General features: G+C 47.6%; 1 protein-coding gene and 1 long non-coding RNA gene across 2 annotated transcripts; both read right to left on the reverse strand.

Moving 5' to 3' along the window:
* Positions 1-9,322: 9,322 nt before the first annotated feature.
* LOC135917536 (uncharacterized) lies at positions 9,323-44,464 on the reverse strand. The gene is made up of 3 exons (XR_010569311.1): positions 44,161-44,464; positions 43,279-43,383; positions 9,323-9,457 (listed from the first exon to the last, which is right to left on the reverse strand). It is a non-coding gene; the product is annotated as an uncharacterized lncRNA (long non-coding RNA).
* Positions 38,832-41,135, reverse strand: LOC135917532 (piggyBac transposable element-derived protein 3-like). The gene is made up of 3 exons (XM_070523642.1): positions 41,118-41,135; positions 40,707-40,846; positions 38,832-40,649 (listed from the first exon to the last, which is right to left on the reverse strand). The coding sequence occupies exon 3, from the start codon at positions 40,551-40,553 to the stop codon at positions 39,015-39,017; it is 1,539 nt and encodes a 512-aa protein (XP_070379743.1). The 5' UTR covers positions 40,554-40,649; positions 40,707-40,846; positions 41,118-41,135; the 3' UTR covers positions 38,832-39,014.
* Positions 44,465-72,089: the final 27,625 nt, after the last annotated feature.

A 72,089-nucleotide genomic window follows, 5' to 3' on the forward strand; every position in this document is an offset into this window, starting at 1 on the left:
CAAATCTTTCCTACGACGACTACAGGTCCTTTAGGCTAATTGAATAATTGACATAATTACGCCATTTATAGTTTAATTATTTGCTTTACGGTAAATATTTCAGCTTACGAATTGTAGCCGGTGCTAGCAAGACGAAATGCATTGGCGTTCCGGTTACTGTTGTGCTTCAATGCGTAAAACAATGTCTGCTGGAGAAAGAAAAGTAAGTGGAGCAGTGCATTCTTACCGTAAGTTTGGCGGCGCGTATCCCGAAACCGGTGCCATCCTCAGAATTCGTCCTAAGTCGATAGGCTTTGCATACTCACTAGGTACAATTCGCAGATTGAAATATGTGCGGTAAGGCAAATATTTAAAGAAGTTAATTAGCGTAATTAAGTGAATTACTCGAGTGGGCACATTTATTTCAAATAGAAGGAACGGCCACCTCATCGAGTAATTTAGATATCTGCCACAGGCAACCTTAAAGAATTTGGTGCAGCGAAAATATATATATATATATATATATATATATATATATATATATATATATATATATATATATATATATATATATATATATATATATATATATATATATATATATATATATATATACACATATATATATATTTATTTATTTATTTATTTATTTATTAAGAGTACCCGGCGCCGCAATTTGAAAGTGCACGTAAACGGCGCACTTCGCCTTTTTTTCTCGAGTGTGGTATTACAGCACACGTGGTCGGGCGCCATTTGTGGTGACAGTAATAAGCACTTCAACCCCTCCACTCCGTCCTTGCACGCTTCGCACGCCGTCTCCTTCTTTTCCTATCGCTGACGCCCATGTGCGGATGATTGACATGTTTTTTTCTCGCTCTGTCCCAACGGTGTCCCTATGCGCCGCTACTTCTTTCACTCCACGTCGAGCTTCATCAATCACGCTGGAGGCGGAGAAGAGTACGCGGCGGGGCTCAAGGAGCGACTGCCTGTTTCCTTTTTTTTTTTTTTTCCTGCTGTAAGTGTCAGCAGCGAGCCATTTGGGTCGGCTTGAGAGCCGTCAGCGTCCAGCAGCCCTCGGTTGCTTGCTCGCGAGAAACGTCAAGACGTGTAGGATACGAAAGCGGAACGCAAAGGCTGGGGCAGAGTGCGCAGAGCGTCAGGCGCGATCCGCGGTCGACAAGAGGCGCTCTAGCTCTTCCCGGCGAGACGCGGCGCCCTGCACCTGGTCTTGCGCCGTCGCGCTCGAGCCACAGAGACGTCGTCGCGGAGGACAGGAGGTGAAGAGGTCCGCGGTTTCGTCGTCACCCCCGTTGCCGATAGTGCAGCGACGAGCCGGCTGGAGAGCTAACACCACGCGGGGGTGACGGAGGCGATGGCGACGCCGCGCGCACGCGGGGGTTTCCGTCAACCGGCGCAGCGCGTCACGCAGCCGGGGAGCAGCGATCGTCGCCAGCGGTGCCCATTTATCACTGCCTGCCATTTCTCCGCGCGACGGGTCGGTGCCGAAGCCGTCCCCGGAGTGGCGTCGTTGCTCGCGACTGCTTCGGCGCTAATCCCGGGCCTCCGGAAAATGTGCGATGGCACCAAGCGGCGCCGGGACGAAGGGTCGCACGAGCGGAGCGGCCGTGCTCGCAGTCGTCGCGCCGTTCCTCGGCGAGAAGCTCGCGGCGTGCGAGTCGTCTGAAACAGAGAGGAGCACATGTGCACGAACCAGTTCATTCATATCGGGAGGACGGAACATTCTTGCTGCTTTCCGTACATTCTCATTGGTCGTTCTTAACGTGCATCAAAAGTTCTCAGCCGAATTCGAGCTCTGAAGACGACGAAAGTGAGTTAAAGATACGTAAAATTAGACTCCGATCCTCTGCGGCCGCAACCATGCTCTATAGTGCGCCTGTTCACGGTTATGCAGGCGTAAAAATTTCTGACAATGGATAAAATGTCACAGCTATAGGATAGGGGCAGTAAACGCACTAAATGAAGGCCTTAAATTTTTCGCACTCTTAGAGTGCTTGCTCGTATTACGGGCACCTCTAATGTCCAGCGCGAGTTCGGTGACTCTTTACTCGCGTCATACGTTCCTCCATAATTAATTACTTAGTAGTAATCTATTTCTATTCTATCTGAAGCAGGAGAAGCTTGATGTAGGCGAGTTGGTTTTGCATACTTGAAGAAATGAGCGCTACGAAGACGCGGACTAATGGAGGAACATGTACGACGAACAAGTCGCTTTGTCCGTCGTACATGTTCCTCCTTTAGTCCGCGTCTTCGTAGCGCTCATTTCTTGAACCATTTTATCTATTTGTAACTATATCTATTCGGCTGTCCGTGTGCCTGATTGCCACTTACTGTTCATTCGTGAAGTCTAGAGCTCTGAGAACGATCGCCACAACCAGCCAAAAGCGCTGGCGCAGGCGGCCTTACGCTCAACAACTAGATTTTATTGAAGCCACCAGTATACATATACCAGTGCTGAATAAATAATTATTCATATTCCAACCGAAACTACCTCTGCTTAATATCCCTGCCTTCATAGGCATCCATTCTCTCTCTCTCTCTCTCTCTCTCGTTACTCATGCTTGAGTGAAACACTGTTTTGGCTAGGCAGATGCTGGGAGCTTGGAAGGCGCCGTGCATTTTCCACAACAGTCTACGAATTGAATAAAGTATTCTCAACAGATCCCTGAATAAAATAAAATTTGTCATAAAAATCGGCCACATTTCGCCTACACTCTGTCGATTCTCATAGGAGCGGGCATCCACTCCGCTTGCGCGTCGGGTGCCATGACAGCCGCATCCTTGCGCCCTTCGCCCTCCCGACCGCTGCCCTTTCTCGCCGTCCTCTACAGGACGTCCCAAAGTTACCCCGGGAGTCATCAGTCATTCCAGGAGCGGCAGTTGATGACGCGGAGATGCTTGTTTCGAGCTCAACGCTCTGGCCAGGCGTCAGACGCCCACTGCACCAGTGAAGACAGAACGCGCAGCGCCATCTACCAACGAACCAAGCCACCGACAAGGCCTCCGGATGCTGCCCGTGTGATGCTTCCGTGGCGCCCGAGTTGGGGGCTCATCAAAGAAGGCCGCGAGCTGTGAGCATTATTCATCGGCGCGGCAGCGGCTGCCTGTCCACCAGATTGTCGAGCGGAGGAACTTCTCCGCCAGTCACCAACAGAGGGCGCCGTTTTAGTCGGCGGTTATACAGCGGGCCGCGTGTTCGAACGGAGGCGCAACCACGCGTCCGTCTAAGGAGATCGCCTTTCTTCTTTCTCTCTCTCAATCTCTCTCTATATATATACGTTGTTGTTGTTGTTGTTGTTGTTGTTGTTGTTGTTGTACGCATGCACAAAGGCGAGGTGCAAGCTTCTGCAGACGACAGAGGTCTCATTGTGTAGTGCATACTGCGCGCAAGTGCAAATTTACTCCAGCGAAGGGCACCAAAGTACAAAACTAAATCAAGTTAGGTTGACTCTGCCGGAGTTGTTTGAGCATTTGGTTGAGGTTGAAATATGACCTATTAATGGAGGAAATAGAAACCAAAATTCTCCTGAATTTTGGACCATTCTGGGCATAGCAAGTTCGTGGTATTTCTGCGTATTTCGGTTCGTTTTGCCGCAGGAAAAGGCTACAAAAGTTCGACCGCAGTGCAAGCGTGTCATATTACAGCACGCATGCGTATGCGCATATTTGGCACGCGGATTGCATATGTGCGCTAGGCCCTCTATACTGGCCTCGTTGTGCATGCCGCAGACGCAAGAGATGCCGCATCTCTGAGTTTCATCCCCTCTATCCAAGTGGTGTGCAGTCGCAGCACACACGCCTCATCCACAGTGCGCAAGGGCATTGCGCCGCAACTTCTGCTGAAACAAACCTCCAAAGTGAAGCAGTGCACCACTATCCCAACCGCGCATCAGCTCTGTCTGAGAGTTCGGTTACAACACAGTTCGACATGTGAGGAAATCCGCGATGCACAAATAAATATCAGCACGTGGACGTTCAACATGCCCGTCGGCTCGGGAGTTTCTACCGTCGAGGTCGGCGACAGAGCGAACGCCTTCGAGGTCGCCAGCGAAATGCCTCAGCTGCAGCTGGACACAAGTGCCGCGGCGGCGGAGGCGCCTTCTCCAGACAGAGCAACAGGCTGCCGTCGCACTGCTTATAGCGCGCAATCGACCGTGGCAGGCCTCGTACGCCCGGAGGAGCACGTCCTTTCGGTGCTGGCGGCGCGTATACACTCTCACGCGTGCGGCAAAAGCGCAGGTGCGCTAGGAGCGGCGGACAACGGGTCTGTCTCGCTGGCTGCAGACGGATCCGTCAGTCAAAATGACGCTGTCGTCTCTCGAAGGACGGATCCAGGCCAGGCTCGATGGATGGCCGCCGTGCCCGACACGCTTTTATTCTCTCGGCGTCGCATTCGATTGGCTTTGCGGTGTCAACCACGCGGAGCTCCGCGATGTAGGTTAGGTTTCATCAGCAGCCGTGGCATCGGCCAACAACTGCCACGCGTGTTTGCCGCGTTGTCGTTTTCTCCCAGAACCGCGTGAATGTGGGACGGGCCAAACGGGCGAACATAACGACTCCCGGACGACTGACTGACTCCTCGCGTGTAGAACCCCATTTGCCGCTGAGCGTTCGTGACACTTTAACAAGTTCGCCCGAGACACACGCACCGGCGGGCTGCTGGGGGCGCGCGCTGCGCCGCCGCGTCGAGTGCCGGCAGCCCAGAATGGATGGCGTCCCGCTCATTTCGTTACAGCTGCTGTATAAAGCCGCCAGCTCGCGCATATTCCACGTGACCCACTTCATGGCTGTCGCCATATGCATGCGCGGATGCAGCTTGCGCGGTATGTAACACCGACCTCATCTATAGCTTGGGCTTTGGCGAGAAATTACTTTTGTTGTCCCTGTGGGTTACGCGGACGCGGTTACCACAGCGTACTCGGGATGACGTTTTGAGATGTCTCAACTGTGTATACAGCGAAAGAAGTTTTTATAACGCTTGCGAAACTGCTCATAAAGCTTTCGACATTGGGTGATCCTCTTTCGCTGTTGCATTAGGACGATATTCGCTGATTTTTGGCATTTTTCTGCGAGGTAAATGGGTACAATAGAAAAAGTCCTATAGTGTCATCACTATGCGTTAGTGCAAAATGCTATTAGATAATGCTAAGATAAGCCTGGCAACAAGCCTTACAGCGCTGCTATACGAGTAGTAGCATCAATCAAATAATCAGATATAGTATTGCATGCTCACCCATCATGTATATGTATATGTACATGGAAAGTACATATACCCTTGCTCTCTTTCTCATGTATGCGCCCTCTCATGGTGCCTTTCAGGCATAAACTAGTGCTGCGTTAAGCTGCACTGAATTAACTTATATATGGCGCTCGTCTGGTGATCTGTCCGTTCACGTCTCATACCCCCCTCTCTATCACTCCCTTCTTTCGCTTCCTGTTATCTCTTCATCCAGCCTAGGGTAGCCAACCGGACTCTTGACTGGTTATCATCCCGGCGTTTCTTATATCCTTCTCTCTCTCTCTCTCTCCGATGATCACGAAATTACAGGTTCGATTATCAGTCAAAATGGACGCATCCTCTTGGGGGCGAACTGTAAAAAAAAAAAAGAAAAACAAAAGAAACGTTTCTGCACTGGTACTTTAGTACGCTTTGAGAATCCGGTGTTAAAAAATAGCCTAGAGCTCCTCGCTATACGGCACCTACTCAGAGCTAAGGAAGGGTGTGCCTAGAGTGACTATCCCAGCAGTAGCTTCGGTACGTAAAGCCCCGTCGACGAATGATAGAACAACTTGGGTTCGTCTCGATTGCACAACTTAGAATGTGACGCCGCTATAGAGCACGTGGCTGCATTGCCTGTATGCTGTGTTGTCATCGATGCACATAATAACGGCTTTTACGTCAGTCACTCGCCGTTGCAGCACTGAAATATCTCTTTTTCAGACATCTGCAGACCTCTTCGTGCCACTAAAATAAAGTTTATTCTCTTCTGCAAGTCATTTATATACATCAAAAGAATCCGCGCACTAGGCAGAAGTAAATTGTACGCATCACTTTCCTTGAGACGGGTAAAGTGTTTGGCGATGTATGGCCTTTATTCCGTGCATTCCTCCCGGCGGCGAGAGCCGGAGCACGTATGCGGACTGCAAGATAGGTGCAAATTCTCACAACCCGCACCACCTATATGACAGATGCAGGACGATTGCCTCTCGTGGAACAAAAAATGGGCAGCATGTTCGAAGCAGACATGCGTTGCTATCTGCGTACAATACACGCGTCGTTCCGCAGCGCCACCAAGTTATGGTTGTGTCCTGTATTTTGTCGACGAGCACGAAGTAGTAGTAGTCGTCTGCAGGGGTGCGCTTCCATGAGCTGGAACGCGTAGAAAAGGGGATCCTCCGCCAACCCGCAACAAACACATCACAAAACGTGCCAAGCGACCACTGTGAATTGCCGCCATGTACGCCAATAGGCGCCATCGAAGTAGCAGATTTTTCAATCACACTGAAATTTCTTGGCATTAAAGTGGCAACACAATCGAACGTATATCCGACGTTAAGGCGGCGTGATGGTCGCGCGGCGGCTCTACTACATACAGTCACACGTCACTTCGGGCAATGACCGATCGGTAAGTACCACTTAAATATGTCTCACGCTCCTTGTACCGATGAAACGCCGGGCAATGCCACGACAAAAATGGGTACAGGAAACATGTTTCTCGTGGTCGCCTCTTAAGAAAAATACTAAAGCTTTCATACGCAGAATGTTTATCGCACCTTTTTCTTCAGTGAGAGCTGATGTGGATTTTGTCGGTTTTCTCTGTGTTCATCCATACAGCGCTCAAATAAATATCCTTGTTGTGTGTCATGACAACGATATCACCTCAACGAAAAATTAAAATAAATGCAAAATGTCACAGAATACGACACACAGCGTAGATGGAGATAGACCTATCACAGAGGCTGTCCTCGTTAACGACGTCGTCAGGCCAGCTACCACTGTTTCCACTCACGTGGCACTCTCAGTTTTGTGTTTATTTGCATAACTATGAATAAGAGGGCGGGTCTAAATGATGGTATGGTATGAGGAACTTTATTTGGTCCTGAAGGTCAACCATAGGTTGACGCGGGCCGCTCCCACGTTGGGACTGTCAGGCCGAGCCCTTCAGCCACATCGCGGGCCTTCTGGATGCCGCCTATATATTTCTGTTTGGGATCACGGTGACTTCTACCTGTATGATGTCATCTTACCACATCTTACTTTCTATTAATACCGATAAAGGATAATAACGCTCCTTTCAGACATCATAGTGTCGTTTCCTAATATTCCTCGAATGCTTGAAATTAGGCTGGTTGCGTCATTACTGCAGTGGTTTGGCAATGAAAGGGTCATTGGTGTGGGCAAAATTTGGGCTTTGCGACAGTATATACTTTCTTTTTCTTTTGTGCACAGAAAACAAAAAATCCCCTCAAAGGTTACGACGGGCTGTAAAACTAGTGTAAACGCACGGAGCTTCCTTCAGATGCGCAGATAGAGCGCATTTTGCACTCAAGATGAAAGCAGTCAACCCGAACGAGAACACAAGGGGACGCGGAATCGCGGGCTCGCGCCGTAAGAGACGTTAAGAGCAATTTTTTTGAAGAGTAATGAATAAAATTAATTTAGTTCAGATTATTCCTCTACATCAGGGTGCTTGCAATACTCAGTAATTCGTTTTCTCTATTAGCTCCGCGGCTAGTTGCATGATGATGCCAGCTTCTCCATTCACTCGGTGACTGCATGAGTTGGGATCAAACATGTTTAAACGCCCTTGAGATCTCTGCACACAACCTTTTAACGCTACATAAGAAGGCATAGCGTAAACACGTCGTTCAATAACACGAGTGGAGTGATTAGTTCCATGTACCTCTATCCCGTATGAGATTAATAACTGTGTGAAAAGGCAGTCCAGTGTCTAACTTCCGCGTTACATAGTAATACCTCCGCCGGTCTTTGCGTTCCACAACGGTACGTACATGTCCTCGCGTCTGAAACGCATAAAGCCCTGCTTGTTCCCGAGGTCTTTCTGCAGCTCTTTTCCGAGAAGACCAATCAATCATTCTGATCGATGGGTGTTTTCTTGCTGTGCGGTGCGTGCTAGTCCACGTTCGCTCGCATAAATGCGCCATGAACACACACACACACACACACACACACACACACACACACACACACACACACACACACACACACACACACACACACACACACACACACACGCACGCACGCACGCACGCACACACGCACGCACGCACGCACGCACACACGCGCGCACACACGCACGCGCGCACACACACACACACACACACACACACACACACACACACACACGAGTGCGCGCGCGTGCACGAGCACACACCAGATAAATGAAACGCACGGTCCGCTAGATCGTCCCTTACTGCCGCAAAACAACCTTGCCCGTGCACAAGGCCCTCAGCACACCGTGCGGGCAAACACACAAAGATACGTGGTCAACACGGGCCGGGTGGGTCGCAGGACGGGAAACGAGTGGAATGGCTGTCCAGTGCAACACTCGCCACTGAAGGGAGTCCAGTTCATTAGACGCGCGTGTCTCTATATAGACACACACGCGCGGACGCGCGCGAGCAAGCGGCCGGCTTGCGGCCAAGAAAGAAGGAGCGTGTAGAGCCGAACCGAGCCGCACAGCGGGCCACCGAAGCAGCAGCAGCAAAGGCATTCGCTGAAGCCGAACTGAACGTCCCTCTATTGCCGCAGGCAACAGATCGCTTCCAATTAGCCTCTGCGCGACCCCTGGCAGCGCCCGCTCCGGCCGGGACGAACAGCCCAAGTCCACGAATCGCCAAAGCCTCTTAAAAACCTCTCGGGACATGGCAAACAGCAGCGCCGAACGGTCCCAGCATAGCGAGCGCCTCTATACCTGCGCACGTATCTTGGGCAGAGATCACACAAACGTCTGTCCACGCACAGTCGGTTATCGATAAACAGCAGCGTCGCTAACGAAGCGGTCAACAGCGCGACGAGTGGGAAGCTCCTACCGTTCATTCCGTATCTCCCGCCCTCGTCCCTTCGTTCCACACCCTACCATTCGCGCGCACATGCTGTGTATACATACACATATGCCGGACGCCCCTCTCAGACTGGTTCGCTCTACTACATTGGTGTGCACACAGGCGGAATACCGCGGGAACAAAATACATCATAAAAGGAATCTTATTTTCCTTGCCCGGAGGCACAGGAATGGTACGATCGTTTATTTACTGACCACGGGAATCAGTCGGCCCACGACACCGTGGTTTTGTCGTGCGCTTTTCGACAACCGTAAACGTGTGCATTTAAGGTGGAGGATTTTATGGAGTGCGGAAGCTTGGTGTTTGCTTTCGTCTGGACGACTCAGCAGGTCGCGGTGTCACAGGGGCACAGAGGTGAGCTCGCAACTTTTGCCTAATGAAAGGGAACAAAAAGATGTATAAGATAAAATTGAGGATATATTTTTATACTCAAAACTATTATGGCATTATTATATCGAGGATTATTGAGTGGTGGAGAGGTGCATTAAATTGTAATGCAGCACGGCGACGCATTTGACTAGGTATGGGCACTTGCCTTCGAAACGATGTTCCCAAGAGTCCGAACAGCAAGCATGAGCCGCGGAATACTGCTGGACAAACATTCTAGTATAGGTTGCACATATCAAAAAGTGTATCCTGGGCGACTTGCCCTTCAAAAGGTAGCTTGCTTGCACACTTTTCTTGATGCATCGCTGAAGCAAGATGCTTATCATTGGCCACCAGTCATGCACTTTCAAGGCCAAGCGCACATAGGCGTGCAGCCTGTTGGAAACGTGTTTATGTAGAGGAGTAAACGTTGCGAATTGTCCAGGATTTGATTAAGGATTTATCTCGAATTCAGGTCTGGCCAAATCTAGAGACGGGTGTCCATCCACGGCTCAATGACATAGGTTGCGAGTTGAAATATACTCATTCTTAATGTATTTATCGTTTCGCATGTTCTCAGAGCAACTTGCTTACGAAGTGGGGGAACAAAATGAAATCTCACGAGCAGGCCTTTATGGAGCCGTTTAAGGTAACACTTAACTGCCGTCTAAAATATGAAAAAACATTATTACATTCTTACATTCTAAAGGTGCACTTACGCAAGCCTTCACGAGCATATAGCCATAAATAGGCATACATGCACCATTAATGGAGCTGTAAGATTCACCGACTGATTGAAACCTGCAGGCGGTGCACGCACCCACAGAGAAGCACGCACATGCATAAACACAAATAAAGTATGAATTTTGTGCGACCTCTTAACCACATAAACGATATATCACACACAAAACAACCAGAAGTAAATCACTTAAAAAGCACCCGTATATATGTGTGTGAAACTGTAACATAGTCGGGGCCGTTAGGCCACGGCAGGAACGAAACGTACGTACACGCCTGGGAACGAGACAGGTAAAACCCAGCCTTTATTGTCAACAGCAGGGTGGTTATATAGTAATCCAGGAGAGGGGGAATGGAAAGGGGAGACAGCGAGTTAGAAAGAAAACTTCACGCTTGCGCAGTGTGTAGCCCGCACTATGACACAGCGGCCGATACAACAGAAACAAACGCCTCACGAACGTTATAATACAATCTATACACTCCAGTCATTGCGCTACAATACTTACGCCACAATTCACAAGGGGAAAATACATAGCACATGCATGTTGTTGCAGACTTGGCGATGCTTTCAGATTTGCACTCATTAACTGCGACAGCAGTAGGCTCGAAGCGCGGACAATGCCACCAACTCTTCGACACTTTCACTGGGCGCAAAACGCCGTCCTCGTCTACTGTAGTTGTTCTTGTTGTGGCCTTCGAAATATATACGAACATTCATGGTTTGAGTGGCACGCGAAACGCCGCACAAATTGCCAAACGTTGCGCGAAAGCTATAGGTGGTTAGCACGCCCAGCTCCCCACGCACTGCGAGATAGACTTGAGTTGGAAACATACAGATAGGATTGTAGGCGATGGTTTCTTTTTCTTTGCCGTATGTTAACAGTGAAGCTGATGATTAGGAAGTGGCCTCACGACGGTATGAGAAAAACGACAGACAGATCTACAGAAAATCGTGTTGCCAGTTTTTAACTAGCATCGCAGTAAGGTATACCAGATAGAACTCGGCCAGCATTCTCATAGGCAGCAACCTAGTATTTGTCCGCTGCAAGACGAAGGTTTCACAAAAACCATATGGATCAGCACAGGCCACGGTGTCGGGGCTCACGTGTCCCTTTAACACTTTCAGCATTTAGCTCTCTCTTACAATGAAGCGGTGTCTCGCTGAGAGAGAGAGAAAGCAAGGAAACGAAAGTCAGGAAGGTCAACCAGACGAACGTCCAGTTTGCTATCCTACACTGGGGTAAGGTAATGGGGACTAAAGAGAGGAAAAGTGGGAGCTAGTGAGCACTGAGGGCACGCGGAAGGGTGCACACGAGCACGATAAGCGGTCACTCAGGCCGGTGCACTTCAACTACTGCACTAGTAGTGCACGAATCTCTTTTTGGGCCAGTGATGGGTGTGGCCAATTATTATTATTGTTATTTGTTTTGAACACATATACACATATACACAGGTATTAGGAAAGGGAAAGCGAGGGGCAAGCTGGCAACTGCCACCGGAAGGGGCACAACGCCTGCCTACTCTTCTGAAGGGAGGTGACAGCAACACTGAAATAGAGGATAGGAAGGAGGGGAGAAAACGGAAAGAGGAAAGGAGAGCAACAGGACACTGCAACAGGACAAATCTAAAGACTGAAGTAGAACTCAGCATCCGGAATTAAAGTGACGCCGCGTCGAACAGCCTCCACAATTATCAACCACATCCATGGCTAGTTCGCTATGCGGCTAATTGTGTTTTCCACGATGAGACGCCAAGTAAAGCTGCACGTAATCACCGTTTCACCGTTAGTCGGTTCACAATATACACTATAAGGTGTTTGAACCCGCCACCTCCCATCTTCGAAGGAAGAAGCCTTAGAACACAGTACAGATCACACACAGTAGGGCCGGTCACTGAAGGTCACGCTACTACAGAATGTTCAATGTTCAATGTTCATGCTACAAACGTGAACCTAAGTTAGTTACTTCTGTAAAGGTTAGTAGGGCGCGATGGGCCTGATCACGTTTAGATGCACAGCCACTGGGGTATAAACATTCCTCGAGTGTCGCACACCGCAGGCCAAGGAGATGATAGTCTCTCACTAGCGACATGCGCTGCGCACTGAAAGCGGGACACTCAAGTATAAGGTGCTGAAGTGTCTCGTAGCAGCCACAAGACGTACACAATGGACTTTCCGCACGCCCTTGTCTGTATAAACGTTCGTGCACGTTCACGCAACCAACCCTTAGCTTGAGCAGTTGTGCTCTAGCGCGACGAGGCAAGCCTCGACCACGAACACGGGGTGGGAACGTTCCATTTGCGACGCGCTGATCTGGATGCTGCTTGAGTAGGTGGCGACGAATCAGCAGACGAGCGTCATCAAGCTTGCACAAAATTTCTGGGCAGTCACAGTTGTTATGAACGCAACTTGAAGCGAGCCGATCAGCCTCTTCATTTCCGGTGATTCCTACGTGTGAAGGTATCCATTGAGCAACGAGAGATACCCCACGTGATGTAATTTTGCTCGCAAAGTCATTAATACTGCGCACAAGTGGACAATCAAGCTCACTGCGTTGTAACCTGCTAAGGGCAGCACGAGAGTCCGTAAAGATGACGACCTTCGATGTAATTAACTCCTCTAGTACGTATTTCAATGCAACATTAATCGCTGCTAGTTCCGCAGTTGTTGACGAAGTTGGATGAGGTATCTGAAAGATACGTCGTACTTGAGTTGAAGGGCAGTAAAAAGCTGCAGAGGCGCCTTGACCGTCGTTGTGTACAGATGCATCTGTGAAAATTTGAAGATGATCTGGAAACTTTTCGAACAAGTGTGATTGAGCCAATTGGAATATTGCCGAAACAGTCATATCAGACTTCTTGTGCATGCCAGGGATTGTGAGGAAAATGGGGAATACATTTTTTGTGGCCAATGTCCGAGTATGTCTTTGACGCGGAAAAGTGTCTCGAGTCTAGTTGGTTTAAAGTTGTCCGGACAGAGGAGGCGTTGGGCGTCGTAGCGAGGACAGATACATAGCAGGTGCTAGATGGTTTTTCTCGCACCTATACAGAAGTCGGGCGACTCCAGGGCGTCCGACTTCATCAATGCTATATATATATATATATATATATATATATATATATATATATATATATATATATATATATATATATATATATATATATATATATATATATATATATATATATATGAGGTCTTGCTATGTTTGGTGCACTCATAGCAGCGACAGTTGCTTCAGAGTGAGGAACGGATGATTTGCCTTTTTTGTAATTCTGGGAATAGCTAGGTCCCATTGAGGCTATAATCGTAGGCATCACAGCTAGGGGAGATGCAGGCTTCGTCGCAGGTATGTAAGTTGACGGTATACATTTCTTCATTAGCGCTACTCATTCGTAAAAAGGCCGCTTGAGGTCTTTCTGCCGACAGGGAAGCCGCTAGCGTGCCTGAATATGGTAGTAACACTTGACATACATTATGCTACAATACAACGACGCGAGAACTGCAGAAAGTAGGCATTTATACCCCTGGCTAGGGCACTATATTAAATATTTGTTTGATCTCTGTTGAAAGCCAGCCATCGATTATAAATCTCACTGGAAGTTTGTATTCTTCGTTCAGAAGTTACGAAGCCTATGCATGAAATGTCTGTCGGCGGGCCTTGTTGAATGGTTCATGTACCAAAAGCAGCGCTTCTAAGATGAAGAGAGTAAAGACCACTGTCTTTCGCGACCTTCGGGGCTTTGTAGCTGCTAAAGTTTCACAGGGGCTCCAGTACTATATTCAACAAGAGCCTTAGTCACGCATGTAGTGGATATGAAAAATTCAACAAAGCCTTATCCTGGTGTAAGGCCGCTTGACTGCAGGTGAAACTAACGCAGCCGTCGACATTATTAGTATATCAGTGCTTCGCTCATCGCTGTATGTATGTTCCGCACCTTCGGAGCCTCTCTTTAACAGACTTAATGCATATAAAACGCGGCCTTTCGCTCACACGTATACGAAACACGGGTGCTCAATTGTATAACCGCTACTGTAAAAGAATAAAATAAAAATGCATCAGCCCTTCCACGCTTTGAAGAAGGACGAGCAGCGTAGCTGTGCTGTGTTTTACCTCAATCGACGCATCTATGTACATATAGGTATTGCGTTCAACATGCGTCTGGTCCATACCAGACCTCCGTGGAAACTGCCGATAAGGTTGCCTATAGGTGACTATAACGTAATCACAACACACAACAGCCACTGGTGGTAACAGTGTGTATGGGACGCATGTGGCCGTTAAACCTAGCCTCGACGCCAGCGAAGATATGCGTTCACCGGGGCGCAGTCAAAGGTGTGCACGAAACAAAACACGTTTGTTTGTAATTTGCGATTCAGCATACTTCCTAGTTAATTAGCTGAGTGAAACTTGGAAGGACTAGAGTTCTGTTGAAGCGGGCAAACATGGGGCTGTCGGTTTCCCTCCCATAGAAGCTCATGTATTGACAGCAGACGGGACTTCAACAATGTTTACTTCACTGTGAACTGCGTAATCATGAAAAAGTAGATGACACTCGGCGTAATGTTAGAGTCGTATTAGCGGCTAATTGTCATATAATTTGTTTCGAAATAGCTTCGATAAAACGTGAGTTGCAGCCGTTTTCTGTAACCATACTCCCTCCGCAGACGGCCATGTATTGACAGCAGATAGGAATTCTGTAACGTTTACAACTTCACTGTGAACTAATGAATTATGACAAGTAAATGAAACTCTAAGTAATGATAGAGTCTTCTTAGCCGCCGATTCCAGAATAACTTTTTTTCCAAGATCTCTACATTACGTTGAGAGCTACAGAGCATTCCCGAGAAACTGGAGGCAAAATTTTTTTCGTGTCGGCGCGAGGCGTAGAGGGACGGACGTCGTCACCGCCAGAGGGTCGCTATATACAGCTTCTCTATAAAAGGAAATACTCTTATCTCACTTATGGGTGCTGAAATGGTCACTCTGGCATAGCGTCCTCAGAAGCGAAGCTTCATTTTGCATATGATTTTCGCTACATTTTCAAATGCGGCACACGCTGACCGAAATATTAAACATTAAAATTCGGATGTATGTACTTTGCTCCACCTATTAGTAGCCTGATCGCAATCACATATCACTCAATCAGCTTGAGCAGGTCGTACTGCGCAAATAGAAGGAGTGATGTGAAGTAGAAGATGAGACATGACGCAGGCTTTCTGTTCGAGGTAAGTCTACACTCCATTCTTTTCGCAGTTTTGTCTCATGCGTGCTCCGCTTTTGCAGTTTCCCTGCCCACTGTCGAGCACATTTTTTTTTTTGTCTTGTATAAAGTGCTTTGCATTCAGATAAAGCAAATTGAAATATGATGAACCGTATTGGAGCTAAGGTAATATATATATATATATATATATATATATATATATATATATATATATATATACACTAAGGTTTGTACTACAAATTCCTACTGCCACGTTTGACGGAATTGTGATGTTGCAAGTTTGCCAAGTAAACTCCTGTTTTTGTGCTCTTTCTTTAGAACCATTTCAGGTGCAAATTCTATGAGCAGCACAAGACCAACACTGCCTGGCGCCGAAAATTACCGGGCTTAATAACTTGACCTCAGGGCTACAACTCAGGGCTGAGTTGAATAAAATTCAAACTCAGGGCTACAACTCAGGGCTGAGTTGTAGCCCTGAGGTGAAGTTATTAAGCCCGGTAATTTTCGGCGCCAGGCAGTGTTGGTCTTGTGCTGCTCATAGAATTTGCACCTGAAATGGTTCTACAGAAAGAGCACGATAACAGGAGTTTACTTGGCAAACTTGCAACATCACAATTCCGTCAAACGTGGCAGTAGGAATTTGTAGTACAAACCTTAGTGTATTAATTCATAAAGTACATACAATATTTTTTTTTTTGGGGGGGGGGGCACATTTTGTTTATTCAGTTTTGAAGCATGTAACAATACAGTCAATGCTGTCACGGTTCTATAAAGAATGAGTCACTTGCTATTTCACTTCAAGCTTTAACGGGAAAATTAATTCCAGAGCACCCTAAGAACCACATGGTTTAGCTCCCGTTATTTATCCAAATAAGCTAATTTTTAAAAATTATCTTTTCTACTAGCGGAGACACATGTGATCAACGATGGGTGGACGGAACTAAACATTACCACGTTTTCATGAATAGTTGATATTTTCAGGGACATGTAGTGGACATTCGTCGCATAACAGCAGGGTGCTTCTGCAAATGTATATGCGATTTCCCGCACCTGATTCTTTTTCTTTTCTTTAGTGTGTCAGAACGAGTGGCTTCCTGTTGCTACATCGGCGCCCTCTGTGTGACAGTTGCGCAAGAAGTGCAGTATATATCGCTGGTCACCACGAACAGGTGTTGCCCAGCTCTCGTCCACTATTAACGGTAAGTTAGCCCACAGAAGCTAAAACACAAAACAACCATGAATGTAATCTCTTCTTACGGAAGACGAGATGTTACTGGCAATATACCACAGTTTCTACTTTATTTCTTCTTCTTCTAAAAAAAAATGTTAATCACCCTATAAGGATGACAGCTACTTTCCGTCCCCCTTCCCCTTTCCCCAGTGTAGGGTAGCCAACCGGGCTCAGTCCAGGTTAACCTCCCTACCTTTCATTTATCATTTGCTCTCTCTCTCTCTCTCTCATAATGGAAATAATAATTATAAAAATGTAAAACAGCAGGCAAAGTCACAGCTTCGGAAAATCTACCGGAGTCAGTCGAAGAGAGTAAATCAGGTCCGCGCATAGTCCTAGACACACTGAAACATACAGGGACCAAATGAGATAACGCACCACATAATATACCGAGTGCCGATACATATGCGTGCGCAGAGTTCCGAACACGCTTCAGTGCTCAGCTATCGAAACGCGATGCTCGGAGCGCGTGGCTGATTGACGCTTCTTGCGCCACCGGTGGGCGGTGGATACCGCACGCGCTGTTTGTATCGCACGAAAGCGAGAGTGTTTGTTTGTAACATTCACTCAGCCCCTCAACAAACACCCAGCTCTCACTGGTAAGGCAACCGCCCTCCATGCGGTCCGAGTATCGTGTTTCAATCGCTATATAAGCAGGGTACACCAGGTTCTCCGTCGTACGCAGCTTTCATCGATCCACATCATTTCAACCTGTCGGAGAACTCCAAGTAGGGAGAAGCGAATAAATGCGACTTGATGCACTAAATCGAAGGCATAAGAGACATAAAAACAAAAGAACAAAAGAAAAAATACCGAGTAAAATTATTTAAAGGAAAAAAAAAAGGACAAGACGCTTCTCTCTTCAGTGGGCGCCATCCTCATAAGTGCCGCCAACTTTGCCATTCTTCGAGATAAAATGACGCTCCCGCACGATGGCATGTGGCATAAAAATGGGCAAGTGAATGACCCATGGTGTTGTACCGCTTCAGCACTGTCTGTATGCGGCGTGAAATGAAACTCTGGGAAAAATGGTGAAACGAAAGAATGAAACCCCCCGAAAATAACGAGGACACGATGTAGTGCGGGTATTACGATGTCTGAAAAAGGACTAGAGGGGCAAAAAATATAGATATGAACGTGAAAAAAAAATATCAGGAAAAGTGTAGTTCAAGTTGGGGTACTTTTGCAGTTCACTCGAGTCTGCCCCTTCCCTACTCCGCCTTCTTTTTTATTCTTTCTTTATTTTTTATGCCGCCTTTAATACCTTTCCTCTAAAGAGGGCGCATCATTCCCCGCTTATCGCTATTCCCTAGCCAAGGTTGTTCGCGGCAACCCGTGTTCCCAGTGCTGGGTGTCGTCACTGCTATCTGACCGCCGCAATGTCGTGCACATTGCGCCTCGAACACTCGCGGCTTCCTTCGCTTGCGCGGGACACCGGGGCGGCAGTGGAAGCCCGAAAAGGGAGTCTCGGACCTCGTCCTCATTACCAAGCCATAACAGTCGCCTTTCCTCTCCCGTAACGGCCGTGAGAGCGCCCAAAAAGGGGACATCGTAATAGCCAACGACATCGCGTTGCCGGCAGTTTCCTCCCCAACCTGTTCCGGCCGCTCGAGCTCTTTGGGAAGCGCCAGTAGTAATACAAGATGCGCGCGGTTGCAATTTTGGCTTCCTTTTGCACCTTTCCTGCGCTTCGTATAGACTTCGTGCTCGTTATTTATTTATCTTTTTCTTTCTCGACCTCCCCTCTTATTTCTGCTCATTTCCCCTACTCCGATATCGTTCTTCCTCTTCGGCCCATACTTACCCCCCTTCAGCTTCTTCCTTTTTTTTTCTTTCCCGGTTCACCTTTTCCCACTGGTTCGCTTATCTACGATGCTTTACTGTTTCGCAGCCCACGGCTCGGCCGTGGTTTTGTGTGGCATAGAGGCCTCCGCTAAGAGGCGCTGAGCCTCCGAGTCAGAGGCACCTACGAAAAGGAAACACGAAGAAAAGGATTACATGAGGTTATGGTCCGAGCAAGATCAAAGGGAGGGGGGGGGGGGGGGGCGTTCGAGGAAGGCAGGGGAGAACGTGTGGAAACGAAAGGAAGACCACGCTGTCGTTGGTGTAATCGGCGCAAAACGCTGCCTTGGGGTTTCACCGCACGGCACAACTCTGTTCGCGCTCGTTTCTCCGTTGCCCCCGGGCTTTTTCGAGAGCTAGCACACTTGTCTCTATAGCTCCGCAGGCCGTTTTATTACCTTTTTGTTTTTTTAACCTCCCCCTTTTGTATCTCCTCAGCGCCGTGCCACCACGCAGACGATTGGACTGGCGGTCTTTTGCAGCCAAACATAAGCGGAAAGAAACATGTCCAGGCCATAGTCATATGCCTCACGTGCCTGGGGGTGGATCGACCGTCAGGGAAAAAAGGCAGCCAGCCCATTCCAGGGGCCCTATAACGTAAAACTATTCCAATATGTTTCTATTCCAATTTCCTGACGTCAAATTTGCGTAACCACCGACGCAAGCACCGGGCGGTCACCCACAGGGTTGTCTGAACAGACCAATCAAACGCTCTCCTCGTTCATAGGAGGTCACTTTTGTTTGCTTGAAAAGCGAATCACATTGCCTACACTGAGCGGCTTGTCGTATCTAATTGGCTGACAAGAGGCGAGGAGAACGCTCAAGTGGAGAGGGATTCACTGGGGCAGAGCCAGCGCACTGAAAACCGATAACCGGATGAAGAGGGTGGTGCCGGCGTCTGCGATTGGTCGGCTTTCCCTTACTTAACTTGTGGTGGCTGGTCGAAAATCGCGGCGGCATGCAACGGAAGCTTAAGAACGATGCTAAAACTGACCCTCAGCAAATAAGAGTTGGCAGAATGAAGTAGTAAACGTACCGAAAGTGCTTTAGAACGTTGCACGGTCACGCAAGAAGTTTTATCATACGCAAATACCCTCATGCTCTCCGGCAGGCGCGAGTAGCCAGCGTCTGAGCGATCGGCGGCAGTCATCTTCTATTCCTTTCGGAACGGGGCAGCCTGCGGCTATTCCGAAAAACATTCAGTTTTGTTCGGCATTTTAATGCATCTTTATCGCGTACACGTCACTTTGACGCGGTGAGTACATGCGGTTGTGTGACGTCGCGTGACAGGCAGGTGAAGTGGGTGCAGCCCGAAAACTTTTTACCAATAGCCGAGTACTAATGGCGAAAAGGGGTCGAATCAGAAATGACTGTTTTTCTTTTTTCTGTCAAATCATGCATAATCAGTGTGTACACATCATATCAGATGGGGAGGTTTAGCGGTTTTCGTAACGTCGTGTGACAGACAGGTGAAGTGGGCGGTGGTCGAAAAAAGTTTTTGACCAATCGCGGAAGGCTGATAGCAGAGTTGGAATAGAAAAGTTTGGAATAGTTTTACGTTATAGCGCCCCAGATCGCCTTCGATCGACCGCTGTGGAACATGTGTTCTGTAGTCTTCGTGTCTTTGTGTTTGTTGTTGTCGTTTATTAATCGTAGGTAAATTGGAAGGTATGCGCCACATTAGACCGTCTTTTTGTTGCATCACGAAAAACGTACACCCCGTGTGTACGAGGGCACTCTTCCGCAAGAGAGTAACTATTTCCAAAGTTGGCTATTCAGAGGCGCTATAACGTAAAGCTATTCCAAACTTTTCTATTCCAGTTCTGCAATCAGCCCTCCACGATCGGTAAAAAAAAAATTCGCACCACCCCACTTCCGTCACGCGACGTTACAAAAACCGCGAAAACGCCCCATTTGATATGATATGTGCACACTGATTATACATGATTAGAACAAATGGAAGAAAAATACATATCTATGAGTCGACGCCTTTGCGCCGTTAGCCCTCTGCTATTGGTCAAGCGTTTTCGAGCTGCGCTCATTTCGCCTGTCTGTCACGAGACGTCATAAAAACTCAAGAACGCACGGGGTCCAACTGACGTGCAGGCGTTAAAGATGCATTAATATGCCGAACAAAACAGTTTTCTTTCCTTAATAGCCGGGAAGTGCCCGGTTCCGAAAGGAATAGATGATGGCTGCCCACCGATCAATCTGGCAGTTGCAAGTCAGAGCTGTCGGGGAGCATGGATTTATTTGTGTAAAATAAACATTTTGCATGGAAGTGTAACGTTATCGAGCCCTTTCGGCACATATACGGCATCGCTATACCAACTCTTCTTTGCTAAGGATCAGTTTCAGCGCCATTTCTAACCTTCCGTTGCACGCCACCGCGATTTTCAACCAGACACCGCCAGCTAAGTAAGGGGAAGTGGACCAATCGAAGACGCTGCCACCGCCCTTCTCATGTGGTTATCGGATTTCACTGTGCTGGCTCGGCCCCACCTAAACCCTCTCCAATTCAGTGTGCTCCTCGTCTCGTGTCAGCCAATTACATAACAAAAAGTGCAGAATGTAGGCTATGCTATTCGCTTTGAAAGCAAATGGTGTGTCCTCCTATAAACAAGGAGCGCTTTGGAATGGGCTTTCAAACAACGCTGCGGGTTAGCGCCCCATGTTTGCATCGGTGGTACGTAAATGTGACGTCAGGAGATTGGAAAAAAGACATTGTTATAGGGATGCTATAACGTAAAACTATTCCAAACCTTTTTATACCAATTCTGCAATCAGCCCTCCGCGATTGGTCAAAAACTTTTTGGGCCACCCCCACTTTACCTATCTGTCACGCGACGTCACGAAAACCGCAATAGCTTCCCATCTGATATGACGTTTACACTGTGATTATGCATGATTTGACCCAACAAAAGAAAAATAGTTATTTCTGATTCGACGCCTTTTCGTCATTAGCACTCGGCTATTGGTCAAAAGCTTTCGGGCTGCACCCACTTCACCTGCGTGTCATACGACGTCACAAAACCGCAAGAACTCACCCCGTCAAAGTGAAGTGAATGTGTTAAAGATGCATTATCATGCTGAACACAACTGAGTTTTCTTTTGAATAGCCGCAGGCTGCCGCGATGCGAAAAGAATAAAAGATGGCTGCCGCCGATCGCTCAGGCACTGGCTACTCGCACCTGCCAGAGAGCATCGATTTATTTGCGTATAATAAAACTTCTTGCGTTGCCGTGTAGCGTTTTCGAGCGCTTCCGGCACGTTTACGACCTCGCTGTGCCAACTCTTCTTTGCTGAGAATCCGTTTTAGTGTCATTCTTAAGCTTACGTTGCGTGCCGCCAGGATTTTCCACCAGCCACCCCAAGCTAAGTAAGGGAAAGTGGACCAATTACAGACGCCGGCACCACCCTCGTCATCCGGTTATCGATTTTCAGTGTAGTGGCTCGGCCCCGAATCCCTGTCCACTTGAGCGTGCTGCTCGCCTCTTGTCAGCCAATTAGATAAGACACTCAGTGTAGGCAATGTTATTCGTTTTTAAAGCAAACAAAAGTGGCCTCCGATGAATGAGGAGAGCGTTTGATTGGTCTGTTCAGACAACCCTGCGGATGACCGCCCGATGCTTGCGTCGGTGGTTACGCAAATTTGACGTCAGGAGATTGGAATAAAGACATATGGGAATAGCCTTATGTTATGGGGCCGAGCTTTACGTTTTAGGGCCCCAGATACAAACAAGGCGCACTGCAGTTAGCGCACGTATCGAAGTGCACAAACGGTATACGATAATTCTCTGCTCTCATTTATGAATTTGCCCACTCCAATTATGGAGTGGGCAAATTAAGAACATCGGATAAAATTCGAGTACACTAAAGGCGATACTTGAAAATTTTAGGGACAGTAGCTTTTTGTCTGAATCGAATAACATAAGGTACAAAACAAAATTATTAGCTATTATATATGGTAGTATGTTACCAAAATAGTTTTGACATTGTTTTGTAAATCTTGAAGGAAATCAGGTACGGGTGATAGATACTTTGCGAAATGGAATACAGTACAATGCCGATCATGCGCTGCGGAATCGGCTACTCCATCTCGTAATCCCGTCATAATACACTCCAGAATTACTATGACAGCCAGAGCAACGTTTTGCCCGTTCACATTGTATGATAAAATCACGACTGTTCTACTGTCAGGTGTTATAGGCAGGGCTATCCTGCCCTGATAATACAAACAGTTTGAAAGAACTCAAACCGTCGTTTGAAGTAAGCGGCTTCAGAATTACTGCCTAAAAACATAACCGGCCAACCAATATTTACTTGAATTAACAAGAAATTGTACTTATTCGTCTAAACATTGTCGTGAGTCGCTTAGACTCAGCGTCATTTTCGCGTGATGCAAGTCGCCCATACCTTCCTTCGCGCTAAGTGCGCGCCCGTGTCGGGCGTAGGGTGCGCTGCAGGGGTCAGTGCCGCATTTTCGTATTATCTGGTGCACGTTGTGAAAACTACAGGAAAGGAAAGCCTTGATAACGACTGCACAATCTTCGTAAATTAGGTGAATAATCTTGTTTTTTCCTTGGACTTCCTCTTCTTGAAAGAGAAGGCAGACACACTGCCCCTGGTATCAGATGCCAGAATGAACCTGTTCCTTCTTTTTTGGCCTGCGTACATGCGTTCACGGACCCCAAAAACAACAACAACAAGAATAAACATAATAATAATAATAAATGAAGAATAATAACTATGAAGGAACTGTAAGAGCCCAAATTCTCCTAGCAATTTAGCTTTCTTCATTTATTTGTCTTCTGTATGTAACTCTGCAAAACATGTCAGCTAGTCAATGAGGTAAGAAAAAAGGTCAGCGGCAGTGGTGTAGTGCATAAATGATTTTCCACTTGATGATGCCGGGACGCTGGCTCTATGTAGGGCACACCTGCTGGCCAATTTTTTTTTTTTTCATGTCCCGTCGCGCCGTGCCTGAACCAAACTGTGACAGCGAACGAACGCGATCGGCCCATAGCCCTCAGAAGATGTTTCCAGTCAAAATCGACAGGCTCATAGCCGATGCGAGTCGGGTACTGCGCTAAGCAACTCATGTTTCGATGACGCGACTCGAGAACATACTTTAGAGAAGCCCTGCACCCCCTCCGTCGGCACACTCCAAACACTTGGTAAACGCACGCCTACAGTGGCTGTGGTGTTCCGCTGCCGAGCACGATGTGCCGGGAGTCGGGTATGATGGCATTACTGCCGGATATGTGCACCGCAGTTTCAGCGGTATCGCGACTCAAGGAGAGTCTCAGAAGCGGTGGATGCGGCAAGCAGGGCTGCGCTTAGGTACGATCTAGCCACACGGTGTCCTGGGCTGATCCACACGCTTTAAAATGCTTACGGGTGGTCTGTGATGCCTAGAAGCTTTGCGTTATAGCTCAGTGCGCGTTGGGATGAAATCCCTGCAAACGCGATATATAGGAAGGAAAAGCTCCGTTAAATGGCGATGATAGATGAGCGCTGTCTCTGACCTCGGCACGAGCACGCTGTTGCCACTCGTGTGCTTTCTGTACTGGGTCACCGTATTCGATTGCCTGCCCGCACGCACACACTAGTGTTTTACCTTATAGCACTTATATTTTAACTTTTCGCCAGCCTGACATTCCCAGCAGTGCAAAAGTATTCGCAATCTAGCGACAACTACACCCTTTCAATTTTCGCATGCCCACTCCGAGCACGATTTCTTTTTGGGGCCACGTGTCTTCGATTTAGGCAACGTGGCGCTGCGTCTTGTTCTTGCTCGCCCACCCAGCCGCGTGGAGAATGGTTCCGCCTTTGCGGCGTAATTAATTTTCTCGTCTTCGTACCTACCGCGGAGCTGCCCAGAATTTGGGACGGAAGAGCTTAAAATACACGGTCGCAACCGCCGCACTCGGCGTGCCGGCCGGCCAGAACAGGCGCAGCCGGAGCAGCGCTTGCAGCTCGTTTCATCTTCGTCGTGAAGCACTTTTCTTTCTCTTTCCCCTTTACTTTTGTCAAATGCCAGGCCGTTCTTTCTCGTGTGCACTTTCTTTGCCGCCAGTCGTTGCGCGGGGTCCATCATCATCAATTATGTCGGGATCCAGCTCTACGTTACTCTCGGCGCAGCGTCTCCTCGGCAGTGCTTGCCCGGTGGTCCCGACGCGTATATGCAGTCGACACGTACCGTGGGCGAGCATCGTAATCTCCGCGCTTGATGGACTGACACGCGTGCTGTGAATATAAACACATTTATCTGCCTCGCATGGATAGAGTGCGTGTATATACACGCTCCGTTTTGCTGCTCGCGGTACTCCTTGTTTTCCCCGGCGCTACTACACTTCTCACGTGCACCGTCCATTTCGGCCGCGCACCGGATGGGAACCGGTTCCGTTACGCCGCCCGTTGGGTGCGCCCCGCGTTGCAGTGCAATGTTGGTATGTGCAGACCGGCGGATGGTTTCGAGACCGCAGATTTCGGACGTCTTATTTGTCGAATCCATCAGAGAGAGTGTTCTATGAAACCAGTCGGGAAAACCTGCCCTGCGGTGCATTATTCTCTGCACATACGCATACTATAGAGAGACACGCACTTCCAGGTGTTAATCAGGATGCGTTCTCGTCGACGCTATCTTTTTACCCGCTTGCGAAACCAGGAAGCTCGGCTGACAATCGAGAAACCGACCTCTCGCGGTTTGGTGGAGCGTGATACACATTGCGACCAGACTGGTTAATTCTGAGGCCATTATGCATTTCGCGGCACGGAATCAGAGTGATTTGCGTGGTTAACCACGGGCGTTGCCTTCCGCTCGCACGTCCGCAATACAATGCAAGGGCGGACCTGCGTGCAATGCATAGCATATGCATAAATGCGCCACAAGTGGGCGCCTTGCCAGTTGCCGTTGCAATTCCTCTGTCTTTCTTACTCGCATTGATCGTAGAGCGCACGCTTCACTGGTTGAGTATAACGCGCGAGGCAGCACAACTTCGCAACGCTTCTGCGACTGTCTTGATAGGACAGTATTATCGATGTTCAGTGCAATAGCGAAGAACACGAAAGAAAGGAAGAACGAGTTGACGGGACATGGCGAAATGGTGTAAACAGGGATTACAGAAAAGCTTAGCTCTATTCTACTACAATATCTCTATTCTCCTTCTGCTGTTCCTTCTCTTCTCTAACGCGCTATAAGAAACTATAGAGTCGCTGAATTTGTAACGTCGCATTCAGTGACCAACTTTTTAGGTAGGGATTACATGTGGAAAGCTTGCGACCTACGCATGGAACAGGAAAGCTGCACTTGCAGTTCCCAATTTACATGTCGTGCATTAACGCTCTGCGTGCATATGCTTTTTACCACTGTATATGCAGGGCCTTCAGGCTATTGAATACGTCTGCAAATAAGATGCCTATGCAGTCCGTACGTTATTATACAGGAGTTCAACTTTACCCGTTCAATTAAACTGATGCCTTAATCTAGCATAAGAGTGCAGTACTGTTCGAAGTCGTCCGAACGATCCTAAAGCAAGCCCGTCAACATGTGCCTCCTAGGTTTTATGAGGAGCAACGAGCTTTATCAATTCATTTATAGCCTAGGCCCTGAGCCCATGTGTAAATTTATTTTCTCGTTCTTTATTTGTTTTAGGACGTTTCTTCCCTCACTCACCTCTTCATTGGCGCGATGCGCCTTCAGTGAACCGATATGCATCTCTACCTGCCAATCCACTAAGAAAGCCAAATTTACATACATTTCTTGTCCCAGTATTCTCGTGGCGATTTTATCAAGTAAAAAAGGCAAATATGTACATAAAAAGTGGCAGTTTCGCCAGAAAGCCGAAGCACCGATTGCGATATCACATTAATATACAGCTATAAGACGTAAGGATAGTAATTTTATAGGTCGTGTAAACTTGTAAGCATTCGCTTACTAACTAAATTATCAAGCATCATGACACGCACGTACAGGTAAACATAAACATAGCTCACTCGATGACCGCGGAAACTCGCTGTCAAAACGCTAGCTTGAGGAAGAGCGCAACAGCAGCGAGAGAAGCGATCTTCGGGCTGCCTCTCGCTTCAATGCGAACTAAGCGCCGAGAACAGAGCCCACACGAAGCTATCAGCCCTCGGTGCTCCGAGACTATGTACCCATCGCAGATCGCTTTCAAGATAGGACCCACGCAGCCGCGCTCAGACGCGCCATACGCGGCGGCCGCCGCAGTAGAACTCCCCCCCCCCCCCCGCCCCCAGTTGCCTTGCGCGCGATGGCAGACGGCGCGCTTCCTCCATTCCGCCATTCCGCCTCCATTCCGCCTTCCGCCTTCCTGCCACCACTGAAAGACACATGGAACTATCGACTGTAAATTTCAGTGAGCCAGAAGGAAAACATGGACCAGTATACGAGAAGTAAGACGAGCATGAATTAGTATCATTTAGTACTGAAGGAATCGATTTATTTCAACTGACCCTAAACAATTATCTAATAAACGCGTAACATGTCATTAACTGTAAATAAAAGAGAATATGTCATTTTTTAAACCGATGAACATACCGCATGATGTCTAATGTGAGGAAAGTTTCAAAGACATCGCGTTGCTACCCGCCCGGTCGCGACAGTTTTTAGAAGTCTGTGCCTGCATTTACAACGCATTTTGTACTCTAGAACGCTTCGCAGCTGTTGTGACAGCCGTATGGGAGCGAACATAATAATGAAGGTCCCTGGACAATAATCAACAAATGCACCATCAGAACATCAGTGAACTGCAAGTGCCGCTCGAAGCAGTCACTTCAATTATTGCTCGCTACAGCGCATGAGAGGCGTAGGTCGGTTCTTAGGTTCAAGAAAATTGAGTAAAACTGGCTTTATATATGCAAAGTGCAGGAAAGGAACGAAGAAAAGAAATACAAAGTGTGCGTGTCTTTTCTTTTTTCTCTTGAGAGCCGCATTGTCACACAGTTTCCGGTGAGGCATTCGAGAGACACTATAACTTACTTGCTGAAGGCAGACGTCTAAACTATATCACTCTGCAAAATGGGAGCAATCGGTGCTCAGCGTTCCCGCTTTCGTGTATTGACCAAGCACAATGCTGCTTAGTGTCAGTGATCTTACGAGGACCAGCGTGTTCAGCATTAAATGGCCAATAGCATATAGTTGCAATAGATTTCCACGAGCTTGGTTAGGAGACAGAGCGAGGAAAGCGAACACAGGGAGGCCCACCAGACGCACCTGTAGTTTTCGACCCTGAATTGAAGACAAAAAGGAGGGCTTATTGATCAAGCTCGCCACGGAACCTTTAGAAGTTCAGTGTTAGAAATCCCTGCGGCCTTAATTTCTCACGAATCTCAAAGTATCTCGTCCCCTCTCTGCCGACGATAAGGCTCTCGAGCTCCGGCGATGGACGCTGTTTTTCTCCTCAGTAAAGTTGCAAAGCTCCACGCGCCCGAGTCGCACATGCGCAGTGTCCAAGGTCCCCAGATTCCTGGTCTGCAAATGGCACAGAAGGCCGCCCCCTGTGCTGCGCCGCTTGGCGCAGGCTGCCGGCGGGCACGCAAGCGTCAAGTGCCACACGCGCGTGGTCGGAGCGCAGGACGCGACGTCTGGCCTCCGGCGCTGACGCTACTGCTGCCTCTGCAAGCACGAAGGCGGTTTCGGTTTCACTGCCGCGAGGCTGCCACCATCAAGAAAGGCGCACCCTCTCGCAGTCCACGGCGGCAGGCTGGCGAGGGCTCGCCGCGATAACTATCTCTGGAGCCCCGTGCCACACAGAGCTGCAGCTCTGTGTCCTCGCCGTCGCCGCAACTGGTGCTGATGATCCCGCCGCAGCCCATTTATTTGCAAGCGCCGCGCTGACGTGCGCGGCTTTTCTGGCAGACAGGACCGACGGTCGGTTCCCGGGAATCTGCAGATGCTGGCCGCGCGGAGGCACCAAAACGTGCGCCACGGTCTCCCGCCCCGTCGGCTGCTGTGGCTACTGCTGCTGCTGCTTCTGCCGCAAGCGTGACGGTAGCGGAACGGGCCAGTCGCTTCCTGCCCCCTCTCGCGAATGCTTTCGGCCTTCGTTGGTCTGTCTAGGCGTTTTCGGCGAAGCCATTCGCTCGCAGTGGCCCTGGTGTGTTGCCCTGGCGCGGCGCTCATGTGCTGACAGGCGGGTGTTGACATCGGAGCGCTGTTATCAGGACTACGGATGGGCTTTTTGAGGGTGTAGTGCACCGTGTATCCGATACGCGTGCAGAGGGGTTGCTCACGCTTCGCCCATAGCTGCAGGGCCCCGAAAAGTGCCATCTCAAGACAGCGTACTGGCGTGTGTTCTTTTCTTTTGTATATGTCTATGAAGCGTGAGCCACAGGCAAAAACAGGTGCTTTCTTCAAAATGCCGGTCCGAAGGCAGTATACAAAAATGAAGTTAGGACGTGCATTGTGAAGTGAAGTGTTGGTTTGGGCTATTTCATTTATTTATTTATTTCGTGATACTGTCAATCCCATCAGGGATTTTTACAGGAGTGGGTTAGAAGGGTCTGAAGACATTGTGGTACAGACAATTTGCATAAGTACACAGAAGGATACCTAGAAAGTGTAAAGAATAATGGACCGATATTAACAGCAATGATTATTGCGGTTCGGTAATAAGTATTCAACAACATTTGATGTTCTGCAAAAGAAAAGAAGGATAAGCTTATGAGATATACAATTGATAACATCATATACAATTTCACATCACAGATTTCCACCTGGTAATTAAAACAATGATAAACACAATAACGATAACGTCACTTAGTCGTTCCTGGCAGTACTGTTTGGCCAGCAAGGTCAATAAATTTGCCAACAGTGGGCTGTGCAACTACCGTCTGGGCTAAAGCATTCTAGTCGAGAACAGACCGCGGGAAAAACGAAAAACTAAATGTACTGTTAGCGCAAGAATGTTCTTGGAGTGTAAGGTGATAATTATGACGGGTTTCTCTGGATGTGTTAATGTAGGTGTTAGAATCCACTTGAACCTTATTATACAAGATGAAATACAAAAATTTGAGTTGGTACAGCATCGCACGACTGCTTATTATATAGTTAGGGACTCAAGGTAACAAATTATCAGCGATATAACTAACCACATAATAGCGTAAGTTAACAGAATTACAGCGTAAGGCATCTGATGGCATATTGTCAACCTTTGATGCACAAAACTACGTGTTTTTGTCAAATGTTAAGGAAAGAACGATAGAGCTGTGCACACGTTAAAAATAAACAATATGAAAAACCTAACTAAGCACGGGTTCTTGCTTGCAAATGTTCTTTTGTGGGAAGACCCATCTCTAGTTTTCTCTCAGATAGATCGCAATACGTTTGTTTCGATTCCACAAAATTCCCTACGCTCGCCGTTACCGCTGGTGTTCCGCAGGGTTGAGTTTTAGGCCCGCTTCTCTTCCTTCTGTATATAAATGACCTACCTAAGGACGTGCTACCAACTAAAATCCGTCTTTACGCCGATGACTGCGTCATCTATCACACAATTACCCATCATGAATATCACGCCATTCTGAATAAAGCATTTTCCAACTTTTGTACCTGGTGTAACGAGTGGCAGATGAACATCAATTTTGTCAAAACTGTCTATATATGTCCTTCTGGACACGTACTACGCAATTGCGTCTTCCTTATTGTTTCGTTGGTGTACCTTGGCATTCTATTCACACACGATTTATCCTGGTCCAAACATATTGAAGCAACCTGTTCTAAAGCTCTAGCACGTCTAGGTTACTTAAAGCGTTCTCTGCGCTCAGGCCCTAAGGAAACAAAATTGCTCGCTTATAAAGCCCCAGTACGGCCCATTTTGGATTACGGTTGTGCCATTTGGGATCCATACCTGAAATCCGACATCAAAAAACTCGAATCCGTTCAAAAAAAAGCTATCCGATCAATATGCCGGTGTTACAACAAGGACTTCTTACCCTCTTCTAACCTTCCCTCCTTGAACCTCACTTCGCTGATAGAGCGGCATAATGTAGAAAGTCTTAAACTGTTTTACACCACTGTTAACTCTGAACGTTGCTCATCCTTGGAATACAATAAGTTTGCTAAAGCGTCTAAAACACTGAATTTTCACCCTCTAAATATAACGCCCTTGTACGCCCGCACTGACAAATTCAAATATAGTTTTTTCCCCCGATCCATTGAATTGTGGAACCAACTTCCCCCTAACATACGAAAATTGACATTTGATAATTTTGTTAAGGCAATCATTGGTTTATGCCCGTGATTTCTAAAATCATGCATTATTCACTATGTTTATATGCATATATGTATGCACTGAGAGCATTTTTTTTCTTAACATATTCCTTATACTAGTGCTTCACTTTGTACCTTTGATTTGTGTACCCCCTTTTGCTGTGTGTGTGGCATCCTTGATTTTGTACCCCCCTCCTGCGATAACTCCCTTAGGGTTGCAGTATGTATACAAATAAATAAAAAAAAATAAAGTTCATCGCCTTTCGAGGGTCACTTTAGGAAAAGTTAAGGGAAAAGGCCAGGAAGAATTCAGGAAAAAAAATTATGTTTGCAAGCGCATTATTCCTATCTAATAAAGAGCTGAAGCGACGTACTTGCATGTCTACCAGAAAACTCGGACTAGCTTTACCAGGTATCTTTTTATTTACATTAAATACCCCTGGCTCAGAAAACATGTCTGCCAACTCTAAAAGGTCATATTGACCGACACGGTGCAAAAGCATTCCTGACTACTGTCGGTATGTCGATGGGTTCTTGGATGTATTATGCATGCACTTAAGGCCGACACCACGGGGGGGGGGGGGGGGGGAGGGGGGGAGCAGTGAACGTGAAACGGGACGTTTAGCCCGTTTAGCTGCAAAAACAAGGCGTTCCCATCGGTTCATGTTTGCTCCTGTTTCAAGTATATACCGGGTGTTTCTACAAAGACCTTAAGTAATATTTAAATATAGCCGTTCTGAAATGAAAGGACGGTTATTTCGGAGACATGCTGTCGGGGCTGGCAACCACTGCGTGACGGGTGATACGTGGTAATTATCGATAATTAACAAAAATGCATTAACATTTTCTTTAATTTCATCTTCTCGGTGATGGCGCAAGCAGAACGTCGCCTCGAGCCGCGCGGCTTCGTTCTCGCGGCAGCCGACCAGTTTGGCTTTCGCGCGCTATGTGATAGACGAAATTCCTCGTGCCATGGTTCCGCGGGCAATCGCTTTTTCCATGTCCAAAAGTTAATATGGCTGGTAGGGAGAGCTCGCTTCAGTTTCCCATTTGTGATGAGGCCGCTGAAATTATATGTGCGAAATTTCATTAATGCATTCTAGTTAATTAGTGACCAATTACCAAGTGTCACCCGTCACCCCCTGGTCACCACCCCTGACGACGTGTCTCCGAAAGAACCGTCCATTTATTTCAAACCGGCTATGTTTAAATATTCCTTAAAATTTTCGTACAAACACACGATGCGCTGTTGGCGAAATCTAATCGTGGACTGCAGAAATACCAGCGAGACTGCAGACACGAGCAAATGTTCCTCTACGTTGACGATTTCCTCGTGCTTCTTAACTGTGATCGCAGATAGTTTGATGAGCAGTTGTTTAAGGTCTTGAACGTGTTTGAAAACTGCCTTTTTCCACGAACGGTGACTGGTGAGGTTCGTTTGGTGTTTGGGTCTAAAGCAGGCACGTACCCAGGATTTTTTTTCGGGGGGGGCCCACCACCTCCATCATCATCATCATCATCACCCTGTTTTATGTCCACTGCAGGACGAAGGCCTCTCCCTGCGATCTCCATTTACCCCTGTCCTGTGCCAACCGATTTCAACTAGCACCCGCGAATTTCCTAATTTCATCGCTCCACTTAGTGTTTTGTCGACCTCGATTGCGTTTTCCTTCTCTTGGTACCCATTCTGTAACCCTAATGGTCCAACGGTTATCTAACCGGCGCTATACATGACCTGCCCAGCTACATTTTGTCCTCTTGATGTCAATTAGAATATCCTCTATACCCGTTCGCTCTCTGATCCAAACCGCTCTCTTTCTCTCTTAACGTTATGCCTAGCAATCTTCGTTCGATCGCTCTTTGCGCGGTCCTTAACTCATTCTCGTCTCTGCCCCATATGTCAGCACTGGCAAAATGCACTGTTGCACACCTTACTTTTCAATAATAATGGTAAGCTTCCAGTCAGGAGCTGGCAATGTCTACCGTATGCGATCCAACCTATTTTTATTCTTCTGTGAATTTCCTTCTCATGATCAGGGTTCCCTGTGATTAATTGACCTAGGTAAACGTACTCCTTCACAGTCTCTAGTGGCCGACTGGCGATCCTGATCTCTTGTTCCTTTGCCCGGTTATTTATTATTATCGTCATCTTCTGCAAATTAATATTCAACCCCACTCTTACACTCTCTCTGTTAAGGTCTCCAATCATTTGTTGTAACTCGTCTGCGTTGTTGTTGAATAGAACAATGTCATCGGCAAACCGAATGTTCCCGAGATATTTGCCGTCGATCTTTACTCCTAAGCCTTCCCAGTTTAATAGCTTGACTTCTTCTAAGCACGCAGTGAATAGCTTTGGAGAAATTGCGTCTCCCTGTCTGACCCATTTCCCTATAGGTATCTCCCTGCTTTTCTTGTGTAGAATTAAAGTAGCTGTAGAACCTCTGTATATATACTTACGCGAAGGACGAGCCAGTAAGACGAGAAACTATTTACAGATTATATTTACAACAACGGTTGCAGCGCTGACCGGTTAGATTCACAGCGCGAGCCCAGTTCGTTCTTCCTCCTCTTTTCTGGAGTGATGGCGCCCACGCACCTTGTTCAAACAAACAAATACCACACACATGTAGCAATATTTTTCAAGCTTTTTACGTAAGCGTTCTGTACTCCTTGATTACGTAGTGCCTCTAGACTGCTGGTATCTCTACTGAATCAAATGCATTTTCGTAATCTATATAAGCCACATAGAGAGGCTTATTGTACTGTGCAGATTTCGCGATAACGTGATTGATGACATGGATGTGATCCATTGTAAGGTATCTCTTCCTGAAGCCAGCCTGTTCCCTTGGTTGACAAAATCCAGTGTTGCCCTTATTCTATTGGAGATCATTTGGTAAATATCTTATATAATAGTGGGAGCAAGCTAATGGTCCTATAATTTTTCAATTCTTTAACGTCTCCTTTTTTGTGGATTAGTATAATGTCTGCATTCTTGCAGTTTTCTGGGACCCTTGCAGTCGATATACACTTCGTATAAAGAGCCGCCAGTTTTCTAAGCATCATGTCTCCTCCATCTTTGATTAAATGGACTGTTATTGCACCTTCTCCTCCCGCTCTTCATCGTTTCATGTCTTGCAGCGCCCTTCTGACCTCATCGCTAGTTATAGGAGAGCTTCTGTATCCTGTTCATTACTGTTTCTAAGTGAGGTATCGTGACTCCTCTGGGTACTGTATACAGGTCAGCTTAGAATTTTTCCGCTGCTTTCACTGTATCTTCGAGATTGCTCATGATATTATCCCTCTTATCTTTTAGTGCATACACCATGGTGTGTCCTATGCCAGGTTTTATTTTTTTTTTCACTGATTTCAGGCTGCGTTCATTTTTTTACGGCTTCTTCAGTCTTTCACATGTTATAGTTTCGAATATCAGTTATTTTCGCCTTGTGGATCAGTTTTGACAGTTCCGCGATTTGCGTAACGCTGTGCGGCCGCCAGTCCCATACAACCGCGTAGAGCGCAGGACTCTGCTATTCTAGACGTACTGCGCTCACCGAGAAAGGTTAGAAAAAAAACCACATAAGCACAGCAGAGAAGTGGCTACGTGAGGCGGTTCGACCGATAACTGTAGAAGCGTCATTCAAAGCAAGTAATTAGTCTCCACTTCCGGCGGCGTTTTCTCTACTTCCTCTTTAAATAAAAAGATGTTGATCCATAAATATTCTCATAAACAACGGTTAACATTTTTATTATTCGTTTTTGCTTGCAGTTTGGTTGCTGCGTTGGCTCTCTCCCTTAGTAGATCGCTTAATTTCTCAACTCCTTGGGATTTTTGTTTCCGGTTTCCAATTTTGCACGAAAAGTGCTATACAATTAAGGAAAAACAGACGAGGTAACTGGCGACAGTCATCTTGCTTATGGGTTTAAGGGTTATTGCAGGGTTTCATGATGGACGCTCTTTCACATCATTTTATTCCCCACCTTATCTAACCCATATCGTGTGTATATGGTTCCGGGCATCTGCCAGCATCGCGGCGAGCCGTAACTCAAGGAAATAATGAAGCAAAGGGAAAAGGTAAACGCAATTGGTGCTTTCTCCGGCCGCAACTCGTTCCATGAGAGTACAGATCAGCTGAGTAACAGCCGCATCCCTCTCCTGGTTCCAGGATCAGCCTATACAAAGAAGGTTGAACTAACAAAAGCAACAGCTATGCGCGTGACGGTTGAAAAGATGGTGACAACTGAGAGCATCTCGAGTTAATCGCGCGGGTGCGGAATCTATGAGAAAACTGTCCTTCACATTACAAGAAATGCCGATAACTACCGCCATCTAAAAGGAGTGAAAAAGGCAGCATAAGGCTGACCGATGAACAGCTGCCAAGTCTCAACATTAATGTGGCGGCGCTTTAGGAATGTGTGAGGAGTGTTGGCGTGGGTCGGTGGGGAGGTGGGGGGGGTATGCCACTTGATTTCGGGGGGGGGGGGGCCCGGGCCCCCCCGGGGCCCCCCCCTGGGTACGTGCCTGGTCTAAAGCTAAGTCTTGCAAATGATAATTTTTTGATATAATTACATGAACCACGATGCCACGATGCTGTTTATTCGATGCCATAAGCTGTTTACATTGATGTATGTAACACCCCCCCCCCCCCCCCAAACTGTAATGCCTAAATGGCGCTGTGGGTATGAGAGTAAATAAATAAAACATTAAAAATGGCTGTGGCTTAGGTAAGGTTAAGCCCAGGATGCGAAGCATACTAGCCTTTATTTTAGTTGTTGAACCACTGTTTAGCCTGGTGAACTGCTGTTGCTTGGCTATATTTGGTTCGGCTAGACGAAGAAACAACTCATGCATTACTTCTTCGCCTTCAAGAGTGGAACGCGACAGCGTTCCCGTCGACCCGCCAAGGGGCGCCCCGCATTGGACGCGGTGAGCGTCGAGCAATGCAGCGTTCGGCGCGGCAACGAAATGTGCGCCTGAGCAAGCGACGCACGCCTGAGCCTTAGAAACAGCTCGTTTCTAAGGCAACACCGCATTCACTAGAGGCGCTTTTGTACCGCTTTGAAGCATCGTACTCGTGGCTCAGTGGTAGCGTCTCCGTCTCACACTCCGTAGACCCTGGTTCGATTCCCACCCAGCCCATCTTGCAAGAGTTGAGCCAGAGCCACTTCTCCTCTGTCGTGACGTCACGGTGTCACGTGGTATTGAAGGCGACACCGCCGCGCCTGAGGAGCTGGGTTGAGCTCTCGTAATATGCTTCGCATAAAAAGCAAACCCCATCCTGCTGTACGTGATTCGTCGCACCCTAAACTTGTAAAATGAGCTACCGCGGGATCATACCTAGAAAATTGTCTCACAAAGTTACGCCCCCATGTAATCAGCGCTGCAGTTTCAATGGTCTGATCCAACACCTTGTTAGTTGTGGCTATCCGCAGCCCGCGCTAACGGCTGCCTCTGTGTGCGTTCTCAGGAATTTGAAGCACTCATATATACCTGTAGTGACGGCCTCAATGTCATAGTAGAGCCGGCAAACCATGCGAATACAGAAGATGGCTCACAAGAGCAAGTACGGAAGCCGCTGAAGTGGCGTGCCAAAACACGTCGTAAGCATCGTACGCTCAATTTGTCCGTTAACTAAGGCGCTACAATTTTTTAATGTCACACGCGGTAGCCAGATCACTCAAGCAGTGCTATCGGTTTTGCTGAATTGATTGTTCCTATATGCGTCTTTTTTTTTTCATTGCGTATTGCTTCTATTTTGCAATCTTTTAACCAGTCTATACATGACGGAGAGCCGGATAAAAATAAATTAGTTAGAAGGTCGCACTGTTCCTGTTGCTTTCTGTGTCCCCGTATTTCGCTCACGCTATTAATTTGTTGCCATGCCTGCTGCTAAAATCGTACAACCGCAAAAGTGTATGTCCTAGGCTTATCGCTGGGAAAAGGCCTTTATTACTCATGACGGACATTGATATCTGTATCGCTGACCATTATGAGTGTGCGTACATTTGTGGCCGTATAGTGTCTGACCGACGCTATGAGACAAATAAGCGGTCCCCGCAGTGGAGACGGAGAAGCGATTGCTTCCTCTGTGTGGGGGCACCAACTCGTAGCCGCCACTGCTTAGCGGCTCAACTGCCTTTGTAACAAACAAGTCGCCCTTCCTTTTCAGCTGAATTGTGCCTCTTAATCATTCGCACATTTGCAATTTCAACCGAATACAAAATACCAAGAAGCATCAAACTTAGCATTAAGCAAGTATAGGGCGATAAAATGCCCCCTGCTGTTAGCAGTCGGACCTGCGCGCAACTTATCAAAGACGTTTGCAAAAGCGGATACATTCGAGATCATTTGAGGATTTTCCAGGAAATGTTTGCCGTTCTAGCCAGCCCCGCGCGCGTGTTCTTCATTGTTATTATTTTTTTAATCGCTAGAGCACTGGCGTCAGAATAATTACGGCAGGGGCCGCTACTGTAGAGGGCGTGTGCATCGAGTGACCTTCACTGGAGAGTTGAACACTGACAACGGGTAAGAGCTATGATAAATAAATAAATAAATACTTGTTGTGGCCAATGAAATACCTGCACAGACGCCGTCGCTAGGAGCGCAGTTGTTAGCGTCCTCTGTTCGAATCCGGTTTTGTTTGCTTTAACAATTTTTGTTTTAGACGCTTATTTCGCTACCTATATAGCCTTACTTGAATATATATATATATATATATATATATATATATATATATATATATATATATATATATATATATATATATATATATATATATATATATATATATATATATATATATATATATATATATATATGTCACTCTCTAAAACGCCAATGTGCCACTTCGTCATTGCCTTTTGCTCTACGTGGCAGGCAGCGTCACATTTACGTAATGACGGGATTATTTTATTAGTCGTCGTAGATCTACAGATTACATGGGCATGCCCGGACAGCGACGACAGAAGCACTACAGCGTCCGCCCCCCCCCCCCCCTCCCTCCCAGCTCACGCACACGCATCCAGACGCACGCACGCATTCTCTTTTATTTGTGTTCTCGCATGCACTTTCCCACACTTACACGCAGCGTGGACGGTGAATGTGCCCGACAACGCATAAATGAATAAGTATCAGACATGTTAAGTCGCTCCTCGGAGAAGCATTTAGTCTCAGCCGCTCGCATAGGCCATTTAATTATTCCGAACTACGACCGCCGTCTATGCAGCGAGCACTTCGCGACGGCCATAAAGTGGGCACATTATTTGTGGCCTCCCGTTAGCTCTGCCTCAGTTACCGCTACGCTCGGCGCAGTGTCGTGACTTACAAAACCACCTCGCCCGACACACATATATATATGAAGTGTACACGCTTGCCGTGGCAATTCACGCACGAAATGAAAGGCCTCGCACAAAAGCCCTCGTACCCCCTCCTTCCGTACCCTTTCTCGTGCTCTTGGTCTGTCAGCCGTGCATAAATTGCCCGCTCTCTTTCTACAACCAAACAACACTGACAACAATGAAATGTCCGCCCCACCCCCCTCCCTTCACCTCGTGCCTTTCTGTTGCTTTTCCTCATTTTTCGACCCACTGGTGCTGCCTCCGCTGACAGAACGTGGGGATTAATGTTTGCAGACCGCGTGCAAGGCAGCCAAGGCAAGATTTATGGGGCACCATTCTTCTTTCTGCGCCGTAGACGCACTTCCTGTGCCGTGCAGGCAAATGTCTGCAGGCTATCACGATCTTGAGTGATTTGGATTTGTGCTCCCCCGAGCGCAACGTTCACAAGTTCCGCGTGGCGATCGCCTTGGCTAGCATATTCCGGTTCCTTTTGTTCGCGCTTCATTTCTCGTCGCGCCTGTGTACAAATGTGTTGTTCATAAAGTTCAGCCTGTCTGCACCTGCGCTTAAATTGTCGCGCTGCGAATTGTGTGCCTATTACTGCTAGTCAAGCTCTCAGATAAGAGCTATATGCTTGAGGACAGACCGTCGTATATACGACGGCACATATCAGTACGCTAAGTAGAAAATATCCCCTTCAGGCGCGAATAAAATCTTTGTAATAAGGAAAATATATGAGCATCATTTTGTGCTCTTCACGCTTCAAATAACGAGTCTTGAAGAAACTACAACAAAAATTTTATTCTTTCATTGTATATTGCGCTGTCCCCGTTCGGGGACAGGGCGCCTCAATACAGAAAAAATAAAGCACAGCAATAACAGAACGTACGGTAGTGTTCTTAGCAAGATATTTGGAACAGAATGCCAATAATGGATTATGATTTGATTGGTAAATTAAAGCAAAGCCTACTTGGCGTGAAAAAGGTAAAAACAATTGTTCTGTGCCGACACGCACAAAAACACGTGACATTTTTGACAGCGAATCCGGCACTTCGCTTTGCATCCCTCACGGCGACAGCGTTGCGAGTTCGGTGTGCTGACATACTCCGGCCAGTGATTGTAGCCATCATACCTGATGGTTACGGTCGGTAGCAAATGCGGTCTTGCCTTCTTCGCAACAGGCTCGGGGTATTCAGTGCTTGGCCGACCACGCTTTTTTGGAGGAGCTCTGCTGCATGCGATTAGGCTGTTAGCAATGTCTGTTTGGAAGGCCATCATGTCCAAAGTACTTTTCTGTGCAAGGTTCTCGGCACTTGCGTCTCTCAGGTATTCTATCCAGCTGTTGCACAACGCAAAAGACAGAAAGTGAGACATGGCCCTCACTGGCCACTTTCTGGTTCTTGCCGTAAGGGGGTACAGCGACATTAGGAAGTCGAGTTTATCGACCCCTCCCATGTACAAGTTGTACTTTAAAATCACTTCTGGGCAGTCAATTTCTATATGCTGCTTTGTTGCCTCGCTCCATCGTTTCACTTTTCCAACATTACCAATTCCAATTTGTGTGGATGCCATGTTTACGACTCCGTTATCTTGCCATCTCACAATAGCAATGTCTCCTTTCGTGGAAACCTTCTCATCCATGCTTCCCCGACCTTCTTTCTTCAGTTCTTTCTCGCTTTTTAAGCAGCACTTCAGCAGGCGGTTGGCTCGTATCGTACCGCTGGCAAGAATGCCCATTTCCTTCAGCTGCAGGATGAGTGGCACTGAGGTGAAATAGTTGTCCATGAAGCACTTCAGGTTCTTTCCCTTAGGCATTGCCTCGACAAGACGCATGACGACTGACCCGCCAAGTCCGAGATGTGCATGTTGCGCACTGACTCCTGTTCCCTTACCCTGGTACAGCTCAAGGTCACGAGCTAAGCCATCGGCGCTGCAGCGGAGGAACACCTTCACCCCTTCTGGATTTGGCTTTCCCTTCACAAACTGTTTTGCAGGGACACGGCCTGTGAAAGGAATCATTTGCTCATCTATACTATTGTGCTCCAAGGGTTCCAGCTGCAAGCATCGTGACCTGATGGCTTCTATGACAGGGCGCACTTTCCAGAACTTGTCCTGGCTGGCTGGGTCACGAGGAGCGTTTGAGTCCGTAATGTGCAGTGCGGCTCTAATTCTAAAAAATCGCTTTGCCGTCATAGATTCCGCTATTGCTGGAATTCTTGTCGAGGCTTGCCAATACATGCGAATTCTCGGGAATTTTAGAATTCCCATCAGCATGAGAATTCCACAAAAAACTTTGATTTCTTCTGCAGAAGTTCCTAGCACATTTCCATCTGTCTGGAGCACGTACATGTTAGTGAATGTTGCTAGATCACTAAAAAGCGTGGGTGAAAAATACCGAGTGAAGTATGCCATGGGCTCTTCAGGTACTGATCCACCTTGAGGCTTGTAGGTGCAATCGGTGTTCTTAGGCTGAAAAGCTTGGGCCACCCAATTCAACGCATTCATCTTCTTCGATGATGCATCTGGCACTTGCTTGTCCTGCGTGCAAGGTGCTCCAGGCGATGCTCCTGCACGCTGCACAGTACTATCTGTAGCAGAAGTCTGAAAAGAAGCACAAAATTATTTCTAAACCTGGGATCACAAAACATGCACCATTACCGTATGCCGTGTCTCTTGCTCGCTGTGCTCGTCATCAGAGAGATCTGCGTCAGAAATATCGCCGTTTTCAATTCTTCGAAATATTTTTTCAGCTGTGTCATCATCCAGCTTCTTTCTTTCCAAACCATGCTTGGAAATACCTGGAAAAATGAGACGTTTTCTTCATGTCAATGAGGAAGCGACGCCGCGCACTGAGAAAAGGAGCGTGTTCGCAAAGGCGGGTTTGAGGCGCCATGTCCCCGGGGGAGGACGCCAATATTCGGAAGCACATGCAAGGCTGAATATGTTGACGATAAGAATGACAACGGTTATATCGCATTCCTGGGACCTTATTATAATAAATAAATGTCAATGCGTCCCTCAGCGTACGCTCTTAAGAGTAAAAAATAAAAGAAAGCAAGAAGCACTTACAGTTCGCTCCGTAGAAGACAGTCGCATCCATTTTTCCTGCGCTTCTCCGGCAGCGTTTTGTTCACTTGGCGTGGGATGGCGCCACTTGTCCATTAAAGTGACTCTGGGGGCGTGTTCCGGCGCATTGACAACGACGTTTTTCTTTGCACTTTTACGCGACTGGGCACGCGAAGGTGACGTCCCCGCGCGGGGACACGGCGCCCGAAGGGGATATGTCGCTTCCATGCCATTAGGCCGAATGTAAGCCTGTTGTGACCTGTAGATCAAGGCCTAATTTAGCTAAGATGAACCACTGAGATTATTACAACCTTGTGTCAACCCTATCTGAGTAAAATGATGAGTCTTGCTGCTTTAGCGTGGATTATTGTTCTTCCTTCCCTCACCCGCACGTCTTATTGATTCCCCATGTTTGCATCTAATTCTATTAATTTTATGGAACCTTTCCCGCCATATTCGAGTGGGAACTGAAGTTCGTACCTAAAACGTGTGACACTTTCACTGTGAAAGAAGCACGTCGTTTACTTTACTTTCTTAAATTATGGGGTTTCACGTGCCAAAACTACGATCTGATTATGAGGCACGCTGTCGTGGGACACTTCGCAATAGTTTGGACCAGCTAGGGTTCTTAAATCTGCACCTAAATCTAAGTACATGGGTGTTTTCGCACTTCGCCCCCATCGGAATGCGGCCGCCGTGGCCAGGATTCGCTCCCGCGACCTCGTGCTTAGCAGCACATCACCACAGCCGCTAAGCAACCGCGGCGGGTATCCAGTCGTAAGAAAAACAACGGGTTATGAGACAGCTTCAGCAAAGAACAGATGAAAGTACGGCTGTGAGCAATTGAGAAGCCAAGGCTGTGCTTTAGTGCGCCTTAGCTCGCTCTAAAATATCCCCCCGTCCCCCCGTTTTACTTCAACCATACACGTTCACTCTCTAATTTTAATAATATTCTTGCCCACTTTATTCATTTCATGAATCTGTCAAGACAAGGCTTTCGTTACGGAAAAAGCCCCATCAACCTGTCGCCTCGCCACTGCAAGTCCTGACATGTGCAATTTTATTTAGCACAATAAGCGACGTAGGCGCCAAACGAGAGCTATTCATCTATAAAATTGCGTAAGGTGGATGCTAAAAATAAAAATAAAAAGTAAATAAATCCACAAGGGCTCAAGGCACTCAAACATACGCCCCTGGTTTCGGAAGCGAGCATTCAAAACTACTCTGCCATGGCAGTTTCCGTTGTTGCCTTACTTGGACAGCAAACAATAAGCGTGAACACAATGTTGCGGAGACAATATTTAGGTTTTCGTACGTCACATACGTGAATTGCCAACAATGCCTCATAAATCCTCACGGACATGCTCGGGCGCAATCCACATTTCAGTGAAAAATGTGTCTATGAATAAAAATAAATGCTTCGCGATTGTACTGTCACGAGCAAATGTCAAAGCAACAAAGAAAAGGCAGAGGTGATTCAAGTTTGCGCTATTGCAAAGCGGTGCAAGCTTGGCAGAGAGAGAGCCGATGCAGCGAGTCACCAAAAAATATAATAAAACTGCTGGACCCCACCTTCTACTGCCGTGCAGACCTATCGCAGGTGCATTTTCCGGATATCTAGGACGCATGGCAATACACAGAACGTTATGCGACATGCAGCAATACTGTGGGGGCACGTATAAAACGATGGTGAGGACGGAGACATGGCGCACTGTCGTCTTGCGTGCTCCGGTCGCGCTGCACATCGCATAATGCAATACCAGCTATACCAATACAACCGAGTGGTTGTACTCGAAGCAGTACTCAAGATTAGCTTTCGCTTCTCCTCCCCTGTGCACTACTCAGTAACTGTTGGTACAGAAGTTGTGCGGAATGTCATGTTCAGGAGGAGACAATAGGCCGTCGTTCCGAACGCCTTCTTCTGCCTCATTTTGCTCGGTTTTCCTCTCCGCTTACCCTCACCGCCTTGTGCACTTCATCTTTACAAGAATCATATTCTTTTAATTTAAGGTATTTTCAGTCTTAGAAGGACCGATAGTAGAATAGGGAGATAGAAGCAAAGAATGCAATGGAAGAAAGAAAGAAAGAAAGTAACAAAGAAAGAAAGAAGGAAAGAAAGAAAAAAAGAAAGCGTAGAAGTTTTTATTCTCTTTCAGTAAGCTACCTTTGTGTCTCCAGCGTGATGTGCGCACCGTTCTGCTCTTGACAAGCTCCCAATGTCAATGTCGCACCCGTCTGGTGCCCAGTGATGTGTTGTAGCTCTCTCTAGCTGCAACATGTATTGAATGAGAAATTTGTTACCTTGCTGAAAAAGAAATGCATTTAGTTTGACACTTTCACACGTAAGCCTACCTCGCCACAGTTCATATTGCTTTGCATTTATTCCGTGCACAATGAAGGCCAACTGTCTTAAATGCACTCTGCTAAGTAGGAGAAAAAACAAGCAGGAGAAAAAAAATTCCTCCTAAGCATGAGAGGAAAGGATGCATAGAAAGGCCGAGAGGTTGACCAGAGGGAGTTCCGGTTGGCTACCGTTCTTGCTTTTATATCTGAAGACGTAGAAGGAGTTGGCGCTTCACCGATGATACTTGCGTCATGCAATGAGCTATCTTTTTGAAGAGTCAGAAAGGAACAGCAACTTTCTCTGCTTAGTAGTATGCGGCGAACAAGAAGTTTTCGCTGTCAAGCACCGCTGTAAATTAAAAACTAAGGAATTGCTCTTTTCGTGATGCTACATGAGGTCAATTAGCTACTGAATGACTTTTTTACTATCGTTAGTACGCCATTTCCTGATGACAATGATAGAACGTTCCAGGTGATTTCCCGCAATTCTTGTGTAAAAAAGAAAAAGAAAACACAATGCAAGAATGTCAGCGAGAAAAAAACAGCTCGCGAGAACCACCGAATCATCTTGCTCTCGACTATTTGCTCTTCCATATTGGTTCAGAGAGCCGCTAAAAATAACCTCTCCATCACGATGGCCGCGACCAGACAATAGGTTGCGAATTCGGCCTTACGGCAAATATGGCGGAACCGCATTGCTCACGTTTCCTTACTCCCAGCGCCTTTGAATTGTCATTGTTGCAACCACCACGTCACAGCCGGCCTCGCCTTTGCAACAGTCGAGCCGTCGTCTGGTAAGCAACTCTCGTCCACCTGCGCAACAATTGCGCGCACACATCTCAAACAGGAAGCGAGCAAGAAGAAGGAAAGAGGCCAGATCCATCGTCGTCGAGAGACCGGTACGCCATGCGACATCCACTGACAGCTGTGTGGCCTGTCCGTCAATCCGGAGCCATCGGCGGCCGCCGCCGCCGCGTTCGCCGGGTCCTGGAAGTGACAAGGGGCAGCCCAACGCACGCGTGCCCTTTGGCCGCGGCCCGTCGGGACAGCCACTGAGTGCTGCCGTGTTCTTGCTGTTCTTCTCGCGCAGCGTGTGAGCAGACTCACTGCAGTTGCGTGCAGTCCGACAACGAGCCGCAAGCGCTGCGAAGGACGCTGCGACCACGCTCACTGCTGCATCAATGCGCTACTCTGGCAGCGGATTCCCTTCGTTTGCTCACGTCTTCATTTATTTCTCGAAAAGCTCCATAAATTGCTCCACCATAAACATTGCTGGGTGGCGCCATAGTGCCTGTGAACTGCATTCGGCAAGTCTCAAACCGAGAGTTCGAATAAAGGAACGCGCGCCAGTGTAACTTGTGGAAAATGATACGCCAGGCGATGCTTGCGGAAAGCCGCAATGTCCTCCGCGTGGCTGCGACAGCCTTTCGAAAAAAAAAAGGGGGAGGGGGGGAGGGGGAATAGGTTCATGGACAGTATTTTCTAACGATAAGTCTTATGACCCATTCTTATCAACGATACTGGCAATAACGACGACTCGACGGCGTCCGAGCCAATGACGAAGGGCGAAAAGAATAGGATATGATACGGGCGGTGCAGAATACGGCCGCTGAGGCTGCACTCCGCAACGGTTCACGCTCAGCTTAGTTTCTTTCTACCCTTTCTGATTGGCTCGCACGAAGCCGCGTTGGATTGATCACTCGTACAGAGGGATGACAAGATCAGGATTGGAGGAAAGGGATCGTTACAAGATACGGTCACATATACGTAGTTGGACATTAACCGACGCATGACCTGCGCTCCGTGTATGCAGCGAGTTGGCCATTCGTGTAAGGCCCCGCACACTCCTTTAAGGTGGGTCAAGCTGTAGGAGCGCTGCACAGCTGTAGTGAGGCTGAACCGTCACAGCAGCCGCTACGGCTGCGGTGCGAGATCACTCAGAGCAGACGCGCCGACCGATTCGTCCATCCGCAGGTGCTCGGCGCGACGGCGCTTTGTTTGCTGAAGCGCGCGGAGGGGCGTCAGCCAGCGCCGTTGGGCTTGTCAGCCGCGGATGACTTGAATCCGACCGCCGAACGCCTGTCTGTCTGCCATTTCGATGTGAACGGCACGCGCAGTGCGCGCAGACAACTGACTGGCAGGCCTCCCTCTTTTCTTTCTTTCTTCCGCGAGCAGCAAGCGCGCGCCGCGAGGTCACTGCCGCTGCTGGCATTACTGCTGACAGCAGCGCAACGTAGAGCGGGCGAAGTGACAAAGCATGACGCGTTCACAGCTTTCACTGATAAGCCGGGTTGGGGCCTCATAACGTAGGGTACTTACCCTGCGGAAGAGTCACAGTCGGAATCCTGACGCGTTCATGTGTTCGCAATAGCCGTAAAGTGTGCTGTGTGTGTCACTCGCTCGGAGAGCACTTGATTGGGCGCAGGATGCTTACGTAGGGCAAGATTATAAATATCTCCTGGACTTAAAGGCGTGGATACAGTCCTGCGCAATGCGGGACGCCCTTATGTGTAACGCCAGCGTGAGTGAAGCCAACATGCCTGGCGCATGTTCAGTGCGCTTTGGCGTGGCCAGCACGGGAATAGAACATGGGTCCTATAACGTAAAACTATTCCAATATGTTTTTATTCCAATCTCCTGACCTCAAATTTGCGTAACCGTCGACGCAAGCATCGGGCGGTAGCCCGTGAGGTTGTTTATTGAGTCCAATCAAATGCATTCCTCGTTTATTGGAGGTCACTTTTGTTTGCTTTAAAAACAAATAACATTGCCTATACTGAGCGGCTTGTCTTATCTAATTGGCTGATAAGAGGCGAGGAGCACGGCTCAAGTGAAGAGGGATTCGATGGGGCCGACCCTGTGCACTGAAAATCGATTACCGGATGAAGAGGGTGGTGTGGCGTCTGTGATTGGTCCGCTTTCCCTTACTTAGCTTAGGGTGGCTCGTCGAAAATAATCGTGGCGGCATGCAACGGAAGGTTAAGAATGGCGCTAAAGAGGATCATCAGCAAAGTTGACTGAGCAAGGTCGTAAACGTGCTGAAAGTGCTCGAAAACGTTACACAGCCACGCAAAAAGTATTATTATACGCAAATAAACCCATGCTCTCCGGCAGGTGCGAGTAGTCAGTGCCTGAGCGATCGGCGGTAGCCATCTTTTATTCCTTTCGGAACGGGACAGGCTGCGGCTATTCAGAGAAAAATTCAGTTTTGTTCGCCATATTAATGCATCTTTAACGCGTACGCGTCACTTTGACGCTGTGAGTTTTCGCGGTTTTGTGACGTCGCGTGACAGGCAGGTGAAGTGGGTGCAGCCCGAAAACTTTTGACGAATAGCCGAGGTATAATAGCGAAAAGGCGTCGAATCAGATATAACTATCTTTCTTTTGTTCTTCGCAGTCATGCACAAACCGCGTGTTCACATCATATCAGATGGGGAGTTACAGCGGTTTTTGTGACGTCGCGTGACAGAGAGGCGAAGTGGGGGTGGTTTAAAAAAATGGGAGGACGCTTAAGCTTCGCCTTCAAGAGTGGAACGCGATAGCGTTATCCCACCCCGTTCGCACCACCCACTCATTCGCTTGGCATGCTCTTGAGTCACACAAAGACGAAACTTGCGCCTGAGCAAGCGGAACGAACCAAAGAACTCGGTGTCTCGGAGGGAGAAACGATCTACGCGAGCCAAACGTCGTGATCGGCACGGACAGTAGGGCCGCGACGCACGTTGAAGGCGGACGCGATCATGGGGCTGACGCCTCGATGGGATCGTCCTCTATCTCGCTTGGGAGCACCACGCATACGCATGACTCCTCGCCAGCAGCACGGCACACATCGCAGTGGACGCTTTCCCACCAGACGCGCCACGGCGCAGCGATCACGTTAGAGGCGTCCCGCATCGGACGCTGCACCTAGGAATCGCGCTGTGAGCGGAAAGAAAAGCGGCGTTGCCTAAACACGAGGGTTCGAGTGACGCACGCTGGAAGTTGGAAGGGGAGAGAGCGAGAAAACTTATTAAACGCAAGGGTATTGGGGCATCCTCGCACCGGTCCCCGCACGGCCTCAATGCGCTCAAACGAGGCGAAGGGGAGAAGCGGGCGAGTGGCGCGCCACCTGTCGAGGCAGCACCGTCCAATGCGAGGAAGGGGTCTTCTGTGTTTGCCGCAAGATGGCTCCGCGTGTGCGCCAAGCGCAGAACAAATGCAGCGGAAACGTACTTCGCTACTCGTTTAACTGCGACTTCTGTAATTTACATGCTCATAATTACCGATATACACCGCAGTATAACTTTCTACGACACGTTTATAAGGCAACACCGCATTCACTAGAAGCGCTTTTGTCCCACTTTGAACCATGGAACTCATGGCTGAGTGGTAGCGTCTCCGTGTCACACTCCGGAGACCCTGGTTCGATTCCCTCCAAGCCCATCTTGCAAGTTGTTTTTATTTATGAATTGCCTTCCGGTATTTTTCGCTCACGGCCAACGGTATTTCCCGGTATTTTCCTCCCCCCCTTTCTCTATCTTATCTTTCCATTCCCTCTTTCCCGTCTCCCAGAGTAGGGATCATGAACAGCAGGTTGCCATTATCCCTCAAGAGAAAAGTCTATAATAGCTGTGTCTTACCAGTACTCACCTACGGGGCAGAAACCTGGAGGCTTACGAAAAGGGTTCTACTCAAACTGAGGACGACGCAACGAGCTATGGAAAGAAGAATGATAGGTGTAACGTTAAGGGATAAGAAAAGAGCAGATTGGGTGAGGGAACAAACGCGAGTTAATGACATCTTAGTTGAAATCAAGAAAAAGAAATGGGCATGGGCAGGACATGTAATGAGGAGGGAAGATAACCGATGGTCATTAAGGGTTACGGACTGGATTCCAAGGGAAGGGAAGCGTAGCAGGGGGCGGCAGAAAGTTAGGTGGGCGGATGAGATTAAGAAGTTTGCAGGGACGGCATGGCCACAATTAGTACATGACCGGGGTTGTTGGAGAAATATGGGAGAGGCCTTTGCCCTGCAGTGGGCGTAACCAGGCTGCTGCTGATGATGATGAGAGTAGGGTAGCCAAACAGATTCATTTCTGGTTAACATCCCGGCCTTCTCTCTTTATTTCCTCCTTCGGATTGCAGACCAAATGTCATCAGCGAAAACAGAGAACACAAGCGTACCAGGGTGTTGTTTGTTGAGTTCCTCCGGTACATCCCACCTATAATGTCCAACACCTGCAAAACCAACTTGCGTACAGTTCAGAGCATTCAAGCCCAAGCTCTGAGGATATGCCTTGGATTACCACGCAGTACGTCAACAGCTGAAACTATTGCCATTGCTCAAGATTGTTCAATCAAGACGCACATCGCTGTCAAGACAATGCGTGCACATGTCAGGCACATTGACTGGACCTCTTGCCACCACCTCGTTGCACTCACCGTGTAAAGACCCAGCACGTCATTTAGCACAATTGTCACTGCATATCGTGCCTCGCTTACATCGAGGTACACACCTGCGGCCATTTCGGTGTCCCCTCCATGGTGTTTGCGCCGTCCTGAAGGACACCTCAGAATTCCATGACTTCAGAAAAAGTCAGATCTACCACCGCTTGCTCTAAAACAATTGAGCTTACTCCTGTTGTACGAGTAATACAGTAGCCTCGTACACATCAATAGTGACGAATCGACGACATCGACCAGTTCCGGGGATGTTATGTTTACACCGACAAAAGACTGCCATCCAAGACGTCATATATCACGACGTTCACGGCTGCAGAACTCCCGGCTCTGCGCAGTGCGCTTCAGTTTATTGACACAGAGTCCTGGTACGTGGGCCGTGTTTTCCGACTCGAGACCGCCTTTACACAGCATGCAGTCATTTCTCAGACGTGGAGCTCACGAACAGCTAACGTACGAAATCGTCAAACTTCATCGCGACGTCAAACATAAAGGCCACGAAATTATTTTCCAGTGGCTACCTGGCCATTGCGGGATCAATGTAAATGACCAAGCAAACAAAGCTGCTCGAGAGTCACATCAAGAACAACACAGAGTTCCCATTCCTCTTCCCAGGAAAACGCTGCAAGGCAGCTTCATCACCTGGCACGCAAGCTCTCTTTAACAGATTGGAACACCCCAAATATCAGGCGCATCAGGCTGTACGAACTGAACCCTGCGCTCCAACTCCGACCTCCACCTGGGCTTCACCGTGAGGCATCGCTTCTCTACCGGCTTTGGTTGGAAGTGGCTTTCACGAAGGCGTGCACTACTTTGATTGGAATGACCGAAAGTGCTGCATGCGACGTCTGCTGCATGGAAGAGAACATGAAACATTTATTGTGCCATTGTTATCGATTTCAGTCGGAGACAAACATTATCTATCGCATTGCGATGACTGGACGATCGGACGTTGTCTGTGCCGATGCTACTTGAAGACGGTACCCATCGTTCATCGGCCGACAAAGCTATGAAGGCACTTTTGTCTTTCTTGAGGGCGACTGACCTATGTGAACGTCTTCGATTCGCTCTGGCCCTCCGCGTGCGCGCGCGAGCTCACCGCGTCTTTCCTCCCCCTCTATCTTATCTTTCTATTCCTTCTTTCCCGACCCCCAGAGTAGGGTAGCCCTGCCATCTCTCTTTATTTCCGCCTCCTTCGGATTGCAGAGTAAATGTCATCAGCAAAAATAAGCGTACCAAATACGGGAGCTCTGGGGTATACGACTGGTCAGGCACGAACCCAGGATCTTTTTTTCAAGGGGAGGGAGGGGGGGCAACCCAAGGTAACTTTTCTATACAAATGAGGGAGGGAGGTGCCTTTACTAGTACAAATGTGAGTAATGGTCACCATTCGCCATAAAGACGCGTAAACCAACAAATGAGAATGGTAATATGATGTATCTCAGAGGTACGCCTGTGAGATACACCTCTCGTTTACTTGTCAAACAAGGAAATACATGAAATCGACTCGCGCAGGACTGAGAAGCGCAGGAAGAACACTGCCAAGAATAAGTAAACAAGCAAAAGTGTAAAATAAATATTTCTAGTAGCGTTTTTTGAATTAGCTCTGGAAGAATTACAGAAATATATATATTTGCGGAACAATCACCGGGGTTCTTTTGGATCCCTCGTTTACTGCTCTACCAAGTGCCAAAACCGACTCGTGCTGTTATTTGGGAAGTTGCGCAACGACGCGTGGTCACCAGTCCTCTACAACCACGTAGAGAGCGCAGGGCGCTGCGGTTCTAGACGTTGTGCGCCCACCGCGGACGGTTAGAAAAACACGCTCAAGTAAAACTCTTGCTTGGGCTAGCTGGTTCATGCTTGAAGTAGTAAAGGCAAGGCGCAGAAGACCAGGACTTAGGAAGAAGAACACAAACGACAAGACCGGCGCCACTGTCGCCACAGTGGCGCCGGTCTTGTCGTTTGTCTTCTTCTTCCTAACTCCTGGTCTTCTGCGCCTCGCCTTTACTACTTCTAGAAAAACACCCACATAAGCATAGCAGAGAAGTGGCTACGTCAGGCGGTTAGACTGATAACGTAGAAAAGTCATTCAAAACAAACGGAATCCTTCTCCACTTCGGGCGGCGTTTTCTCTACTTTATTTTTAAATAAAAAAAATGTTGACCCATAAATATTTTCAGAAACAACGGTTAAATTTGTTAATGTTCATGTTTCCTTCCTGTTTGGCTGTTGCCTCGGCTCTCTCCCTTAGTAGATTGCTTAATTTCTCAACTTCTTGCGACTCTTGTTTCCAGTTGCCAATTTTGCATGTGTCAATTTGCGTGGAGGTACAAAACCAGCACACTGACTTGAAGTCACCGTAATGTAGGGTTCTTTATTAATTCTGTTCATCTGGATTTCTTTGTCGTCCACCCAGATAGCGGTAAGAAGCTTTGTTACATAACGCCCTAATCAGAATGCGTCCACAGGGGCCTGTAAATGAGCCTGCAACCTCGTGCACAGGGGACTGATTACCAATTTCTTCCCTTAAACCCCTTCCCCTGTGTAGGGTAGCAAAGCGGACGTGCGTCTGGTTGACCTTCCTGCCTTTCCTTCTTTCGTTTTCATCCTCTTGCTCGTGATCACTAGCATTGCGCAACCATCATTAACACCTGCGGAAATGTAAGTACCATGATGTGAGGTCACACAGGCCCTACAAGGACTGTATGTATGGGTGAATGTTCAGTGTTTGCTATAAACAGCGGGAAAAAGAGAAAGAAAAGACAGCGTGTTCGGGCGGTTAGCTATAGGTTGCATCTGGTTTGCTACCGTACACTGGCGAGGGGGAAGCAGGAAGGCAAGGAAAATGGAAAGTGAGAAGAGATAAAAAGTGGTGAACGTGCATCCATAACATAGTTCACGGCTCAATCAATGGCGGTATCAGAGCCCAGTTCTCTTTAAAAAGCACAGTGTGAAGAGAGCGGGCACCTGAGTGCTTATCCTAGCGTTTTCTATTACGGACGGTTTCTTCAGTCACTGCCAGTTCTGGCATCAGTGAGAGGATTCTCTTCTCCAGCATTACCACATCGCATGTCTACGCCATAACTCTGGCAAGGTGCATGACTCGCAGAGTTTTCTTTTCCTGTTTTAATGCGATAGGAATTATATTGACCCTCCAGGCGCATTTCTGTCGTCGGCGTCGCCGTGAAGTCCCTGTAAAGTCCAAGGGCGGTGAAATCGTCGACGCACGCCGTGTGCTGTATGTGCGAGTGAAAACGCGCGAGGGTGAGGAGGTGATCTCGGCTCAATCTCGCACACGCAACGGCGAAATGCGGGGAGTAAACGCGCCACCTTCCGTCGCGCGTAAGGCTTCGGGGGAGGGCAAGAAAGGGGGGCGGGTCTATTCCGGGCGGCCCAGGCCGCCGGGCCGCTGTATCTTGAAAGCCATGTTCGATGGGTATGGAGTCCACGCTGCGCTGCGTCTTCGCGACTTAGTTCGCGTTCATGCGAGCAGCGGCACGAAGGTCAATTCGCTCGATGCTGCTGCCGCGTTTCCTCACTGCAGCGTTTGACAGCGAGTTTCCGCGGTCATCAAGTGAGATGTGTTCATATTTAGTTGTGTGCGCGTGATACCATGCTTGTTAATTTAGCTAGTGTGGCTATGTTTACAAATTTATACGGCCGATAGATTACTATTCTTCCTTCGTATAGCTGTCCACTAATTTGCTATCTCAATCGATGCTTCCCCTTTCGGGCGAAACTGCGACTTTTTTAGTAAATCTGTAGATTGTATATTTTGGCGACGGATATTTTTGCGCACAGCTGAGCTAGGGAAGTAGCTTTACAAGTCCAAATGTAACTTGGGACTTTTTTCTCATGATACCTCAGTCTGCGCTGCTATTGTTCTGAGTGCAGAATAGCCGATAAGGAAACCTGCAACCTGGGTGGATTAAATGAAACCAAAGGAAAATTATAAGAAAAGAGAGGTAAGGATCGATGAAGCGCCGGGTGATGAACGGCTCTCGCAAAATAACGATCAACGCGTTTCTTGCCGAGCGACGGCACTGAAAAGAGTAATGGGGGCCCTAAATCCTCAGCTGGCCATTAAACGGTCATGCTTCTTCCACTCTTAATGTAGAAAACGAAAAAAAAAAACCTGGGCTGCAAGTGAATTCCCTACGAGCGAACATGCTCGCTTAGCTTGCTTATAGCCTCTACATTCTAACGGTGCAAGAGTTTCGATGTGAGGAAGCAATGCTGTGCTGGCCGTACTTCCCTGGGCACTTTGATACGCTCTTCTTGTCCTTCTAGCACCGGTGTGCGATATATTACCTCCTTTTGAATCTTATCGAAGAGTTAGGTTTGTCAGCGCCATTTTTCAAGCGTAAGATTCTATAGGCAGTGAAGGCGATATTTCAATGAAGCTCTTGCAAAACCTCACCCTGGTCACGGTAAACACCATCGGTCACCAGTGACCAGGTAATGAAATTCAGCGCGCAGACATTGTGTTGACCTGCGTAGTTCGGCGCTCGCAAACAATTTGGGTTGCAACTGAAACAGCTTAGTAACGTTTACAAAAACCACAAAAGGAAACGAAGTAATTTAATAGTGCATTAAGAAACCCTTCATCCTTAATGCTTCTGGATACGCGTTATAGAGGACCGTAGACTATATTTTGCCGGTAAAGCACAGAAACCTATGACTAGTGCCACTGGCGCATTAGATAGGAATTTTCTTCAACTCCGAAGCCTTGATTCTGAAAAAAAAAAACAGTATTGTGTTTATTTTTCTCATGCGGAAATTATCTGCCGTGCCAATTATCAGTGTCCCTGGCGCGTCTAGTTGTCAATTAATTCGGCCTCGTTCTGAAATCCGTTTGCTTCTTGTTTGGCTCAGATGGTCGAGCGAGAACCCTGGGAAGGCTTCAGTCCAGGGTTCGATCTCTTGACCAGCAAGAATCTTTCTGAACTGTGACGCTTTGTGAAAAACCCGTGTCAGGTTTTACTCGTCGCTTCGTGCTACATTTTGGTGGAAGACAAACATTCGCTTTCATAAGTGCATGTCCCTTGAGAACTGACATTAACTTAAATTCTGCAGTTGTGAAATGTGCTTGATGAAGTAAATGAATAATGAGATAATTTTAAGCAGTAAACAATTTCTGGATTAAAAAGTGCTTATCTCACCTTTACTGGTGTCCACCGCCTAAGCATTTTCGTAGAGATGACACTAATTCTTCTCCTGTACAATATTGGTTATATAATAGGATGGATAGGGGGCGCTAGTAGTTGCTATTTCATTCTCGTAAAGAAAGCACAGGAAAGACGAGAGATGAAGAAGGTGATGCCCAATACAAGCGCTTATCTCACAATTTATTTTTACTGCACACACGGAAAAAAGGAGGCGCATCATATATCACCAGGAGTGTCGCTCCGATATGTATGAGTAAGCCAGCCATCCTCGTTACTACGTGACAGTGAATTCAACTTTATTGATCGTTGTTAGAAACATTCCTGTGATGTTTGCTTGCTTTTCTTTCTCTAGCTTTTTTTTACATAGGCGATGTATCTGTGTCTATGTATTTGTTCTATGCTTGCAGTAAAAATCAGTAGTGAGTTGAGCGCTTGTTTTGTGTGTCGCCGTCTTCGTTTCTTGTCTTTCCTGCACTCTAAGGTTTCTACTAATAGTGGCCCTTGAAGCAGGTGGCATTGCGGTTGAAGAAAAGCGGCCACCGCTTTTCGGAACCGCGGAATCCTGAAAATACTGACAACGCGAAACGGCACGAGCTACACATGAAACATACGCGGACAAGCGCAAGTCCGTATAGCTTTCATCTGTAGTCCGTGCCGTTTCAAGCTGTCAATAGTTTAGTATGGAATACCGGTGCCCAACGTACCGGCTTTTTGTAACAATGAATCATGCGTCGGAAGTCACCAGGATGTATACTGTGCATAATCTTTATTAAACGCACGTGTTTTCCGACACATGCACCCTTTCTACGTATATAGGGTACCCCACGCAACTTCAGCCAAACTTTATATATATGCAAATGCCACGTATCTGGACAGAACCAAGGTCATGTTGTTTGCCGCCGTTTGGAGGCACTCAGATTATTATTATTTTTTATTTTTTTTGCATTCCAACTATTTACATAATTAGTGAATGTGAAAATTGTAGAGCAATATGAAAAACTCCCGATACAGCTATCCGTTGCTCAATAGGTGCTACATAAAAGTGTTTTTCCAAGCGCGAAAGAAGCCCGTGAATGCGCACAAAGTGACTCGAACACCCAGTCACGCCGCAATTTTGCCGTGCGATGGGACTAAACACGTTGGGACTTCAGTGGGCTTACCTTGTGGAGCGCTGCTTGCCTGAATGACGACGTAATACATATCGGTAGGACCCAAACTCTCGCACACGCAACCAGGTTGCATGTGTTTAGTTTCAAGGGTGCTGTTAGGTGATGTCGACAGCACCAGAAGGCAAGCACTCCGCTGTTCGGATTTCAGTTGTGGGTTATCACACAGCGCGTCTTTTTTTTCTAGCTGCACCAAATTTTTAGAAATTGCCTGTGGCAGATAGCACAATTTTAACCCTTGATCTAAACCACATCCTATATATATACACACATTGCAGCTGAAGGCGATGAAGGGACTACTTCGGTTTTTGAAAGAGACGGGATTGGACAAGCGGCTGTGACAGTGATATCACGTACCACGCAAGCGTCATGTACTCTGACTATGTGTGGGCTGTGCTATGTGCTCTCTCTCTCTCTCCCTTCCCCATCTTTCATCCCCCCCATCCCGCTCCCATGTGTAGGGTAGCAAACCGGTTAACCTAAACTGGTTAACCTCCTGCCTTCTCCACTTTTTCCTTCCTTCCTCCTTCCCTATATATCTGTATATACACAAGCGCACGAAGGATACATTTCGGACGCGGAAAACGATGCGTTCTAAGTGAATCTTATTCAACACGCCCGCATTGGCACTTATTGTTTCAGTACGAAGAACAGAAGGATGAAAAGGCAAAGAGAAGACAGCTACAATTGCGATAGAAAGCAAAGATGCCCAACACTAATAAGGACTGACATTGTGGCATGTTGATTTCGGGAACAATAGTAATGTTCAAGTGACGCTTGTGTTTCAGGTGACGTTTCATGAAGAACAATATAAGCCTGCAAAAGATGCTTCCATCGGCATGTAGAATGTAATGGTGAAATAGAAAAATCGACATCCATGCTAGTTGTAGCACGTAGCTCCAAAGAAACCCATACAGGTTTCTCAGAAGAAAAGCCTCGCAGCTGAAGAAACATTTGTCCTGGGCCGGGGTTTGAACTCGGAACCAATGCTTTTCCGAACGGTACAAGCCCAATGTAATAGTACATTCGGCTTGTCGAAATCAAGCGCTCTGAAGACATTCAGCGGGTTCTTTCAGAGCGCTCGGAGCTTCCCTTGGAGGCGCTCTCACTTTCGACGTGAGAGCGTGACCTATCATTTCCGGTCACGTGGCTCTTGCAGCTTCCGTCAACCGCGGCGGCATGCGTCGATGCCTGCGCGCCTTGTTTACAACAGAAGACGTGCTGAAGGATTCCCTCCTCTGTCCTCGGATTGCTCTGGCGAGCGGCTACACGTTCGTCTTGGTCACGCTTTCTCTGGCTCCTGTGCAGAGCGGGCTCCGCATCATTGCAATCCTAGTCAGAGTGGGGTAGTGACCAGCCGATTGTGCCATAAGAATTGAGTTGCGGCTCTGCACCATCGACCTGACTAATGGATTGTTTTGTAACAATCGAGGAGGGGTGCCACCGGCTCAGCCACGTAGGTGCGAAACATCTGGTGAGCATCCAGCACGATATATCATAATTATGAAAACAACGCAAGAGCTGCTTCCAGGCTCTCCGATTACAACCCCTGTTAATCATGTCTATCTCGGATGGGAATCAAAGCTGAAGGAACAATCAAGGAACACACACTGCGCGTTTTGCATGTTCCTTATTCGTGTCTTGCGCTTCGCCCTCATCCATTGCTTGCGCTTCTTTCCGGACCACCAACAACCCCATCTTGCAACTCCTCACATCACCCAAGGCCCAGAGCCGCCATTAGATCTAGGCTCTAGGCTTGCATTTGAGACGACGCTTTCTTAAGCTGCACACAGTATAGAAGAAAGTGATGTGCATCAATGGAGGTGATGCAAGTGAACAGTCCAATGACGAAGTGCTGCTCACCTCACGCTGCAACGCTCAGAAGAGTGCTGACCGGTACACAGCAGGAATATGCGGTGCACACTGTGTACGGTTTTCTGAATGCGAGGCGAAATATGCGCCCTGCATTAGGGCGGCATGATTATAATCTCACATCCTGCTGACATAACTAACATCATGCAGGAATTTTTTTTCATGTGCGCAGGGCTCGCCAATGCCATTTGTTAGATGCGAAAGTGAAAACATATTAAAAAAGGTAAACACGTCGAGACGGCGAAGTCCGCAAGCGGGAAAAAAAATGACGATAACGAAACACCTGCAACGACGACGTCTCGTCGAACATCTACCTACACGTGAGGAGCGTGATCCGAATAGATATCATACGGGGCAAAACGTGAATAACTGAGAGAGAAGCGCAACGCGCAGACAGCGGCTGTAGACCTGCGTGGATTTCCGTGCTTTTAACAAGGGCGGTGAGGCCGGTTGCGATAGGCCGCGCGCCTGCGCGCGGTGCCCCTTATCAGCGCTGCCGCCGAGCCGTGATAGCGGCTCGAATGACGGGTAATTTGCTTAATGGACTGGGGCCTCCGTCTTATTTCAATCACGCGCGCATCCCCTCTCCAGGCGCTGCTCTCGGCGCGCCGCTGCAGATAAGTGGCCTCGGGCTCCCACGGCGGCCCTGCAGCCGACGCTGCACTGCATCCGCATTTCGCCGGGCGCGCAAAGGAATGTTCGGTAAATATAAGAATTGCGCGAAAATACCTCCCACTGGTGGACCGGGCGTGAGGTGCCTAAACCTGTCAGGCAACGTCTTACATTCTATTATGTCCCTTCATCAGTACATCTTGAGGTACCAGAAGCGGTCTTTAATCATGGCTCGCCCCATAAAGTTAAATGGCACCGTAAAATTCTGCTGCAATAAATTGAAAGCAATGGGCCATTTCTTTGTGATAGCTCCTGTAAACAGAAGGAGGTGGATCTTTTCTTCATTGTATAGCCACAGGGAAAGAGAGTTAGGCAAATTTGCGCGCTATATTTTGTAGCGAGGATTTCCAGTAACCTACTTATATTCCGATATACAGAAATGTGGTGGTGCATTCCGCATTTTGTAAATTGTTGTAGTCATTGTATTGCGCAAGGCTGCATGCCTTTGTTTGATGTTCCTTTTTTTTATGTTTACTTCATTCGCAGCTCGCAGCGATTCTCACTATATCTTCAATTAAAAAAAAAAAAGAACTTAGATGGCAACTAGATAACACAGATCCTCTAATGCGCATGTGATGATTGAATAGGGGAGGCGCACTATCCAGCCTGCGCACACAATGCAATAGCGGGGAGCACAGGAGACGTAAGGACTTTCCAGTTGCCTTACGCAGATCACATATGTATTTCAAGCATGCAGAGAGTCCACCTAAGGATTGGGCATTAGGCTCGTAGACCACCCAAGACGACGAAGCAGAAGGATCTTTACGGTGATCGGTGATCTTTACGGATCTGATTTACGGATCTGATTTACGGTGATCTTTACGGATCTTTACGGATCTTTACTTGCAAGTCCTTACTGATGGTGACAGGAACGAATTTAGAGACGACAGAAGGTATTGGGCGATAGTAATGCGCAATAAAACAACACGCCTTGATATGTCCTTAGATCTTGCGCGACTACTGGCTCACGATAAATGCGCGGTGAGCATATATTCGTGCGAAGAATGTCTCACGCACCATCCGCCAACGCGTGTGCTCTCGGAGCCGAGGCTGACGGCTCTTTAAAACTTGGTAGATAGGGCAACGTTAGCTCCGGAACCAGAGCGAGAGCGTATCGGTCTTTCCGGCTCAGCACTGCATGGCTGCAGGGAGGAAGCGCCAGGCGTGAAAGGCAGCTGGAGTCGCGGCCGATGCGCGAGCGTGCGCGCCCGCTCGGAATTAACAAACGGCGAACATCTGCGTCCGCGCCGCGGCTGAACGCCCGGCTTCGGGCCGTTTATGTGCTATTAACCCCCGCTTCCGAAGAGCGCGCGCGGACTTTATTTATGTGGCTCGGACGCGAAAGGAGGTGGGGCGAGGCTCGCTCCTCCGTTTGAGTTATCGGGCCCCCAACCGCAACGCTGCTTTCGCACGCCGAGGGCTAGTCGAAGGGACGAAGGAAGTGGATACTCGCTGGCGGCTCCCATTGGCGCCCAGTAAATCCTGGCAAACGATCGGCTATTTCTCGCAATGCAGACACCGACCGCGCGGCGATGCAGTCGCCGGGAGTGTACAACAGCGCCTCTCTCCTCCCGCGCCCCCTTGAGCCAAAGCTGGGCTGCGTCGGTGGTCTCCATTTTTCTCCGGCGGCGCATGAACCGCGCCAGTATTGTTTACGCTTCATAAACGCCGGCCTGTCGGGCTTGTTTTTTAATCCGCTTCTATGGCTGCCGCTCTCCCAAGAGCATCCAGTATTTCACACGGTTAGGGCCTTATAATATAACCGACTCGGCCAAAAAAGTCAGGCATTGCAACATCACGGTGCGTGGACAGGAGCGCCACTGCGCACGAAGCGATCTAACGCTTTACTTTTTCTTGAGAGCTGCGAACGCTGCCTCATGCTGGAATTTTTTTGTCTCGCGTCAGCACTATGTGCGAGCACCTACCTGAGCCCAAATAGCTTTGGTATTCATCAAGCAACTAATTTAATGAGCGACAAACTAACGACACGCCGTGCCTTCGTTGCCCGACGGCAGGAAAGCATGGCAGTCGGCAACAATGTTTCGTGGCAGCGCGAAAAAAACAAGAAAAATTTTCAGCGACTTATGAGCATCACCATCAATCATCGGTGCTTAGGTATCCATAATCACATATGCTCGCAGCTCGGGAAAGACAGCGAATGGCTTCCCGCACAATTACACCATTATTTTTCAATGGGCAATTATTACGTCGACCCTCATACACCTCGTTGAGACGCGTACCGGTTTGCCGAGCTTGCAGGCAATCGACTCGGAAGTGAATGAAAGAAAGGACGTGAGAGAGAGAGTCGCAGTTTCCATTCGGCGATAGGCCGTTCCCACGCCGAGCGCGCTCAGCAGATTAATTTCCTTCAGTGCACGGCGCATTAATTTTGATAGGGCCAAGAGACCTCCTCCTAATTAAGAGCGCCGCTTCGAATCCGGCCTCCAGCGCTCGAAATAATTGTATGCATTCGGTCGAAAGGCGCGCGCATACGCTCGCAGCCGTCATCGCACGCGCATGTGCGGCGGGGGCCGCGCGAAAGATAATCACGGCCGTCGTCGCCGCGGCGGCGGCGAGGAACTTTTCGTCTCTTCATTAAACGCGCGGCCTTTCTTTTTTTTGATAAATGGAACGTCAGACGCAGGGGCCGCGAGCGCGCGAAAATGAAACGCGTCGCGCCATTTGTTTGCTCTTCGATGGGACGAGCATGGTCCTGCTCAGACGGCACCTCATCCATTATACAGGCCGCGAGCAGAATGAAACGACCACTCGAATCGCCCCTAATCATTTCCGTCTGCTGATGCCGCCGCTGCTGCTGCTGCTCGAAGGGCCTGGCGGCGACGACGGACACAGCGCGCGTGTCGCCTCCGCCGCTGGCCGAATTAAGGAGCTGTGCAGCAAGCAGCGTGCCTCGCGTGTGGTGAGGCGCGCGAACCGTGCACTGTGGGTTGAGCCGAGCCAACCTGAGACACCACGACATGACCACGACAATGCCGAGCACCTGTTATTTGGCATGGCGCTGATATATGATGGCGTCGTCGTCGACGACAACGACGACCGTATTCATCTGGGACTCGAGCATGATGAACCGCAATACCAAACGACGCATGCGAGCAAGAGAGAGAGAGAGAGAGAGAGAGAGAGAGAGAGAGGGAGAGAGGATCACAAACAAGCCGCGTATACGATAGAGCGGTATACGGGGTGGCCTTCTTAACGTTTATCGTGAAGCACCGTAAACTGCAGGAATCTTAGTAGCGCGATTAGGGCCTTCTGCGCGGATGTTCTATGGCAGAACTCGCCTAGAGATATCCGTCCTGATAGTGGACGATTGTCCAAATGGCACATTACTTTCCTCTCGGCGCTGTAGCCCATTCGCCATATACATTTTTTTCGCGTGCGAGCGAAAAGCAAACGTATATGGTAAATGGTCTAAATATTTCTAGGATGGTCAACAAAATATATATATATATATATATATATATATATATATATATATATATATATATATATATATATATATATATATATATATATATATATATATATTCTCTATGCTGAGCACTGCATAGGGAAAATTACCCGTTGCTTAGTGGCTATGGTGTTGGGCTGCTAAGCACGAGGTCGCGGGATCGTCGGATACCGACCACGAAGGCCGCATTTCAATGGTTGCCAAATGCGAAAACACCCGCACACTTAGATGTAGGTGCACGTTAAAGAACCCCAGGGTGGTCCAAATTTCCGGAGTCCCCCACTACGGCGTGCCTCGTAATCAGATCGTGGTTTTGGCACGCAAAAACCCCATAATTAAACGAATTACAGCATAGGCAATACAACCAGAACACACAGAGACTCGAGGGCAGCAGTGAGAGCCTTTGCCAAGGGCACCGTTTCCAGACAGGCCCTGGCGATCCTGCGCGGCAAGGAAGTTGACCCATACACGATCATTTGGTTTCCCGCACACATGGGAGAAATTGACGGAGCCCCGACGAATCTGAACGAGTCAGCTCACGACGCTGTGCGAGGGCTTACAGACCGCGTCGCGCTAAGGCAGCCAGGCTTGGATGGTACGTGCTGCAGGGACCATCTTTTCCTATACAACGAACTCACTAAGCAATTTTGCTTGGCGCGCAGATCATACCCGCCTCCGCACATAAAGCTAAACAGACCCCAAGCTCTCACCCTGAGGCTCTTGCAGGCGAGGACCTATCACAATCCCCTATTAATAAGCAGAATATTTCCCGAAGCCTTGGCTTCATACACTTACCCGCGATGCGTAGCAGACAGAACATATGCTCTGGCGGTGCTCCGCGTTAGGCAGCTACAAAGACAACACCAAAGAGCGTCAATTGCGATGCGGCTTTCCGCAGCCCCGAACCAAAGCAGACATGTCCAGTACATCGGGCGCGCGATACGGCCGAGAGGCTAGGCCTTTCGGTCCCGACGTGGGAGCGGCCCGCTTCGGGCTAGGAAACTAGCGCGACCTGAAGGACTTGAACAATGTTTTTCATACCATATCATACATACCATTCACTTGTTAATTGAATTGAAGAATTAGCGAGGGTCTCGAATCGGCAGCGTTGAGGCCTTCAGGTAGGTTGTGTGGGTTTATTGAACAGTTGCATTTACCCAAAAAAGACCCTTGTACTTAGATTTAGGTGCACGTTAAAGATCCCCAGGTGGTCGAAATTTCCGGAGTCCTCCACTACGGCGTGCCTCATAATCAGAAAGTGGTTTTGGCACGTAAAACCCCATAATTTAATTTTTTACCCAAGAAAGTTCACGTGTTACGTGACGCCTGCACTAGATAGGATGTTCTACATCCATTGTCATGGCCGTGAGCGGTGGCGTTGGCTGACACTCCCATGGTTAGTTCCAGTAGACAGAGAAAAAATCCCCAGAAAGTGGATGGGAAAACTTCATCGCCGTAGCTCAATTGGTAAGAGCATTGCGCACGTAATGCGAAGACGTGGGTTCGTATGCCGCCTGCGGCTAATTGATTTTACATCCACTTTCATTCCCATTTAGTTATCATTTGTTTAATTCAATCAAAAGTACAAATAATTTGCCCTATGCTGTCCTTCGCACCATTGTTTGTTGGCTACTTATAATTTGACTAATAAAAATCAGGCCCCTCGGTTTCCTTGTTTCTCGTTCATATACAGGGTGTTTCAGCGAACACTTTCAAGAAATTTTAAAAATCACCTTTGACAGATAGCACATTTCTAGTCCTTGAGCTGGTCTACTCGAAGAGGCGGACATTACTTGCATGAGAAACCAATAATATACTAACCTGAAGGATCAGTAATTAAGTTTTAGCTGATTACCTTACGGCACATATTACGATTTACAAGTAACGCCACAGAATATAATTGAAGTCGTGACAATCTCTGGAGAAATGGCTTCTGATAAGCGCAGTAAGATACTTTTCTGAGGCAGAAGTACATCAAACCTACGTAGCTCCCGATTTTGAACACTGTCGAAAAGGCGCTACGTGAAACTATCGAGATTCATCGGAGCGCAGTGTGCAGCGTACTGTCTGAGAATGACATCTTTTGTCGAAAATGCGACCATCTAGGAGCCTCTGCGGAGTTTCGGCAGTGGTCGGGCCTGGGTTAAGCTCAACGTCGCAACTTAAAAGTAGCAGCAACAGATAAAAGGAAATATGACGCCACAATCGAAAGCGATGACGCGAATAATCTTTTACTTGCCAGTGAATTTTCAGGCAAGCAAATAACACTTGTGGTGGAACCAGCAAAACAAAATGCGTGCGAAAGCAATGCAAGTTCGGATTACTAACCTGCAAAAGCAGCAAGAAAAACGTGAGCGGCACCGCTTCTGCCATGCCGGTTCTACGCCCTCTAGGTGACTGCCAGATCCCGGTATTTGTAGACTGACGATAAGGCGATCACTGCACCAGTGTTCCTTGATCGGTACGGTACGTCGGTCGAAGTCAGCGGCTACGCTCGTCGAATCTTCCTCGTGAGCAGCAGACGAAGTTCCATTCGCTGATCCATCAACGAACATCCCAGACCAAAAGGGTGAACTCGTAGTTGATGCACGTGAAACGACGTCACCGAAAGACTGTTTCAAAGCTGAGATGCCATGTGCCTGCAAAAGCAGCAAGAAAAACGTGAGCGTCACCGCTTCTGCTAGAGGGCCGACTCCAACGTCGGCCAACAATAGGTGTACCTATATGTAGAAGCTCCACTTATGTAGCTGGGCTCGACCTAACTATAGCTAACCATATATATATATATATATATATACAGGAAAACGACGGCGAACTTTTTGGGAGTAAGACGTGTTTACTTCACGTTTTCGGCTGGTAGACCAACCTTTGTCAGAGTACAGTAACACAGTACAGTACAGGGTTGTACAGATGTGTCCGCAATGTTACGTTGGGTCGAGCATGCTGAACTTTCATGAAATCTATATAGATATATAAGCCATAGCTATGCAAAACATTGTATTCATTGCCAGTTCCGCGTAGCTCCGCTTTCCTTCCACTTTAATTTCATGGTTCTCACTGTTCTCTACATTGACGAGCTTGTGTGCGAGTGCATATGTGTATGTGTGTGTGTGTGTGTGCGTTCCTATTTATTTCGAGCCTTGTCATATATTGGCATGCCAAGCATTAGGACGCCAAGCCTTTTGCTCGGCTAACTTCTGCAGTTATCATTAAATGATGCGTGCGTATTTACGGACATACAGGTTGATGCATAGCGTTTGCTAGTGATGCATTCTTGGTATACGGAAGCTTTGTGTAGGACGGGTTGGCTACGCGTTGCAAATAATATGGCGGCGAGTGCTCAAGGAGATATTGTCCAATGCGCTTTTGCCCACTTTTATATTATATATGAGGGACGTTCCGAAAGTAAACTTTATTGCCAAAAAAGAAATATACACTATGGCATCATAGCTATACACCTTGCACTATTTTTTCATAATTTTTCACACAGTCACCACTGACATTGAGACATTTGTCGTAACGTGCAATCAGCTTTTAGAAACTACTCTAGTAAAACAAGACGCCCTGCGATGCAAGTCTGAGACATGACCTCTTCACAATACACGATCTGTAGGCATTGATTGATGACGGACACACTAATCCCACGTGCCCATCCACACCGGATAACAGCACGCACTTCCATTGGCCACAACGCTGTCAGCAAACGTCTGTCTACCATCGTGATGTGTACTCGAATAACCTCGGGCACGCCGGCCTGCTGCTACCCTCTCGTCTTCGGCGCTCTGCGCATGCGCCATTCCTCCTCCGCTGACGCTCCTTCCGCCGTTGAACCAGCAACGGGCGCGGGTTCTTATGGCGATTGTTTGTTTCGCTTGTTGTACCATACTCCCTTTAAAAAAAAAATGATTAAACTTTCTAAACGTCCCTCGCAGATGTATATAATTGAGAAGAATAAGGAGCGGAGCTGACCGTATCGACCATTTTCTGTGTGAAATAACAGCCTTATGGAGTCAACCAACAATTTCTTTATAATTTAGCGGTCGAATAAATAAGAGATGTGAGTTTGCTGTAATTTTTATATTTGTAGTAAAGGATTAGGGAACAGAAAGTTGTTGGACAGACAAATTCGCCACCGTTGGGAATCGATACGATTCGTAGATACGAATTTATCTACGAAGAGGGATGTCCTTCCGTCCGGTTTCTTGGATACTTAATTACATGCGCGTGTGGCAAAGCCCTGGGAACGGCTGCCTTGATGCATTAAGGTAACAAACGATGGCTTTGAGGCCAGTTGCCTGCTAAGACCACGTATAGCAGGTGACGCCTAAGGAACGAATATAACAATTTCCGAAAATAACGAATATTCGCCGCCATGGGCGCAAGGGGAGCTGGCTAACACTCCCAGGCTAGATTACACATACATGCGAATAACTCGTCAAGAAAGTGAACGGAAGGACACGCGTCGGGGTAGCTCAGTTGGTAGCGCGGCGTCATGCGGAAATTGCGGGTACGGCTCCCATCGGCAACAGACGTTCCCTCGACTTTCATATCTGTTTTCCGTGACCTCTTAGAATTCTGCCAAGGTGATGAGTGTGAAGTCGGCAAGTGCAAAACAGCAGTCGAGGCGATTCAAAAGAGAAAATGCCAAATGTCGGCTTCTCTTCAGATAGGGATGCGTTGGTAACAGTGACAGTGTTTTTCAATAAATGATTTTGTAAAAATGCAGTACAGCACGTTCTTCGTTGTCGCTTGTTCGTCGTTAGCGACATTGAATAGCCCGATCGCCTGATCTTGCAGCAAAGGGTCGAACGCTAATAGTGAAACATGACGAACTAAGGAGAGAACTAAATATTACATCAGACTAGGCACAAGAAATAATTACAAACGAATGTAGAATGAACCTAAATGTCCCCTATAGAGAGCGACACGAAACTTGCCTCACACGTTTGATGGCGTACAAAAGAAGCCAGCCGGGAAGATGAACGAGGAAAAATAGAACTAATAATGAAGGAACGAAATTAACTACGCGAGGGAGCATTACGTCATGCAGTCAGCCTTCGCAAGTCATCCCCTTCGCTTTTGCTCCCTGAAAAAAAAAAATGGTCCAGCGCGTAACGCCGCGTTCGGAATCGGCCGAGTGTGCTCGGCCCGCGGCTGTGTTTCGCGGCTGTGGCGTGGTGCAGGCCGATGTGCTGTTTTGCGGCCTTGACCGACGGATAGCGGAAAGCAGGCTTCGTCTGGAGGGATTCTGGGCCCCATATTCACAAGAACGCTCTTACGCTAGAATTGCTTGCCACAGAAAATGCCAGCCAATCATGATGTTGGACGTATGATTAGCGAAGGTGGCCGGCCAATGACTGGCCACCTTCGCCAACAATATAAATAAATTGAAGAGGATTCTGTAAAGCAATACTTGAGACTGCAGCTGGTCAATTTCGAGACAAGTGGTCTGGCATGCATATTTCGAGATAATTATGGTTCATATTTTAGTACGCTTAAGCGAGGATGCGAGTAGAGTTTGCGGAACAGAATAATATGAGGATAATGAATACCTTCTTCCGCAAGCGGGATAGCCGAAAGTGGACGTGGAGGAGCCCGAACGGCGAGTCTAGAAATGAAATAGACTTCATACTCTGCGCCAACCCTGGTATCATACAAGATGTGGACGTGCTCGGCAAGGTGCGCTGCAGTGACCACAGGATGGTAAGAACTCGAATTATTCTAGACCTGAGGAGGGAACGGAAGAAACTGGTACATAAGAAGCCGAATAATGAGTTAGCGGTAAGAGGGAAAATAGAGGAATTCCAGATCAAGTTACAGAACAGGTATTCGGCTTTAACTCAGGAGGAGGACCATAGTGTTGAAACAATGAACGACAATCTTGTGGGCATCATTAAGGAGTGTGCAATGGAAGTCGGTGGTAACTCCGTTAGGCAGGATACCAGCAAACTATCGCAGGAGACGAAATATCTGATCAAGAAACGCCAATGTATGAAAGCATCTAACCCTACAGCTAGAATAGAACTGGCAGAACTTTCGAAGTTAATCAACAAGCGTAAGACAGCTGACATGAGGAAGTATAATATGGATAGAATTGAACATGCTCTCAGGAACGGAGGAAGCCTAAAAACAGTGAAGAAGAAACTAGGAATTGGCAAGAATCAGATGTATGCGTGAAGAGACAAAGCCGGCAATATCATTACTGATATGGATGAGATAGTTCAAGTGGCTGAGGAGTTCTATAGAGATTTATACAGTACCAGTGGCACCCACGATGATAATGGAAGAGAAAATAGTCTAGACGAATTCGAAATCCCAAAGGTAACCCCGGAAGAAGTAAAGAAAGCCTTGGGAGATGTGCAAAGGGCGAAGGCAGCTGGGGAGGATCAGGTAACAGCAGATTTATTGAAGGATGGGGGACAGATTGTTCTAGAGAAACTGGCCACCCTGTATACGCAATGCCTCATGACCTCGAGCGTACCGGAATCTTGGAAGAACGCTAACATAATCCTAATCCATAAGAAAGGGGACGCCAAAGACTTGAAAAATTATAGACCGATCAGCTTCCTGTCCGTTGCCTACAAACTATTTACTAAGGTAATCGCAAATAGAATCAGGAGCACCTTAGACTTCTGTCAAGCAAAGGACCAGGCAGGATTCACACTATCAATCAGGTGATAGAGAAATGTGCCGAATATAACCGACCCTTATATATAGCTTTCATTGATTACGAGAAAGCGTTCGATTCTGTCGAAACCTCAGCAGTCATGGAGGCATTACGGAATCAGGGTGTAGACGAGCCGTATGTAAAAATACTGAAAGATATCTATAGCGGCTCCACAGCCACCGTAGTCCTCCATAAAGCAAGCAACAAAATCCCAATAAAGAAAGGCGTCAGGCAGGGAGATACGATATCTCCAATGCTATTCACAGCGTGCTTACAGGAGGTATTCAGAGACCTGGATTGGGAAGAATTGGGGATAAAAGTTAATGGAGAATACCTTAGTAACTTGCGATTCGCTGATGATATTGCCTTGCTTAGTAACTCAGGGGACCAATTGCAATGCATGCTCACTGACCTGGAGAGGCAAAGCAGAAGAGTGGGTCTAAAAATTAATCTGCAGAAAACTAAAGTAATGCTTAACAGTCTCGGTAGAGAACAGCAATTTACAATAGGCAGCGAGGCACTGGAAGTCGTAAGGGAATACATCTACTTAGGGCAGGTAGTGACGGCGGATCCGGATCATGAGAAGGAAATAATCAGAAGAATAAGAATGGGCTGGGGAGCTTTTGGCAGGCATTCTCAGATCATGAACAGCAGGTTGCCATTATCCCTCAAGAGAAAAGTATATAATAGCTGTGTCTTACCAGTACTCACCTACGGGGCAGAAACCTGGAGGCTTACGAAAAGGGTTCTACTCAAATTGAGGACGACGCAACGAGCTATGGAAAGAAGAATGATAGGTGTAACGTTAAGGGATAAGAAAAGAGCAGATTGGGTGAGGGAACAAACGCGAGTTAATGACATCTTAGTTGAAATCAAGAAAAAGAAATGGGCATGGGCAGGACATGTAATGAGGAGGGAAGATAACCGATGGTCATTAAGGGTTACGGACTGGATCCCAAGGGAAGGGAAGCGTAGCAGGGGGCGGCAGAAAGTTAGGTGGGCGGATGAGATTAAGAAGTTTGCAGGCACGGCATGGCCACAATTAGTACATGACCGGGGTTGTTGGAGAAGTATGGGAGAGGCCTTTGCCCTGCAGTGGGAGTAACCAGGCTGATGATGATGATGATGATGAAGCTAGGATGCTCAATGTCGTCGCGCGCGAGGTGCGGTAGGCGCGATACGGCGCGCACCCGTGAGTATACTTGCAGTCCGGGCTATAATATAGGCAAGGCCTCTGCCCCCAACGTCTTTACTGGTAAAGACACAACTCTGCTGTGTAAATTGTCAACTTAGTGCCTATGAGGCTTAGGGTTGTAATATTTAAGGACTTGGAGGTGCCAAACTGCATGGTATTCGTCCCATGTCAATCTATAGTTGGGGATTAACGCCAGTGTCGTGTTCTTCTTTGCCAAAGCCCTTGTCCGTTTAGCGCTGTCACTTTCGAAAACATGAATTACCACCAACTCGAACATGCATGCGTTAAGCTGTGGATGATGGCCGTTTTGTAATTACGTGTGCAATAGCGGTTTTATTTGAGAAGTTGTTTAGTGAGCGTTGTTTAAATGGTATATGCCATGTCGGAGTATCACACTAGTTCCTGAAGTCTGTTCCCGGGAATATATATATATAGCGTTGCTGCTGAAAATGGCTTGTTTATCTCTTTCGACAGCCTGATCAAGAATCTCTGTCGACCTTAGCTGATTCAACCAGTACATACTGCGCACCAGGGACGATGACATGGAAGAAATAAAGAGGGTAAAAGACCAGTGTTTCTTTGCCCAGCGCCGAGACCTTCGCACATTTCACCGTGATAAATTGTCTAAAAATTGGAATGTGGCCTGTGAGGTTTGCACAACCGCCGAGTTTGAGTGAGTAACTTCGTTCTTACAGGATGTTCCAGCGGTACGCTGGGCTTATGCGGATTCTGTGTGTGACTTGTATGCCGCGCCGCATGCAGCAAACACATTATATACATGGAGCTCATCATTTAACGCTGCATGCGCGTTTTAGCTTGCGTTTCTCATCTCGCACAGGGATGCAGTCGGGCTGCAAACGAGTGAACATGATGTCCGCATCCATATTCACATTCATGAACACTGCTTTTCTTTCGTTTTTGTTGAGCTTAAGAAAACAAAATTTCAGCTATACGAGAAAAGGTAAACATTTTATTTTTTCAGCGGCTTGCTCGAGTCGGATAAGTCCGATTCAGTTTACCTTAAACACCCCTTCTGGGCGTATCACATAAGGGGTGAGATTACATAATAATGATGCAAGAACATTTGGCATGGGGCTTTGGATGACAAGGCGTCAGTTATATGAATCTCAAACAATCAATAAGGCAGGTAACCGCGGCGATGTCGTGGGAAAGGCCGTTCAATTCTGCAGCTTCACGGGAAAATGTCGCATTATGGCCACATGGTCTGGCAATTTTAAGAGTACGGCCGGTGTGGTGATAAAGGCGAGCCGGGAAAGAGAGAAAAAAAGTTGTATAGAAAGGCAGGGAGCTTAACCAGAGGCAGTTCCGTTTGACTACCCTGCACGGGAGGAAGGAGTAGGGAGATAAAAAGAGAAAGATAGAGGAAGGAGAGAGAAAGTGATATATATATATATATATATATATATATATATATATATATATATATATATATATATATATATATATATATATATATATATATATATGTATATATATATATATATATGTATATATATATATATAGAGAGAGAGAGAGAGAGAGGGACGAGCACAAGCAAACCATGTACATTATAGAGCGGTAGTGGGTGGCGTTCTTGAAGTCTATTGCGAAAGCCCGTAGACCGCAGGAATCTTAGTAACGCGAAAATGCGAGCAGGGGCACTATGTACCCTGTGCGGACAATGATGCTGCAAAAATCACTCGCGAAATAGAGTTTAGGTGGAAATGTGGAAGGGAAGATCAAGGCTTGATAAAATCGATTCAGCTTTGAGGGCTGTTACACTTACCTGATATGAATAACAGGAATGCATGAACCTAACCACACTCGAGGGCGTTTCTGAGATATAGATGAGGCGGTTTCCATATGGCTGACGCTTACTCTATCTGTAGCTTCGGTCTGATTAGTGCGTTGCAAGTCAGCAACTTTACGTGTTGGTGAGCGTGAAGCAAGTTGCGCTTTGCGAATCCTAGTGTTTTATTTGCAGATGATATTATGTGAAAATGTGCGATCCACGTTAAGTCGATGTTATGACAGTGCGACGCCTAAGTGCTTGAATGAGTCGCTTTTTTCTAAGGGGACATTAGCTACTGTATAAGAGCAGGGAGAGGCGTTACGAGTACGGGTGAAGGAAACAGATGTACAGTTACGTGGGTTTAGTGTCATCATCCAGCGATAACACTATTGCTGCGCATAAGTAAGGTCATCCCGAAGGGCTTCTTGGTGGCAAATGTTATTGATAATTTGATAAATGACGCAATCTTCGGCAAACGTATGAATTTGGCAGGATACGTGAAGGGGCAAATCATTGTAGTTTATTAGAAATAACATAGGTCCAAGCACCAAAGCTCGTTTAGTTAGAATTCGAAAGCTAGCTGCTTCGTTTAATTCGACCTGCACCGACCCGCTCAGGCGCACAGCGGTTACTATAAGTTTGGAGACACAAGAAATTCAGCAGATGACGTGGCTGCTTCCCTAGGTGTGAAGCTGTTTTATATAACTTTATTGTTATTTTTTAGTAGCCAATGCTTCTTCCGCCCGTGAAGTAATCCGTTACCGCTTGTCTTGTGTCGCGTCACCGGGCTTAGGCGATGTCTCAAGAAGTCGGCGCTCTTCGCCTCGCTCTTCAAGAGCAACAAACAAAAAGAGATTATCTACTACTTCAAGTAATAAAAAATAGAACAAGAATTATTTGAATTTGTTTAATTTGCTGGCTTTTGTTAATTACACCTTTCGGATAATTCGACAAGATCTTGCCGTCGCGAAAGGGTCGAATCAACAGGGATTGACTGTATGTTCCATATCAACCATGCGAAACGGCATCCTTCAAAAACGCGTGCAACTAGATCGATGACAACTGCAATGCGCCGTTTTGCAGTGGCACACGTCAATAGCCCTTGAACATCCTGCGGCAGTTGGCTTTAACTGTCGCCGAAAAAGTACGTGTGACCGGAGGTGTTAGTAGCCACTGCCCTGAATATAAA

The sequence above is a fragment of the Dermacentor albipictus genome, chromosome 1 (assembly GCF_038994185.2).
Source record: "Dermacentor albipictus isolate Rhodes 1998 colony chromosome 1, USDA_Dalb.pri_finalv2, whole genome shotgun sequence".
Lineage (NCBI taxonomy): Eukaryota > Metazoa > Arthropoda > Arachnida > Ixodida > Ixodidae > Dermacentor > Dermacentor albipictus.

Coding starts and splice junctions, on each gene's coding strand:
- LOC135917532 (XM_070523642.1), bottom strand. CDS start 40,553: ATGAATGCGTTGAATTGGGTGGCCCAAGCTTTTCAGCCTAAGAACACC.